Source organism: Rhincodon typus, chromosome 23, assembly GCF_021869965.1.
Source record: "Rhincodon typus isolate 14 chromosome 23, sRhiTyp1.1, whole genome shotgun sequence".
Lineage (NCBI taxonomy): Eukaryota > Metazoa > Chordata > Chondrichthyes > Orectolobiformes > Rhincodontidae > Rhincodon > Rhincodon typus.
In genome coordinates this window covers 43,427,445-43,499,533 of record NC_063354.1, presented here as the reverse complement: position 1 = coordinate 43,499,533, position 72,089 = coordinate 43,427,445, and the positions used below count along the sequence as shown (strand labels likewise).

At 44.1% G+C, this 72,089-nt stretch overlaps 1 protein-coding gene across 1 annotated transcript; it reads right to left on the bottom strand.

The window, feature by feature from the left end:
* Window positions 1-12,925: 12,925 nt before the first annotated feature.
* LOC109923077 (transient receptor potential cation channel subfamily V member 5-like) lies at window positions 12,926-69,791 on the bottom strand. The gene is made up of 15 exons (XM_048610950.1): window positions 69,661-69,791; window positions 64,126-64,223; window positions 63,277-63,399; window positions 58,805-58,945; window positions 54,915-55,013; window positions 52,564-52,730; window positions 45,975-46,124; window positions 45,670-45,882; window positions 43,454-43,540; window positions 39,432-39,508; window positions 33,756-33,921; window positions 29,069-29,135; window positions 25,354-25,622; window positions 15,186-15,292; window positions 12,926-13,157 (listed from the first exon to the last, which is right to left on the bottom strand). Exons 1-15 carry the CDS (start codon window positions 69,789-69,791, stop codon window positions 12,926-12,928), a joined length of 2,127 nt encoding a protein of 708 aa, XP_048466907.1.
* Between the last annotated feature and the right edge of the window lie 2,298 nt (window positions 69,792-72,089).

Here is a 72,089-nt window from a genome sequence, read left to right as displayed (position 1 = left end):
GCTTTGGTTTTCCTCCCACAGGCTAGGTGAATAGGCCATGCTAAATTGTCCATAGTGGTCAAGGATGTGTAAGTTAAACGTGTTAGCCATGGGAAATGCAGGCTTACAGGGAAAGGGTAAGGGGTGGGTCTGGATGGGATGCTCTTCAAAGGGTTGGTGTGGACTTGTTGAGCCAAATGGCCAGTTTCCACACTGTAGGGATTCTATGGAAATGCTGACAAATGGGGCTAGATTAATTTACGATATCTGGTCAACTTGGATACGTGGACCAAAGCATCTGTTTCCACTTAGTACAACTCTATGACCATAACTTTAAGTCCATGGACTGTAGATTTTGTAGCTGAAGGCACTTTTCTTACTACAACCATTAACTTGCTACTTGCATCTACTTAACTTTCAATTTTCGACTATTAACCAACACCACAGTTGGTTACACGCAGGAACCCAAACTAAAGTAAGTTCCACTTCAGGTCATCACTTATAGATGTTCTCTGCCACTCTATCTTTTCTTATTGTTCCTGGTCTAAATCCCACCAGAGGACAAAGTCAGAAATCACACAACACCAGGTTATAGTCCAACAGGTTTATTTGAAATCACAAGCTTTTGGAGCGTAGCCCCTTCATCCGGTGACTTCACCCAACAAAGGGACTACGCTCCGAAAGCTTGCAATTTCAAATAAACCTGTTGGGCTATAACCTGGTGTCGTGTGGCTTCTGACTCTGTCCCAACCCAGTCCAACACCGGCACCTCCACGTTAATGCCACCAGAGGATGACAGTTAATTCAGCTGGTGAGATGGCTGCAGTGTAAGTGAGATAAATACCAACATTTGATCTCTGTACTGGCTGTGGGTAACAGGGAAATGATTTTGCCTGTAGTTTAAAAATCTCAATGTTGCGCTGTTGGTCAGTGAATAATCACCAAGAACCTGCCTTTGGGCAGACAACTGAAGAGAAAGAAATCACACCGCGGCCAGCTTAAGGGTTAAATTCAGCAAAGATCTTACACAATGTTAGGCATGAGTGAATGAGAACAAGTCTAATCCAGAGCCTGATCTTATCAGCTCACAGCTATTATCATTTGCTGCACTGTTAAGAATTTCAACCATCTGCACGTGAAACTAATCAAGATTGAAACTCTGCCACAATCCCTTCGGGGCAATTTGGATTGGTACAGGTTTACAGCTATCCCCAATCTGTCAGCCCGAAATTCCCAGACCAGAATGCACAATCTAACCAGCTTCCCTGTTCAGGATCTGTTCAAAATCTGACAAACAGGGACTTCTTGGACACGTCTGACACATTTACCCCTCGTGGAGCAATGTGTGTTTGGAGCAAAGCTAACCTTTAGTCTCAGCCAATGTCCTATCACAGGACAACGGGTTTCAATCTATTATTTCCGTTCGTCTATGGTCTCATCCTACTTATTCAACACTCAGATCGACATTTCCAAGACCAGGATCATCCCTTGTTCACATGCTCCCAGATCAGACCATGTATCATGCAGAAGAATTGAAGAGTGTTATCTGGATGAATGACCCCTTTGGCATTTGACAAATACAGATAAAGAACATTCATAAAAGGAAAAATGTTCATGACTGTAGGGCATCCCAAAGAGCTGTTGCAACCAAACAAGTTCCTTCAAAATAAAGTAAGAAAAGCAGCAACCAGCGTGTACACAGCAAGCTCCCACAAATGACAATGAGATAATGGCCTGTTAATTTCATAATGACGACTGAGAGATAACTATTAACCAGGACACTCGAACATTCCTGCTCCTTTTCAAAGTGGTGCCGTGAGAGTTAATGTGTGTCCTGAGAGGGTAGACAGACATTCTGCTCAACATTTCATCTGAACGATGACAGCTCTGACAGCGCAGCATAGCTTCAGAGCTGCACTGAAGTGTCTACTCGTTATTAGTTGGATGAGAGGTTGCATTCACTACTCTTTGAATGAGAGAATGTGTGCTACATGGCGAACACTCTGTTACATATGGATGAACACTGTAAAGAGATCTCAATGTGGCAGTGGGATGACGCTACAGCACCTAATTGATATGGGATCTGGAATGGAGTTAATAACCTTTTGTAACCTTTCTTTGCAAACCTGTTGAACTGTTGTATGAAAACAACATGCCAGGTCATCCTTGTACATTTCACACCCTAGGCCAGCATGTGGGTGTGTGGGAAGCTGCCTACCTGATGTCTCACACAATAACCCATTTTTCTCTCCTGACAGCCTGCATGACAGGTGATGGTACAATTCCCACTTGATCAATACAGAGCCTGACAATCCACCACCTGAGTCAGAAGACCTTCCCAGAGAAGATGCTCTGAGTAGCTGAGTGACAAACAGTCTCACCTCTGAATCAGCAGGTCATGAAGGTTAGTCCCAGTTTGGAGGCTTAGCACACAGTCCAAGCTGACATATCAATGCAATAGCATCATAAAGTCATAGTGCACGGAAACAGGCCCTTCGGTCCAACCAGTCCATGCTGACCATGATCCCAAACTAAACTAGTCTCACCTGCCTGCACTTGCCCCATACACCTCCAAACCTTTCCTATTCATGCATTTATCCAAGTGTCTTTTAAATGTTGTAACCTGTACCCACATCTACCACTTCCTCTAGAATTCATTCCACACACGAACAACTTTCTATGTAAAAACATTGCCCCTCATGTCTTTTTAAAATCTTTCTCCTCTCACCTTAAAAATATTCTCCCTATTCTTGAAATCCCCCACCCTGGGTGAAAGACAGCTACCATTCACCTTATCTATACCCCTCATGATTTTATAAACCTCTACAGGGTCACCCCTCAACCTGCTACACTCCAGTGAAAAAACTCCTAACCTGTCCTGCCTGTCCTTATAACTCAAACCATCCATACGCAGCAACATCCTGATAAATCTTTTCTGAACCCTCTCCAGCTTAATGATATCCTTCTTATAACGGGGCGACCAGAACTGGACACAGTAATCCAGAAGTGGCCTCACCAACATCCTATACTCAAAGGTCTGAGCAATGAAGACAAGTACTGAGGGAGGCCTTCACTGAAGGTGACACTGATTTCCTGATGAAAGGTTAGATCATAAGGATAGGAGCCAATATAGGCCATTCAACCCATTGAGACTGTTCTGCAATCCGATGGTTAATCTGATAATCCTCAGCTCCACTTTCTGGCATTTTCCCTATTACCCTTGATTTCTTTATGATTAAATACCTATCTATCTCAGCCTTGACTATACTGAATGACCGAGTCTCGACATCCATCTGTGGTAAAGAATTGGAGGGTTTGAGCTATAGGGAGAGGCTGAATAGGCTGGGGCTATTTTCTCTGAGGGGTGACCTCATACAGGTTTATAAAATCATGAGGGGCATGAATAGGGTGAATAGCCAAGGCCCAAAGTCCAAAACTAGAGGGCATAGGTTTAATGTGAGAGGGAAAGGATTTAAAAGGGACCTGAGGAGCGACTTTTTCGCACAGAGGGTGGTGCGTGTATGGAATGAGCTGCCAGAGGAAGTGGTGGAGGCTGGTACAATTATAACATTTAAAAGGCATCTGAATGTGTATATGAACAGGAAGGATTTAGAGAGATACGGGCCAAATGCTGGCAAATGGGACTAGATTAATTGAGGATTAATGGACGAATTGAACTGAAGGGTCTGTTTCCGTGCTGTATATCTCTATGACTCTATTCTATTTACCTTCCATATTACCCGTTGAACTTGGATGCTTGTGTTTTGTGGTTTATGCACAAGGACCTCAAAAACCCCTCTGCTCTGTAGCTTTCTCCATTAAAATAATATTCAGCTCCTCTAGTCTGCCTGCCAAAATACATGTTAAATCATTCTGCCCTCTCGGGTAGATGTAAAAATTAACATGAAAGAATATAAGAGTCCACTTCAGTGTCTTGTCAATCTTACAGCCAACGTCAGGTTTTTGGGTACTCTCACAGGTCTGTCTGTGGGACATTGCTCTGTGCAAATTAGGTTTCTGACATTACACAATAGCTGGACTTCAAAAGCGTTCACACATAACAAAGAACTACGGATGCTGGAAATCTGAAATTGCCGGAAAACCTCAGCAGGTCAAACCTGAAGAAGGGTCACTCGGCTCGAAACGCTAACTCAGTTCTCTCTCCACAAATGCTGCCGGACCTGCTGAGCTTTTCCGGCAATTTCTGATTTTGTTTGCCTCAAGATCATTTCTTTGGTTGTAAAGTCTTTCAGGATGTCTGGATTATGTGAGGGGGGGTGCGCGGTGCTATATAAATGCAAGTTTTCTTTCCATCGCATTAATGCATTTGCTTTAAGCAGGTCTGGAGGGATATATATAACAACCAGCACTGCAATCCATAATTGGAACACACAGAGGGGCACCTCACATGAACCCAAGTGTTAGAATCACTGTCAGGAGCCGTGTTGGATGCAATACACACTAGGAAAGGCTCAAATCTATTCTCCAGAAAACATTTGTTTAACTTATTGCTTTTAACCTCAGGACCTCTGACACTGGGCACCCATATGACGCACGTAGTGAACAGAGATGTCGCACCAGAACAGGGTAATGAAACTCCCTGTGGTTAAATAGCCTGTCAACACTGCCAAGGTAGTGCACCCATAGCATATAGGAGAATAATGGCACTAGTAACGTTACAAGACTAATGATCTGGATGTGACTGTGGTGGCTGGAGGAATTTAAATGAGATGGTTCAATTAATATGGATGCATTAAGGTTAATCTATATAACGGTGACCATGAAGGTACAGGATCATTGTGAAAATCTGTCTGGTTCACCTGCGCTCTTCTGAGTAAGAACTCTACAAGTCTTTGTTTGGACCGACAGGCTGACACCCTGGGAAATGGAATAGCAAGCTGCCTCAGCGTACAGAGAAAGGCGGCTCAATACCGCCACCCCCACCACAACCATCTCAACAGCAACTTGCAGCTGCCTGAGAGGCTCAAAACCCATCAATAAAGCAAAGGAGACACTAAGAACTGCCAATGCTGGAGTCAGAGATAACACAGTGTGGAGCTGGAGAAACACAGCAGGCCAGGCAGCATCAGGGGAGCAGGAAAGTTGACATTTCGGGTCAGGGCCCTTCTTCAGAACTCACTCACTCACAAATCCAGAATTGTTCCGGGTGACATGACTGAGGTAATGGCCCACCTCCCACAGGGAGCTGTTGTGGTGGATTTGGGAGGTCAAGGTGTGACATGGGGGTTTAGGGAGTGTGGTGAGGTGATGGTTAAGGGTGGGGGATGGTGGGAGGAGAGCTAAGCATAAGGCTGTGAGGTAGGATGTTGGTGGTGAATTTGGGAGGAGGGTGAAGTGTAGTGAAGCAGCTGTGTGTGAGGTGGGAGGTGGGTGATGGGTCTATTTGTGGAATGTGGGTGTTGGTCGTGAATTTGGGAGGGGAAGGGTGAATTTTGTAGAATCATAGACTCGCTAAAGTGTGGAAGCAGGCCATTTGGCCCATCCAAAGAGCATCCCACCCAGACCCCGGTACCCTATCCCTGTAACCCTGCATTTCCCATAGCTAACCCACCCAGCCTGCACATCCCTAGACACAATGGGCAACTTAGCATGGCCAATCCACGCTAACCTGCAATCTTTGGACTGTGGGAGGAAACTGGAGCATGTGGAGGAGATCCACGCAGACATGGGGAGAATATGCAAACTCCACACAGACAGTCACCCGAGGGTGGAATCAAATGCGGGCGCTTGGCACTGTGAGGCAGCAGTGCTAACCACTGAGCCACCGTGCTGCCCTGAGAGGGAGAAGGTGTGAATTAAGGGGACGTGGTGGTGAAGTGGCTGTGTATGAGCTGGGAGGACAACAAACAGTCGGAGGGTGGGAGGGGGGTTTTGGTGGGAGGAATGTCTCTATGTGAAGAAGGGTGCCTGGGGTTAAGCAGGTAAAACAAGTCAATGGGCAATGCAATTAGTGGAGCTAGACTGTGCACACACACACCCTTGCTATACAACAGTGACTGTACATCATAGTGAGAACGTCATTCCTTTTAGTTATCTCGTCTCCATGAACTGCAAGCGTGAAAGCTGGGAGGCCTCTACTAGAAATAAAGTAACTATTTGGCTGGCCTTGGGAAAGTGATGTTTTGGGCAGTCTGTTAAGAATGTGTTTTTTGACACACTCCACGGTTTAAGAACTCAGATTTAAATCTAACCTCAAGCAGTGGAAATCTCTCTAACAGCATCGGAGGGAGGGGGGTAAGCACAGATTCCAAATGCCTTTTGATTCCAATATCAGAATTTTCTTTCACTATCCAAGGTATGTAACAAGACAGCAACACGCTGCATTAAACATGATCAAACTGCACCTCATTCTCAAACTCCATTGACACCAAACCTCACAAAACCGGTTGGAAATGTCTTAGATTATGAGGGGACACTTCCAACTCAGGGAGCGTGGCCGAGTGAGGAAGTGTAGGAAATGCAGGCTGGAACCCTTTCAGATGGTTTTGCTAAGATTTTCCCCTGGCAGGACGCTTTCCAATTTTAGTTCTTACTCCAGGGGCTTACGAGCAAATTTCAGAAAGAAGAGGTTGGATTCAACGCCAGACATGAATTTCCGAAAAAAAAAGTGGAGGAGGAGAAACCCAACAAGGTGCTGAGCGAAAGGAAACGATGTAAATGCAATCCATTGATAATGAAAAAATTAGTAATAAATAAAAATGAACATTAAGAAAGGTCAAGCAACAGAGCTAACTAATAAAACTGTTTTCACCAATTCACTTAAAGCAGACCTAGATCACCAGAGCAGAACCAAGGCATTGAGTTTAAATAACACTGATCTTGTATTGGCCTCTGATAGTGTTACAATCATAGAATCCTTATAGTGTGAAAGCAGGCCGTTCAGCCCATTGAGTCCACACTGACCATCCTAGCAGCATCCCACGCAGACTCAGCCCCTACCCTATCCCTGTAACCCTGCATTTCCCATGGTTAATTCACTTAGCCTGCACATCCCTGGACACTATGGATAATTTAGCATGGCCAATTCACCCTAACCTGCACATCTTTGGACTGTGGGAGGAAACCGGAGCACCCAGAGAAAACCTATGCAGATACAGGGAGAACGTGCAAACTCCACACAGACCTGAGGCTGGAATCGAACCTAGGTACCTGGCACTGTGGGCTAACCACTGAGCCACTGTGCTTTTCCCTCAAAAACAAATTCAGCAGTGTTTTTTTCTATATTGCTAATCTCTTCAGATAATTATATTTGGGTCAGTCCAGAGAATGTTGGTTAGAAGATAAATATGTACAAAGAATGGAATTCCATTGGCCTCATTTATTTCAAATGTAGGTCCTAAATCAGGAAATGATTTGAGTACTTATTTCTTTTATCTGAGTCTGAACTGCATCCCTCTGCTCCATTCTGAATCAAGCAACATATTCTCTTTTTAATAATTCAACTGGTCAACTGCTTCAATATTTAGTGCACTAAGATGCCAACCTATTCCATATTCTGATAGCCAAACATATAGATATCTTTGTTTAAGCATAGCTTGTGACTTCTTCAGACTTTAGTTATAGCTTTCTTTCTGTAATAATGGATTTTCACAAAACAACTGAACACCCATCCCAATCATGCCTCATACTCTTTTAAGGATTTGCACAACATAGAGTCATCGAGATATACAGCACAGAAACAGAACCTTCGCTCCAACTCGTCCATGCTGTCCAGATGTCCTAAATTAATCTAGTCCCGTTTGCCAGCAATAGGCCCATATCCCTCTAAATCTTTCTGATTCATATACTCATCCAGAAATGTTGTAACTGTACCAGCCTCCACCACTTCCTCTGGCAGCTCATTCCATACACGCACCACCCTCTGTTTGAAAAAAATTGCCCCTTAGGTCCCTTTAAAATCTTTACCCTCTCACCTTAAATCTAAACCCTCTAGTTTTGGACACCACGCCCCAGGGAAGAGATCTTGTCTATTTACCTTACCCAGGCCCCTCGTGATTTTATAAACCTTTGTGAGGTTACCCCTCAGCTTCCGACACTCCAGGGAAAATTGCCCCAATCTATTCAGCCTCCCCTTTAGCTCAAATTCTCCAACCCTGGCAACATCCTTGTAAATCTTTTCTGAACTCTTTCAAGTTTCACAACGTCCTTCCTATAGGAAGAGGACCAGAATTGCACGCAGTATTCCAATGGTGGCCTAACCAATGTCCTGTACAGTTGCAATATGACCTCCCAAACCCTATACTCAACGCACTGAACAATAAAAGCAAGCGTACCAAACACCTTCTTCACTCTCCTATCTACCTGTGACTCCACTTTCAAGGAACTATGAATCTACACAGCAAGGTCTCTTTGTTCAGCAACACTCCCCAGGACCTTACCATTAAGAGTATAAATCCTGCCCTGATTGGCCTTTCCAAAATGCAGACCTCACGTTTATCTAAATTAAACTCCATCTGCCACTCCTTGGCCCATTGGCCCATCTGATCAATATCTGAGGTAATCTTCTTTGCTTTCTACCAACAATTTTGGTGTCACCTTCAAACTTACAACATCTCACATTTAATTATCTTTTTTTCATATAGCAGCATAATGAATCGTGAAAAGTAATTTAATATGTTTCAATCATCAAAGGTTATCCATTACATAGAGATAATTACTTTTTGTAACAAATAACAAATGCTCAAAGATTGGAGCAATTTATGGAAAAGCTCTGAATTGAAATTTGATTGATTTTAGAAAATAACCCACCTTTCAAAAATCCATAACTAAAACAGTAGTAAAGAGCAATAGATGTTAATTTATAGCAGACGTATGGTATTATAGTCTCCTTTTTCCATGGTAATCTCTATTTTAATATTTGCATGATGGGCCCAATTATTTTGCATTTAAAACAGCCACTAATGCACTACCAACATTAACTGCTAAGGAAAAACAAGAACTTAACGCTGAGGTTATTTGGGGCTCTTGTTTTTGTGTATGGATGGTGCTGTTGGTAGTGGCAGTGGGTGGGTAAGAGGTCTTTTGTTGTTATCCTCATGTAGTTCTCCTCTTCCTCTGCAGGGAAGCCATGGCCTATGCTTTGGGAGGAAGCGGGGCAGCCAGATTTGTGTTATCATCTATAAGGCACCTCCAAGATTGTTGCAAGAAGTTCCATTGCCTTACTCCCCTTTGACACCTACACTATGCCTCTGCTTGTTTTAGGACCACCCAACAACAACTGTTGGAAAGCCTACGCATGCTTGCAGTCAGTTCAAACAGGATGGCAGGCAGAAAACATTTGTCAAAATTGCCTTGACAAAACAATGGCGGCATGCTTTCAAGAATTAACAAGCAATGTCAACAATGTAACCTTCCTTTGTCAGGAGTGGCCAGGCATTTTTGAACAAGAAGAAATAAAAGAATTGGAAAGTCCCGTAGAGCCACTCTGAGCAGAGAAATACAGGTTATGATTGACCGCACTGGGTGGATTTTATTCAATACTGGGGGCGGGGGTGGGGGCGGGTGGTGTGGTGGGTCAGATGTGGGTATGCCTTTCAGCTTGGGTTTTCCTCCCTTCCTAGCCCAGTGTAGGAAATTTGTTTTTTGGTAAAGGTGGAAGCAGGTGGTGGAGTTCAGGTTGTGTACCTCCAAACCAAGCAACTTCTGTGCATGTGTGTGTGTACGTCTATCTCACTCCCTCAGGAAGGGATTCACTCGCTCAGCTTCACCCAGCCACATCCAACATGAGCGAGTGAGAGTCGCTAAAGACAGGTGAGAAAGATGCCGGGTTTGCTGTGAAAATCACCCATACTCACATAAGAAAGCACAGTAAGAAACTGAAGTGGGGTGGAGGTGAGTAAGTGGGGAGTGAGAGTAGTCAAGGGCAATGGGGTGGGGGTAGGGGGCGTAGTAGCAGGGAGAATTTTTTTTCAAGTCCCTTATGAGATGTAAGTGTCACTGGCTGGGCCAGTATCTATTGACCATCCCTAACTGCCCTTGAGTGGGGGTGAACTGCTTTCTTGAACTGCAACAGTCCATGTGTTATGGTGGACCCACAATGCCCTTAGGGAGGGAATTACAAGATCCTGACCCAGCAACAGTGAAGGAATGGTAATATATTTCTAAGTCAGGTTGGTGAGTGGTTTGGAGGGGAGCTTGCCGGGGCGGGGGGTGTTCCCATGTATCTGCTGCCCTAGATAGAAGTGTTCTCATGGGTTTAGAGTGTGCTATCTAATGAGCCTTGGTGAATTTCTACAGTGTATCTCACAGATAGTACGCATTGCTGCTACTGAGCATCGGAGGGAGTGGATGTAGAAATTGGTGTAGGAAATGACAATGAATTGGGTTACTTTGTCCTGAATGGTGTCAAACTTCTTGAGTGTTGTTGGAGCTGCACCCATCCACGTGAGTGGGGAGTATTCCATCACGCTCCAGACTTGTGCCTCATGGATGATGGAGAGGCTTGGGGAGTCAGGAGGTGAGTTACTCACAACAGGATTCCTAGCCTCTGACCTGCTCTTGTAGGAACTGTAGTTATACAACACGACCTAAGACAGCAAGACGGTGTACCCAAGAGAGAACATGGTCAAGGACAGTGGTGCGGGAGATGGGAGAAGGGGTCAGAGGGGGCGTAAAGGGGCAAAGGTTGCTGAAGGGAATGGCAAGAAACATAATGGCCAAGGGCACCGTGCTCTGGGGATAGGAGCTGTGCAGAGATAGACAGCGTGGTCAGACAGTGGGGAGCAGCGATGGCAGCGAAAGTGTGGCTAAGGGCCAATGCAGACCAGACACCCCCAATTACTGCCTGGCTGCAAAATCTGTACTGAAGTCACTCCCCTTCGTATGATGCATTCTTCCTCCAATCACAAACCACTTCCCTCCTGCATTTGCTGCTGATAGTCTAAGCAAGCTCATTAATGAGCCTATCAGCAGCTAGCCAGGGGGGCAGAAATATCCTGTAATTGGTGTAGTGCTTCCTTACGGAATCTTTCATTGCACTTCCCTGGTATTTTGAACCTGGGCTGTGTGGGCTCGATAGGCAGGGGTGGCAGGCAGGGTTCACACCTCGGGCTGTGTCTCAGAATAAGGCACATAAATTGTGTTTTGGGAGCTGGAATCACAGTGAGAAAAATGCAAAGAGCAGAGACAAAAGTATGAGAGAGATGTTTCAGGGAGGAGTGAAGAACTGACTCATTTCATTTTTTCAAAAATAATCTACTACACCCACTGTATAAGGTGCACTTGTCAACTGAGGTGTTTTGGAAGATCATTTTAAAAAGTCTTCGAGAAGGAAGGGTATCAGAAACATGGAGAAGGGCAGGCAGATCGGGTCAGAACCACAAAAAGCAGAACAGTGTACTCCACATGGGGTGTCAGTAAAAGGAATTATCCCTGAACTGAGCACCCAATCCAATGTCTCCCTGAAATGTTCCCTATCTATCATTCAGCCACACAGAATCATAGGATGATTATGCCACAAACGGAGGCCATTCAGCATCTTGTGTTCAGGCTGGCTCTCTGTGAATTGGGTACACCTTGTCCCACTCACAGAATCATAGAGGTCTACAGCATGGAAACAGGTCCTATGGCCCAAAGTGTCCATGCCACCCAGTTTTCACAATTAGTCTAGTCCCATTTGCCTGAGTCTGGATCCTATCCCTCCACACCTATCCCATTCATGTACCTGTCCAAACGTTTCTTAAATAACAAAATTGTACTCGCCTCCACCACTACCTCTGGCAGCCTGTTCCACTCACCACCCTTTGTTTGAAAAAGTTACCCTGGAACCTTTTGTATCTCTCTCCTTTCACCTTAAACCTGGGATAGAGGAGTTACGGGATAATCCTTTATTTCATAACCCCTCTCGTTTTAGACTCCCTGACCATGCAAGATATTTCCTTATCTATGCCTTTCGTGATTTTATAGACCACTACCTTTTCCTTGTAGACTTATAAATCTTTCCCTTTCAGATCTCAATCTCTTTCAAAAGCTTCCAAGTGCCTTCAGCACACTCTCTGCCAGCACATTCCAGATTGTAATCGCTCACCGTGTGAAACTGTTTCTCCTTGTGTCTTGTTGCACCGTGTCTTTTGCTGTTGTGTCTGTTTGTGTCTTTTGCACCGTGCCCTCTCATTCTTGACCCATCCTCCAATGGGAATATTTTCTCCTTGTCCACCCTTCGCAGATCCCTCATGATTTTGAACACCTTTTGAACATGTGGTTCCAGACATTCACCAACGGGTTAAATCTAACGCGCACCTGTCCAACTGAGTGTGAGCTTTGGAGGGCTATCATGACATTGGGTGCTGAATGGTCGTCATTTAGAATTGTTGGAGGCCGTCATAAACAAAGATATAGATTAGAATAAAGATTTATTGAATTTACATAAATATATATATTTAAATGCCTCATTAGCAGTCAAAGTTTCAATCTTGGCACTGACCAAATGAATATCTTTTACACAAACACTGTCAGGAATTTCACCATTCTGAGGAAATCTGTATTCCCTCTGTACAATTCTCAATCACTCCCAGATATACGTTATCCAATTTATAAACCACCTGAAGGCCAAGATTAGATTCCAATTTGTGGATAATCCTCTATCTCACAACCCCTCCATTAGAACCCAACCTATAACTTACCCCTAAGGTGTCTATTATAAAGCATTTGAGCCTCTCGGACAATAGTAAGATTCCTTTAGATACCAGAGAAGGGGGAGGATACTTGGTAAATATTGTGAAGCTCAACAACATTGCACAAACTTTGGAAAGCCCTCACCATCAACTGCTCATCAAAACATTATTTGCCTGAGCAAAGTGATATCTTTGCCACCTGCAGGTTTATGTATGATAGGTCCCATTGTCCTTCTGCACGTGGATAGCAAAAGGGACAGATGCTCCACTGCGTAAAAGCCCAGATGGAAGTGGCTCAGAATATCTCTCAGAAATTACAGGTAACAATCAGCGTCTTTAATCTCATTGGAAGTCACGTCTGAAAAATGTGCCTTGGATCTGCGTCGGAGAATGTGCAGCTCCACGCTGGAGTTCGGCTCAGTCTCATTCTCACTGGGCAATGATTGCTCTTTCTCAGCCTTGTTTGCAGATTCCTGATGTTCTTCCACTTTTCCACACTTGGGGCTGCTACAGCTTTGTGCGTCACTATCGACTGTATCCTCCACCCTGTAGATCAACATAGAGCGGCCACAGAAGTAACAAATCGCATTTACGTAGCACCTCGAACATTTTGAGGTGAGGACAAATGGTAAATGGATGATGAGTATTTGTCAGGAAGGTAGGAAGGTGGTTAGGAAGACTATTTAACGAGTTGCGTTTGGGGATTATCTTGATATATGTAGGCCCATGCAGTGCAGGATGGAACCCCTTCAGTACAACAGTGAGGCAGGCCCCATTCTATAGCTCCAGTCGGCAAAGCAAAGTAGCGAATCAGGTCACCATGACCCTAGCAGGAACCCGTAGGTAAGTGAGGTAAGTCAGGGCAGAAATTATGGTCGATTGGTGGGAGACAGATTGGGATGCAAGGAGGAGGGTGTGGGGAAATGATGCAGTAGATGTTGTAGTGCAGTGAATGAGCCATCAGTCCAGAAGAAAACAAACAGTAAAACTTGCAAATGACAGATACTGATCTGATCTAGGTCCTCACAGTATAGTGGTTAGTTATACCCATCTGTCACATGGGAGACTGGGGTTCCATTCCCTGCCAGGAAGGGTTCAAACATTTCCTTGGGCAGCACAGTGGCTCAGTGGTTAGCACTGCTACCTCACAACACCAGGGACCTGGGTTCAATTCCAGCCTTGGGCTATTGTCTTTGTGGAGTTTGCACATTCTCCCCATATCTGCATGGGTTACCTCCCACAGTCCAAAGATGTGCAGGCTAGGTGGATTGGCCATGCTAAATTGCCCATAGTGTCTAGTGATGTGTAGGCTAAGTGGATCAGCCATGGGAAATATGGGGTCAGGGTGGGATGCTCTTTGGAGGGTTGGTGCAGACTTGATGGGCCAAATGGTGTCTACCTGCAATGTAGGGATTCAATGATTTATCCTGCATGCCTCAAAATGCAGGACCAGTCTGTTCATTTCCAGTTATTACTGGGAGGGGAAGTGGCAAATAGTGGCAGGACACAATAGGTGATCAGTAAGGGGGAGTAATTAGAGACCTGAGTGCAGTGTAGGGAGAGGTAAGAAAGAGATATAACAGTAGAGGGGAAGCAGTGGGAAACATTTTGTCCTCAGTTAACAGTCACCTCCTTTAAGGATACCACGCCCCACTCCCGCCCTCCCCACCACCATCACCAATCCTCCGTTGGGCTTCATTTTCCTGAATACAATTAATGTTAGCAGCTGGCAAGAAAATTAATGAGGGCCTCAAAAAGGCGCTGATCCCCTTATTTGCATTTATAAAGGGCTAATATATGTTTCCCAGCGCAATGCCCTTTCTCCTATAATCCTATAATTATGGGGAGGCAATGGCTTAGTGATATTATCGCTGCACTCTTAATCCAGAGACCCAAATAATGTTCTGGGGACCTGGGTTCGAATCCTGCCACGGCAGATGGTGGTAATTGAATTCAATAAATATTTGGAATTAAGAGACTAATGATGACCGTGAATCCATTGCCAATTGTCGGGAAAAACCCATTGGATTCACTAATGTCCTTTAGGGAAGGAAACTGTCATCCTCACCTGGTCTGGCCTACATGTGACTCCAGATCCACAGCAATGTGGTTGACTCTGAACTGCCCTCTGGGCAATTAGGGATGGGCAATAAATGCTGGCCTGGCCAGCGATGCCCTCATCCCGTGAATGAATAAAAAAAATCAAGGTGGAAGACAGAACTAGCTCGCAATTTCTACTTACTTTACTGGAGGCTGCGGGTAACTTTTCTTTTGCAAATCTTAATAGTTTAACTCTGCACATACAATTTGTGGCCAGTCAGAAAGATGCTTGTTGGCAACTGCGTTCAGTAAATGAACTGGAACAGGCATGAAGGCAGTCAAGTAGCTAATTTAGACAAAATTTATATTCGTTTATTTCAATTTGTTTCTTCCCTCCATATACTGGTGCAGCCATTATGATTTGAATCTCATCCACACTCGTGTCCAAGTTCCCAACTGTTCAATGGAAGATGTGAAGGCATTAACTCCTTTCCTGCCTGAGCTATGCTACAAGAACCATTTCAGAGCTCTCACCAGATATACCAGCTGTTGTCGAGTCCGAGCTGCAGCCCACAGATACCAGCGCGAGACCAGAAATATTTCGGAAGCCACCGCTCGAGATGAATCATCGATGCTGTAATCTGTTACCAGGAAGAAATAAACTCTATGACATGGTTGGCTGAACAATGCTTTGGGACATGTAAGGTTATGAAAAACACTATATAACTGCAAGTTCTTTGCTTTCAATAAGAGTATCTGAAATTTATAGTCTGATAGCAACCATATGTAACATTTCCAAAGAAGGGTCCAGACCCAAAACGTCAGCTTTCCTGCTCCTCTGATGCTGCTTGGCCTGCTGTGATCATCCAGCTCTACACCTTGTTATCTCATATGTAACTGTGGTTGATTATTGCAAATATCCAACTGCAATCTACCATCCTTATCTGATCTGTGACTCCAGACCTACAGCAATGCGATTGACTCTTCACTGCCCTCTGGGCAATAAACGCTGGCCTAGCTAGCAATGCCCACATTTCATAAATGAATAAAAGAAAAAGCACAGTTTGTGGCAGCTGTGGATCCCTGGGAGCACCCCCATTCAGTGTCAGAAAGCTGTGGTTCTCACTAGGAGACTGGGAGACATCTAAAGGATTGCAAAGGAAGAAAACAGACAGCAGTGAAAGATGTTCATTAGGAATACAACAAGAACCTTGTGAGGGAAATCAAGATTAACACTCAATATTTTTCCAATCATCAAGGATAACAAAAGATAGAAGCCTGGGCCTTTAGAAACAGGCGAGGGTAACATGACAAAAGAAAGTAAGGCAATGTAGGAGAATGGCAATAAGTCATTATGCTGATTGGATAGCAATCATAATGGGCTGAATGGCTTCCTGCTGCCTGTAACAATTCTGGGAAATGGCAGACTTGTTGAATAATTACATTATGCTAACTCTGGTTGACTGCATTCCTGGAGGCATCCAATTGCTCCAGCTCCCAGTAGTAAACCTGTATTAAAAAGAAAATACCACCAAATATTGACAAAACCCAGGTCCTGATGGTTTTAGCCCCAGTCTTTTAAAGGATGTGGCTGAGGATTTTGCAGGTTCTTTGGCCATCACTTTTTTTAAATTCTTGAGTCACGAATTGGAAAATTATAAAAATGTCTTCATTATTCAAGGAAGGTGTGTGTGTGAGAGAGAGAGAGAGAGAGAAAGACAGGAAAGGTCAGATTAACTTCCATTTGGAGAAGTTGTTTAAATTTATAATGAATGAGAACGACTTGGAGAAATCTGAGCTGATTAGAAAGAGCTAACATGGATTGGTAAAAGGTAGCCAAGAGTAATGAACCCTAATTGAGGAACTTACCCAGCTATGGGAATGCCTATGGATGTAATTTATAATAACTCTCAACAGGCATTGGGTACGTTTTCACCCAAGAGACTGTTAGCTAAAAGTAAAACTGTTGGACCTGAACTCAAATTTCTGATCTGTTTAGGATCTTCTTTAGACTATAAGAGACAGAGTAGAGATAATGGGCAGAGAGGGTTATAGTGCTGACTGTCTCTGTTCTGTGGTTACATCTGTGCTCAGTGTCCATTTGAGTGTTGACCAGCAGAGACCTTTAGAGACGAGTGGGTACCACAGGGGCTAGGGCGCAATGTCACCCTGGATAATGTTATTTTGGTTTAATTTTGCTCAGTCTCTGTGCTAGATCTATGAGTTTCCATTAACCATTTGATTTGGTTTCTGTTGCAGTACACCTCCAGGGCAAAATTAACCCCTGTGAAGTTTATTTTCAGAAAAGAGTAGATTTAATGGGCACATCGTCAAATTGGAAGGATTTGATTGCAGGTGCTCTGCAAGAAGCTCAACTCTTTGTTACATTTATCAGTAACTGGGAACACAATGGACAGACATATGCAGTGTGACACAACAATAGAGTAAAACAAGTAGTCTCTACCTTTTCTCACAGCCTTATTTATGAGGATTGGGCCACGGACTTCCATTGGATTGGTCCATGTTTATGGCAATGTACAGGAGTGTCTTGTCATTGCCTACTGCAGGGTGGCTGACCAAGAGACTCTCACACTCTTACTGCCTGCCTTCAGGAGTATTGCAAGGATTGACAGGCTGACATTCAACTTGATTGGCAGTGTTATGACACATCTTCCATGGCTAGCACATCCTTGACCTCAGAGCCAGACCATTCAGCAGAGACTTGAAGAAATACATCTGCATGCAAAGGGTAGTCAGAGTGAGGAATTCTCTCCCACAGAGAGCTGCCCATGCTAATTCAATAGTCATTTCCAAACAACAACTGGTAGCTTTTTGTAATTTGGAAATAATAAAGGATATGGAGTCAAGACAGGTGATTGAGTTAAGATCCAGATCAGCTCCTACCTTGTTCTACAAAGGAATTGTGTCGAGATTTGGGATTTTGAATTCTGGTTCAGCAATCTGGTAGATCCTGACAGTGTGTCACCAGGACCTTCACTGATGCAGTACAACTTTTAACTGGAAAGGCTTTCATTGGCCCAGGGTTGGGTTCGGCTGACTGACGATGGTGCCAATGGCAAGTCCCAGCCACGAAGGGCTTTCGGAAATGTTTGGCATTGGAGGCCTACCACTCGCTGTGGAGGCAGCTGCCTACTGAGAGGAAGAGGAGCAGGTCAAAGCTGCCTCCAGATTTTCAGATAACTCCCTGCAGATCCTCACTCAGGCAGCGGCCGTAGGTTTCCTCCCAGCATCCACCTGACCTCCACCCAGGGGATCGAAAGGAGGTGGCAGACGGCGAGAGCAGTCAGACTGAAATGGGCAAATTGTGGGTCCAGTCCTCCCAGTGTTTCAGTGATTCCACAACGTGTGGGGATGGCTGGCACTCACGTAACAGGACTTTAACTCTATCCACAGCAGTATACACTTGGGCTCAGCAGACTACGACCATAGTGCCCCTAGTGTATGTGTAGCTGCATGACTGAGTGTCCCTACCTCTGAGCCAGGAGGCTGGGTTCAAGTCCATCCTGCTTCAGGGGTATGTAATAACATCTGTGAACAGGTTGATGTAGAGGAAAAATATAAGATCAATCTAATTTGAACAAGACATCTAGTGCATGTCGGACACGTGTACTCCCATTGCAGAGTGGGTACTTGTAGCTCTCAACTTGTGAAGACTCGTGGTTCGTTCCCAGTAAGTTTGAAAGAATTATACAATACAGTAAAAGTGCTGGGTTATCGTAGTGTGCATTTTTATATTTCTCCACGTAGCTGCTATACCATTACATTGGTGCCATGAGGCTTCCAACTCAACTTGTGTCACTGATGCATCTCAGGATCCAAAGACAGTCCCAAGATGGGCATATCACAGCAGGAAGTGTAACTGTTAGATTTACCCTGCTCTGCGAGTCCAACAGAGTTTGCCTGGTACTTACCCTGGTTTTACATGGATTTACTTAGAGCCTTCCATAGCAATTGTGAAGCCTGCTCGGGTATGTGACTCCACACCAAATACCGCTGCAGCGTCAGAGCACTTCGGAACGTTTCAGCAATGTTTCAAACCACACCCCACCCCTAAACGCCCCAAAACTCAGCACTGTTAGCCCTTCCACACCGCAGACTGTGCTCACCCACCCCTGAACCCTTTCTCCCAACTCACTTTCTCCAATATGCCTGGCTCCCATCCAACCAATGTTGAAACAAAGTTCTTGAGTAGATTTGTAGCTTGGGTTGTGGATGCTATGGTTGGTTGGCTCACTGAGCTGGTCTGTTAGTTTGCAGACGTTTCATTACCCTGCTGGGCAACATCATCAGTGTATTTTTTGTATATTATGTTGGTTCTGTCCATAGTGGGTAAGAGGTCTTTGATTCGAGTTCGTAGTTGGCGTAGGGTTGACGTGGGTTTGTATGCTACTCTGATGCCCAATAGTCATAGGAGTCTTGTTGAAATTGCACTGATGATGTTGCCCAGCAGGGTAATGTAACATCTGCAGAACAACGAACCAGCTCGGCGAGTGAACCAACACAGCTATCCTGAAACAATTAGCTCAGTCCATGAGCGCACAGTGTGTCCAGGAGGTGGGAGACTAACATTTTCATGGCATAAATGGAGTGAGTGCTCATAGGATGAGAGTCGTGCTCTCAGGGTGAGAGTTGTAGTTGGACGCAGTCAGTTTTTTGATGGGGTGGGAGGTGGGTGAGAGTGAACATTGTCAGACAGTTGGTAGTTAGCACTATCAGGGGATGAAGCATGATCAGATTTTGACAGCTCCATTTAAAACAATGCAAGTCAATGAACTGATGACAGATCTTAAGGGACATGTCTTCAGTTTGTGACAAAAAAAAAGGTGTGGCTACGCTGCAATTACATCCAACAATTAACTTTGCAGCTCTGTTCAGTCTCACATTGCTGCCGGAGCAGAAGATGCAGAGGCTCCAGCATAAACTGGTGAGTGGCTAGGTGCACTCTCTACTATACTCACTGGAAGATCCAGCCCATTGTTGCTTGACACACAACTGCTGTGTAACAGTGAAATGTGGCACATAGGATTTAATAGAGTCACAGAGTCATACCACATGGAAACAGTCTCTTCTGTCCAACTCATCCATGCTGACCAGATAACCTCAATTAGTCTAGTTCCATTTGCCAGCATTTGGCCCATATCCCTCCAAACCCTTCCTATTCATGTCCCCATCCAGATGCCTTTTAAACATTGTAACTGAACCAGCCTCCACCACTTCCTCTGGCTGTTCATTCCATACACGCACCACCCTCTGCATGAAAAAGTTGCCCCTTAGGTCCCTTCGAAATCTTTCCCCTCCCACGTTAAATCTATACCCTTTAGTTCTGGACTCCCCTACCCTGGGGAAAATACCATGGGTCTTCACCCTATCCATGCCCATCATGATTTTATAAACCTCTATAAGATCATCCCTTAGCCTCTGATGCTCCAGGGAAAATAGTCCCAGCCTATTCAGCTTCGTCCCATAGCTCAAGCCCTCCAACTCTGGCAACATCCTTGTAAATCTTTCCTGAACCGTTTCAAGTTTAACAACATTTTTCCTATAGCAGGGAGACAAAAATTGCATGCAGTATTCCAAAAGTGGCCTAACCAATGTCCTGCACAGCCACAAAATGACCTCCCAACTCCTATTCTCAATGCACTGACCAATAAAGGCAAGTGTACCAAACGCCTTCTTCACTATCCTGTCTACCTGTGACTCCACTTTCAAGGAACTATGAACCTGTGTTCCATTGTTTAAATGATTTTAATTGTTCCATTCATGGGATGTGGGTATCTCTAGCTGGGCCAGCACTTATTGCCTATCCCTAACGGCCTTTGAAAGATGGTGCTGGGGTCCCTTCTTCAATCGCATGGAGTTAGGTACACACAAAAAGCTATTAGGGAGGGAGTTCCAGGATTTTGACTCAGTAACGCTGAAAAAAAAGGGATAAATTTTCAGATCAGGATTGTAAGGGAATTGGAGGGAAATTTGAAGGCAGTGATGTTCCCATGTATCTGCTATCTTTGTCCTTGTAGATGATAGGGTCACTAGTTTGGAAGGTGCAGTCGGAGGAACCTTGGTGAATTTTTGTGATTCATCTTGTACGTGGTACACACTTCTGCTACTGATGGAGGGAGCCAATGTTGAAGATGGTGGATGTGGTGCTAAGCAAGCGGGCTGCTTTGACCACGATGGTGTCAAGACTTTTGAGTGTTATTGGAGCTGCACTCGTCCAGGCAAGTGGGGAGTATTCCATGGCACTCCTGACTTGTGTCTTGCAGATCGTGGCCAGGCTTTGGGGAGTCAGAAGGTGAGTTAGTCACTGCAGGGTTCCCAGCTTTGTTCGCATATCAGTTAGGTCCTAGCTTTTGATATAACAATAGAGAAATAGCAACCAAATCTCAGCACTGTTCATTGTATTTATGACTAAGAAGGTGTCAGAAGACTGTGCAGCATCCAGCATAGATGCAAAATGCCATCCTAGAATTGTTATACCATAGCAATTAACTTTTCTAGAAGACACATTTTGCCATGATCTCCCATTGGCCCTCATGACAAATAATTCCACCTGATGGATAAATAGTACAAGAAGTAGTTCTGTTCTTGACATTTCTCCTGGAGGTGTCATCATACCAACTGTACCACAACCTTTCCTGGAGTTGCACTGACTTCTGCTGGGAGCTCTTGTTCGACATGCCGTGTTAGGTGGTTTAGTTGGAATCTTGCAAGTATCCTCCCAACAATTCAAGCAGGGAGATTTCTTGATAGTTGCCCAAAGCTTGATAATTTCTCTTCCTTTGGTGTAGGTGAACCACTGATGCAAGCTTGAATCCATGAGGGATGGGATATAATATTGTTTGGGACTGTTTCTACATTATCTGCAATAGTGCAGTGAGTATTGTGCTCCCCGTCTTGTCTATTTTACCTGGTGTTACACTTGACCCTGGTGCCTTGCTGTTCCACAGGAGACTGATTACTTTCATGATCTCACCTTTGCTGGGAGTGGAAGCAAGTCACAAATTGACTTCAATTTGGGGCAAGTGGGCAATTATCTTGTCATTAATTGTTGACAGCAGATTCAGAACATTGTTAGAAGGTTCTTCTCATCACTCTGGGATTATGGTCTTGTCTGTAATCAGTGTGGTTCTGAGGAGAGAATTTTCCAAAGTCTGCACACCATGGATTGTTTTCAGAACATCATGGAAGCAGCTGGTATGGTTTCTGTTGCATTATGAATGTTCTTCCTCTGCCTTTTTACTTAACCAGTGATCTGACAGCTCTCTAAGCATCGAATAGTTGATCTTAGAGCAGCTACATTTTAAAAAAAAAACAGATGACCAGCTCTAAGGAGACAGTGTGCCTACTCAGAGTCTGAATCTCCTCATTGTTTTCATCAAACCAACCCTGGAGTTTATAGGAGGTGGACTCCATATGTTCTACAGCAGGAGAGTGGACCAGGTCTCTGTAAGTCGTCTAGTCACCTTCCATATTTTGCTGTGTGTATTGAGTTCAACTCTTCACTTCCCCAAATTACTACAGCTCTGTGAACTTTCTTCAAAAACTCTTTAATTACAGCTTTTTCCATATGCGCATCCTCTCAAGATCCTGTATAGATTTCTGTTGCTTTCCAGTTCTTTCTACATTACCATTATACTGGCTGTTAATATTAGTCCCGTTGGTCTACATTCCACACTGTTTAAGACCATCTAACTGGTAATCCACATCTTTTGGGACATTTTTAAAAATTCTCTCATGGGATGAGGACATCGCTGGCTACACCAACATTTATTGCCCATCCCGAATTACGCAGAGGGCAGTTAAGAGTCAACCACATTGCTGTGGGTCTGGAGTCACACGTAGGTCAGACCAGGTAAGGATGGAAGATTTCCTTTCCCTGCAGGACATTAGTGAACCAGATGGGTTTTCTTGACAACCAATAATGGATTCATGGTCATCATTCGCTTCTTACTTCCAGATTTTTAAAAATTTAATTCAAATTCTACCATCGTTGGATTTGAACCTGGGTCCCCAGAACAAGAGCTGAGTTTCTGGATTAATAGTCCAGCAATAAGACCACTAGACCATCACCTCCCCTTTTGCCTTGGTGTTTATTTTGATCTTGAGGTGTTTAGCCTTTCATTGACATTTTCCTCCTGGGCATATCTCTTGGGTCAATTATTGACATTGTTAGAGTTACACACATTTTTTTGGGAATGAGAAACTGGATAAATGGAAATCTTGGACCATGCCTGGAGTGCGGAAAGCTTACCGTACGACTTCTTGGAACTCAAAAGTAGAATTGTGTTGTGCTTTACTCAATACAGCATACTTTTCCTAAACCAACACCTTATCAACTAGCAGTCTTGATAAACCAGCAAAAATTATATACTTCAATACTGTGATCTATCGCGAAGTCTGAGTATTTGTGCTGTAAATAAAGTGTAACAGTGATGTTTAGACCCCCTGCATTATGTTTCTATTACATTGATCTTAGGATGTTTTTACGTAGGTGTTTTGAGGGATGTTTATGCCTCGAATTTCACTTGGTCAGGGTTTACTCCAGTTATGTGTAACTCTTGATTAACCAGAATATTGGACCAACCGGCACATTCCTCGTCCCATTGGTACCAGTTAATAAAACGTTTGCTGTATTTACAAAAGGTCAAATGACCTGTGGAATATGAAGCTGTTTATATAGAGATGGGATAGTTTATTTTTGCTAGACAAACCGGTGAAAGTAGCATTGGGCTGCAGGTTGTCTAGCAACACTTTTGGACTGTTACTTCCTGTTTTGCCACAGACTGGGGAGTGCTACAGTTTGAAAGAGACCTCAAAGAAGCCTACAGTAAAGATGGGTCTCTCTCTCTTTTCTGGAAACTCTGAAAGATTCTGAAAGCTGAACTGCCAACTAAATGAAAGACCTGGGTCTAACTGACCGGACACCCAAACTGAGATTCTGCCATCAGCCAGCAGCTAACAGCAAGGTGATATCATTAACAGAAACTGAAAGAACTGTGGGAAAGTTACCCCATTCCAGATTTGTAGTTTGGACTTGACAGACATAATTTTCTTTTTTGCCTTCATCTCTACCCATATTTGCAGATTTGTACATCCCCATCATCCCACCTGTGCATGAATGTATAGATGTGTTTTGGGTTTAAAGATGATATAGTCTAGGTTTGCACAGTAGTAGTTAATAGCCAGTTCTTTACTTGTTGAAGACTATGTTTGTTCATAATAAGAAGTTTTGTATTTATTAATGAAACCCAGTGGGAATCTCTTTTCTGTCTTAGATAATAGTAAATGCAAAGTAATCTAACCATCTTGGTGATTCAATTCGACATTGACACTTTGGGACATTTTGTGCAATAGTGGAGCTTGAACCCAGCACAGCTCTCCCCATGTTGAGCTTTAAGACAATGAGTCTATGGTTAGTCCAACAACCTACACATGGCTTTGATCAGCCTGCCCTTCTTTCTCCAAGTAACCAGAGCATTGAAGAAGAGTGCATCCAGAATGTCTTGTTTCAGTTTGGCAGATGGAATACATAGTTAATGATGCGGAGATTAAACTCTGCACACATCTTCACCAGAGGAAGCCTTTTATTGCTGCCAACTCTGTTCCTCTCTGTAGCTCACTCACAGATTGGATTGTCTGTGCCAACTGGTGTTCAAAGCACCAAGGATGATAAGTAAGTCATCAAAGATACAAGCCATTCTTATAATTTATCTTTGCTTTTCTTCAGGGTTTGTTGTTGTTGGTGCATAAATGACGACCATAGTGGTTTGATTTTTCCCCAAGAGGGAATGTCAGAACATTATAAGTCAATCAGTCGTGTCTTTTAGAAAGTTAGTAGGTTTGGAGACCAGGTGGGGCTCCTTACCATAGAGGGCTGTGGGGGCAGAGTCCTTGTGGATATTTAATGCTGAGATAGATAGAACCTTGATCAGTTGGGGAAATCAAAGATTACGGGGAAAGGGTAGGAAAGTGGATGTGAGGAATGATGAAGTGCCTAATGATTGGTGGGACCAAATGGCCTACTCTTGTTCCTATTTCTTATGGTCTTATGGACTGGATAGTAATCCCTACTGCTGTTTCACAACACCCTTCGCTGCTGAGACCACTCCAGTTGAAGGTGTACCCAACAGAAGCTTCTGTAAGTTACTCTTCAGCTAGCTGAGTCTTGCTTATCATGATTACAGAGCTCAGAAAACGCGGATGGAAGAGAGTAAGTGAATGCCTTCAGGAGTAAAATGGCACCAAAGAAAATCAAAGGAAAGAGTAATAGAGGACTGTTGATGCCATCCTTTGAAATTGGCATTCAACCCAGACTCCATCTGACATTTCAGGGTTGATTTAAAAGATCCCGTGGCACTATTTTGAGGTGGAGGCAGGAGTTAATTTAACAAATGTTATTTTTAAAAAATTGTTACATTGCTGTTGGGCTGCGTGTCAATTTCCTGCCACATGGCCACACTTAAAAACAAAATCGCACTTCATTGACTATTAAGTACTTTGGGACATCCTGAAATAGTGAAAGGTCCTATGTAAATGCAGGTAATTCTCTCAGCTCTGCAAATGCTGTTACCTGCTGGATGCATGGGATTGGACACATTGGTGTAACAGGACAACACTAAGAAAATCCCACTTCTCCCCTGTATTTTAGGCACAGACAAATTAATCCTTATGAACTCCATACCTGCGCTTGCCAGAGTACATCGCAATTCTTCATCACCCATCGTAGTGTCTGGGCAATCAAGAAGATGAAGAGAATGGCCATCAACTGAAAAGTCATCATAATGTACGCCACATATAGAATCTTGACCATGAAGGGAGTGTACTTCTCATAGTTCAGCGGGATGTCGAGGAGTCCAAAAAACAGCATGAACATCAGAAAAAGCAGGTTCTTATAGTCATTAAAACGAATCCACTCAGAAGGGTCAAGCTCTTGGAATGACATATGAAGGGCTGGAATGAAAAGTAATCATTGTGAGCATTAAACTCTGAACCTCCGTGTATGACTTGGATGGGGCGTGCAGGATTGCCAACGCACACTCGTCAAAAAGAGAAACTGAATTAAGGGGAGTTTCGCCTTTTGGGTAGAGGGTTCGAGAAAGTGAGGAGCCTGGCTAAATTTCAATAATTGTAAACGACGTAAAACTTAGAAGTGTTTTTATTTCCTTCATTCATTCATGGGATGAGGAGCATTTATTGCCCATCCCTAATTGCCCAGAGGGCAGTTAAGAGTCAAACACATTGCTGTGTGTCTGGAGTCACATGTAGGCCAGACCAGGTAAGGAAGGTAGTTTCCTTCCCTAAAGGACATTAGCAAACCAGATGGGTTTTTCCCAACAATCGGCAATGGATTCATAGTTATCTTTAGACTGTTAATTCCAGATATTTATTGAATTCAAATTCCACCATCTGCCGTGGCAGGATTCGAGCCCAGGTCCCCAGAACATTATCTAGGTCTCTGCATTAACAGTCTGGCAACAACATCACGAGGCCATTGCCTCCCCATAGTTGTGAACTGTGAGGAGGATAGTGAGGGAGTTCAAGAGGACAGAAACAGGATGGTGATGTGGGTGGACACATAGCAGTTTAAATTTAACAGAGGGAATTATGAAGTGGTACATTTTGGTCAGAACATCAATGACATAAAGTAAGGGGAACATTTAAAAGGGGAGCAGGAATAAGAGATCTGGGGGTGCTGGTGGTTGTGTTCAGAAACGATTGAAGATGGCAGAATATATGGAGAAATCAGTTAAAAGGGCATGTAGAATCCTGGACTGCATAAATAGAAACAAAGTACAAAAGCAAGGAAATTATGACAGATCTTTAGAGAACAATGGTATGGTCTCAAGAGGAATATTGTGTGCAATTCTCGGTATCAAAAAGGATGTGATATCTTTAAAGAGGCTGCAGAAAAGTCTGCCAGTGGTGAGAGACTTCAGTTAAATGGATAGATTGGAGAACCTAGGACTGCTCATCTTAGAGGTGCGAGGTTTGGAGGAAATTTGATAGCAGTCTGCCGAGGCATGAGAGGTCTGGACACAGTTGATGGAAATGATGGGAGAGGCAAAGCCAGAGGGCACCACATTAAAGATGATGAGCAAAAGAGCAACAAGTGCGATGGGGAATAAATGTTTTCACACAGCAAGTGGTTAGGATTCGCCTGAGAATGTGGTGCAGACAGATTCCACTGTGGTTTTCAGAAGGGAATTTGATGACCACCTGAAGGGAAAAGAAATTGCTGGCCTACAGGAGAATGAGACTAGCTAAATTGCTCTTGCGAAGGGCCAGCACAAATGCCTTCTTTGTTGTAATTAGTCAATAAGTATTTTCCATAAAGGAGTTTTCTTGGAGTTGGCAAGAGAAGTGAGCAGTATAACTTGTTGGTCTATTGGAACACCGATGCCCAAACATCTAGATGTGGGAATTGACAGATCAATTCAAATAACTCCAAATTGCAGAGTTTGGTAAACCACAAGCTGCATTGCCAAAAATCTGCAGGAGAGCAGAGACTAAGCAGATGTGACAAAGAAGGTGACAGATAGAGTTCAAATGAGGCAATTCTACATGAAAGAAAAAGCACCATTTAAAATGGCCAGCTACACAGGCAAAAAATTAAAGAGTTTGGACAAATGTCTTCTCAGTGACTGTGGTCAATTCTCTCCCTTCAAGGTATTTTTGAAGCAGAATCTATAAACCCTATTACAATGAAATGTGCAGTTGTTTGAAAGAGAGGAGTATCAGAAATTATGCTGATTAAGTAGGAGTTAGTGAGTATTGGCCTGGTTATGTGGGTGAAAGTGGGTGGAATCACAGACAGGGAGCCTGGAATTTTGGATTTTCTTTCAGGTGGTGGAGTTTTAACACCATAACATGCCTTTATTTGACATGGGTCTCACAGAAAATGTTAGCTGGTATTGCAAAGTTGGGCAGAGTACTTGTGCATTGAGAGGCAGAAAGTCAGAATTTGGCATTAGTAAAACGCGAGGGGGGGAAAGCATTGTGTGGTCCCTTTCAAAGATCTTATGCTTTTTCTATGCTTAGAGATTTAAAATAAATATCTGTGAGCAGCAGCTTGAAAGTTTGCAAGTACACAGATAGCACCTGAATTGAAACATTTGTATTGAAAGGCCATACAGTTAGCAGGACAAGCAGCAGTTTTTTTTTTACCAAGACAACTTTTGAATTTAGCCAATCAATTTGAGCCAGGTACTTAGATACCAAAAACCAATAAATTTAAATCTGATGGTTTTGACAACATAGGACCAATCCTATTGTAAATAACATTGATATGTAATCAAGAGTATAAAGGAGGGGGGCAGTTGGACAAAGCCCCAGAGCTAACTGCCCCTGGCTCCCAAAGAGAAACGCTGGCTCTCACAGACTCCTCTATGTCTTAGCGAAAGCACCATCTAAATAACAACGGTACCTACAGCACAACTAGTTAATATTCCTGACTGGAGAATTGATGGAGAAGGCACAGAAAATCCCAGAAGACATGTAACCTGGCTGTAAATTTGAAAGACTAAATTCTATTCCTTTTTTGTACGTGTGACTTGTGTTTATTGGCACAGCAAACTATTAAATTTTGTTTTATTCAGGAATAGTTAGTAGTTAGAATGGATTTATTCATTCTGTTAATAATTTAGCTAGCTTGTTTACTGTTAGAGTTAGATAAATAAATTGTTATTGTTGATTGTAAAGCGAGTGACAGGGATTTATTTTATTTAACCACTAGAAGTTGCTGAAAGGCAGGTTACACCACTTTTCACACTCATTTTACAGATTATAGGGCAAGGTGCTCACCTTTGGGTGTTTTGGTGTTAGTTTTCAGGTCTGGGGGGTGCAACCTCCGCTTTATAACATTTGATTGGCATTCTGTCAGGCAGGCAGATCTCCAGAAAAGGCTGCAGAACCAAGACATATGTATACCCGAGAATGGGGAAAGAGTTTGATTCCAGAAGGTTGGAAAGGTGTGATCTCCAATCCCATGGGTGAGAGATGGTCTGATCTTGGATCCCAGGGGTTTTGTCAGAGTCGCAAATGATGCTGAACTTTGTGCAATCATTAGGCAATTTGGGGGTCAAGTTTTAGATATGTAAATTTTCCCTTTGTGAGTGCGAAAAACATTTTAAAAAATGCTTGTGCCTTAAAATCTAGACCAAGGCCTCTTTTGGGGAATGATACTGAAGCAGATTTGATGGGGCCAGTTTCCAAATGATATTCTGTGATTGGATTATTTCATCTAGATAAATCTCTTCATTCAATTTGGGCAAAAGAAAATGCCCCCTTTCCTAATTTAACAACATTTTATTGCATTTGGGGTCGATACATCACTTTGGGAAAGACCTTCAAAGTCGACATCTAATAGTCGCAACAAAATGAGATTCATTTAAAATTACCTGTTGTAAATCCAATGAGCACCATCACCATCAGTATCACAAATGTCAAAAATTTCTCCAAAATAATCTAAGAAGCAAATTTAAAAAGATGTTAAATTAATAACACTTCTCCTAAAGGAGGTGGTATATTGTATATGTGTCTGCATTGTTAAAAAGGAGCGGTTGCCTAGCGACATGACATATTGGAAATTTAGGACCAAGCTGCCCGTGAATTTCGTATTAACAATATCAAAGATTTGGGGTGATATTTCCATGATAACTGCAGATGAAGGAATGTTATGTGAAAACATCAACCATTACTATCACCAACTGCCACTAGTTGACTGCAACATTTTTAAAATTTTATCAAAAAGTTTTATAAAAATCATCAAAATAAAATATATCCACATTTGCTATGCAGGATATAACTCGAGGTCATCAATTTTCCACATTCATCTGCATTTGGCTGACTGCCACCATTTTCAATTCACAATGAAACACCAGACTAGGAATAGTCCCTCCTGCCCCAACAGCACTGCCAAATGATTCCAATCAGACGTCACATGACACCAGGTTATCGTCCAACAGGTTTATTTGAAATCACAAGCTTTCGGAACGCTGCTCCTTCACCTGACGATGGAGCAGTGCTACGAAAGCTTGTGATTTCAAATAAACCTGTTGGACTATAACCTGATGTCATGTGATTTCTGGCTTTGTCCACCTCAGTCCAGCGCCGGCAAAATGATTCTAGCTAAGTGGATCTCTATCTCAACTCGAATTTCCCAGTTTTGTTCCATATCCTTGTCACCCTTCCCTGACAAAAATCAAGCGATTTCAATCTTGAAAGGTTCAATTCAGCCCTGGGCTTTTTGGCAGAGAGTTCCAGATTTTTACTACACTTTGAAACGCAATGTCTTTCCAACTCCACTTTTGAATGGCTTGGCTCTAACATTAATATTACGGGCTGGAAATCTACAGGTAGCCTCTGGTCAGCTGGCAGATGAAACATCCCTCATCCCCTGGCTTAGTTGCACACCACTCATGCCCCATTGCTGGAGGGGAGGCAGTGATGTAGTAGTAATGGGCTAGTACTCAAGATACACAGTATAATACCCGTTTCAGGAATTCAAATCCCACTATGACAAATGGCAAAATCTGAATTCCGTTAATAAAGCTGGAATTGAAAGCCAAATGGTGCGACAGGCTTGAGGGGGTGAATGAAGGAACTCAGCAGGACTCACAGGACCCGAAAACAATAACTCAGTTTCTCTCTCCACAGATGCTGCCAGATCGGCTGAGTTTCCACAGCAATTTCTGTTTTCACTTCAGGTTTCCAGCGTCCAAAGTTCTTTTTGTTTTTGAGGGATGAACAGTCCGCTTCAGCTCCTCATGGATATGTTCAAACTATATATCTAGGGGATGGAGGTGGCGAAGAGGGCAGTTCTTCAGCTTGAGTGGGAAAACAGACGGCAGCTCGAGTGGGACCAGGTTCACTTCAGATCAGCCGCATTTAAATGTTGTCTTTTAAATATAGATGAGTAACCACTAAACCCTCCCACATGGAAGAGGCAGGGTTGTTCGTAGACCTCATATTGCAAAATCTCGCAGTTTATGAGCTAACTGAAAGAAAAAGGGGCGGCATGGTGGCTCAGTGGTTAGCACTGCTGCCTCACAGTGCCAGGGACCCGGGCTCAATTCTAGCCCTGGGCGACTGTCTGTGTGGAGTTTACACATTGTCCCCATGTCTCCTTCTACAGTCCAAACATGTGCAGGTTAGGTGGGATTGGCCATGGTAAATTACCCATAACGTTCGGGGATGTGCAGGGTAGGTGCATTAGCCATGGGAAATGCAGGGTTATGGGGATAGGGTAGGGTGATTGTGGGTGTGATTCTCTTTGGAGGGTCGGTGTGGACTTGTTGGGCCGAATGGCCTGTTTCCACACTGTAGGGATTCTATTCAATATCTCAACCGAAGCCACGTGCAATGTGGCCGATCAGCTATCAATAACTGCAGCTCTCCAAAACCCGCAGCTCAGCTTGAATTACCTGTACATCCTTGAAGGTGGAGTCATAGAGACGTACAGCACAGAAACAGACCCTTCGCTCCAACTCATCCATGCCGACCAGATATCCTAAATTAATCTGATCCCATTTGCCAGAAGCTGGCCTTCTATCCCTCTAAACCCTTCCTATTCCTATACCCATCCAGATGCCTTTTAAATGTTGTAATTGTACCAGCCTCCACCACTCCCTCTGGCAGCTCATTCCATACACGCACCACCCTCTGGATGAAAACGTCATTCCATACGCGCACTAACATGTGCATGAAAAAGTTAGGTAGACAGGGCAGTGAAGAAGGCATTTGGTGTGCTTGCCTTTATTGGTCAGTGCATTGCGTGTAGGAGCTGGAAGGTCATGTTGCAGCTGTACAGGACATTGGTTAGGCCATATTTGAAATACTATGTTCAATTCTGGTCTCCCTGCCATAGGAAAGATATTGTGAAACTTGAAAGGGTTCAGAAAAGATTTACAAAGATGTTACCAAGACTGTAGGATTTCAGTTATAGGGAGAGGCTGAATAGGCTGGGGCTATTTTCCCTGGACCATCGGAGTCTGAGGGGTAACCTTATAGAGGTCTATAAAATCATGAGGGGCATGGATAGAGTGAAAAGCCAAGGTCTTTTCCCCAGGGTGAGGGAGCCCAAAACTAGAGGGCATAGGTTTAAAGCAGGAGAGGAAAGATTTCAAAGGGATTTAAGGGGCAATTTTTCATGCAGAGGGTGGTGCATATATATGGAATGAGCTGCCAGACGAAACGGTGGAGGTTGGTACAATTACAGCATTTAAAAGGCATCTGGATGGGTATATGAATAGGAAGGATTTAGAGGGACAGGGGCCAAATGCTGGCAAATGGGACTAGATTTATTTAGGATATCTGGTCAGCATGGATGAACTGGGTTGAAGGGTCAGTTTCTGTGCTGTACAACTCTATGACTCTATATTAGATATTTGGTTGTTCAAAAGGCACTTGATAAGGTATCCAACATAAGGCTACTTAATAAGGGGGGTGGTATATATGCATAGATAGTGGATTGGCTAATTAATGACAGAGTTCGGATAAAGGGGGCATTATCATGACGGCAACCTGTAAGTAGTGGAATGCCACAGGGATCAGGGATGGGGTCACTGCTATTTGCTATCTATATATTTGGATGAGGAAACTGAACGCTCTATAGTCAAGTTAGCAAATGACACAAAAACAGGTGGGAAGGCAAGTAGTGAAAATGTCACAAGAATCTACAAAGTCACAGAATCCCTACAGTGCAGATAGAGGCCATTTGGTCCATCAAGTCTACATCAACCCTCCGAAGAGCAAATCCAAAAAGCCTGCATCAAAGTTCAACAGGTAATGTAGCAGGCAAATGTACTGTTGGCCTTTACCACAAAAGGAATGGAGTGAAAAAAATAGGGAAGTCCTGCTAAAGCTATACAAGACACTGGTCAGACCACACACAGAATACAGTGAGCAGTTTTGGGCCTCTTATCTAAGGATAATTACACTGGTATTGGAGGCAGTCCAGAGAAGGCTCACTAGGCTGATACCAGATGTGGAGGGACTGTCTCATGAAGAGAGATTTTTCTAGGTTGAGCATGTACTCATTGAAGTTTAGAAGAATGAGAGGCAACCTTATAAGATTCTTAGGAGGCTTGACAATGTTGATGCTGAGACGTTGCACCTCCTTATGGGAGCATCTAGGGCCACAGGGTATTATCTCAGATTAAGCAGTTGTCCAGTTAGGACAAAGATGAGGAGGAATTTCTTCTCTCAGATGGTAGTGAGTCTATGGAACTCTCTACCACAGAGGGCTATGGAATCTTGGTCATTAAGTATATTTAAGGCTGAAATAGACAGATTTTCAATTGATTAGGGAATCAAGGGTTATGGAATAAAGGCAAGAAAGTAAAACTGAGCATTATCAGGTTAGCTATGATCTCATAGACAGGCAGACAGACTCAGTGGGCAGAAAGGCCTACCTTTGCCTCTCGTCTTATAGTCTAAGAGGACTACAGTACATTCCTATACCAATCTACAGCGTTATGGCATAGGTGGCCATACAAATAGCTGTCTCGTGCTCCTGTTCTCAACTTCAGCGGTGTTAGGAAGCATGGACCTCAGCCACGGGTCAGAGGTCAGAGGTGGTGGAAAGAAGAGGGAGAGAAGAGTTGTGTTTTGGATTCTGAGGGGTGTACAGTGACTTGGAAGGAGACTGGTCTGCACCAAGGTGTAGATTAGGGAAACTGAGGGCTTGGGGATTGGTGGGAGCCAAATGGGGAGGCAGGAAACTGCTATAAAAAGAAGAAATAGATACATTTTACTGATCTAGAGATTTGGAGAAAGATACCCACTATCTAGTGGTGATGCTATTTGGTAGAAGGGTACAAACTCACGGAATTCCTATTTCCGGTAAAATAGGACAGGGTATCGGATGGAATCTCTTACCCATCCAGCCCATTGCCAAACATGTCAACAGTAAATCAGTTAACTTTCATTGACTTTGCACAGAATGCTGACTTGTAGCGAACATTTGGAGCACCCTGTTCCTACGTGTTCCTTCCTGTTTTAATGCGTTCCCTGTTCAGTATTAAAAGAACATTTCAGTCTAGAACTACGTACTGTTTGTCCCCTGTGCAGATTCAGTTTGTTTACCTTCTGGAGAAGGATGGCAAATGGCCCAAGTATCCGGAATCCCCGGAAGAAGTATATGGAATTGCACCAGGCCAAGGCGATGGCAAGAGCCATACAGAACCCCTCAGCACCTGCACTCGTCAACCGTAGGAGGAGAATCAGCAGAACCAGGAACGCAAAGCAGATTCTGTCAAGGGAAAAGGAGGACAACCAAGATTGCAGTGATTGATTAGGCCACTATTGGAATAATGCGTTCAGTTCTGATCTCCCTGCTATAGGAAGCATGTTGTTAAACTGGAAAGGGTTCAGAAAGGATTGACAAGGATGTTGCCAGGGTTGGAGAGTTTGAGCTACAGGAAGAGACTGAATACGCTGTGGCTATTTTCCCTGGAGTATCAGAGGCTGAGGGGTGACCTTATAGAGGTTTATAAAATCATGAGGGGCCTGGATAAGGTAAGCAGACAAGGTTTTTTCCCCAGGGTAGGGGAGTCCAAAACTAGAGGGCATAGGTTTAAGGTCAGAGGGGAAAGAATTAAAAGGGACCTAAGGGGCAACTTTTTCACTCAGAGGGTTGTGCATGTATGGAATGAGCTGCCAGAGGAAGTGGTGGGGAGGCTGGTTCAATTACAACATTTAAAAGGTATCTGGATGGGTATATGAATAGGAAGGGTTTAGAGGGATATGGGCCAAATGCTGGCAAATGAGACTAGATTAGTTTGGGATATCTGGTTGGCGTGGACAAGTTGGACTGAAGGGTCTGTTTCTGTGCTGTACACCTCTATGGCTCCAAGAGTGAATAAAACTGCGGCAGACAGAGTTGAGCGTGGAAATGTATCCACTTTGGATTGAAGGAAGACAGAACTATGTATTTTGTAAGTGGTGCAAAGCTAGGGATTCTGCAGAAGCAGAGCGATTCAAGTACTTTAAGTAATTTCTTCTTCGGTTTTTTTTTGCCTGAAGGCAGGTTTGATCCACAGTACCACACCTCCATCATCGGAGGGCAATGAGGCAGATCTCAGATATACAACCCAGCCAGAACTTGACTTGATAGAGGTGTACAAAATGATCAGAGGTATAGATAGAGTGGACAGCCAGAGACTTTTTCCTAGGGTGGAGGTAGCTATTACGAGGGGGCATAGTTTTAAAGTGAGTGGAGGTAGATATAGGGGAGACGTCAGAGGTAGGTTCTTTACTCAGAGAATGGTAGGGGCGTGGAATGCATTGCCGGAGAGGGTAGTGGAGTTGGCCTCATTAGGGGCGTTTAAGTGGCTATTAGATGGGCATATGGATGATAGTGTAAGGTAGGGGTGGAGGTTAGATAGACCTTAGGTTTAGGGTAAAAGTTCGGCACAACATCATGGGCCGAAGGACCTGTACTGTGCTATACTGTTCTATGTTCTACGTTCTATGTTCTAGAACATGGATCGAACCCTGAATCATTGGCACTGATCTGATCCATGCCAGTCTGTTCAAATTATTTCTCACGTCTTAACACTAGAAAGATAGATTGATAGACTTTTAACAGGCAGGCTGGTAAATATCGATAACAAGGAGGAGCAGGAAAGATGATGTTTTGGGTCTGGACCCTTCTTCAGAAATGGGGCAAGGGATGGGGGCTCTGAAATAAATAGAGAGAAGAGGGAAGCGGTGATAGCAGGTGGATAGTGGAACAAATAGGTGGAGAGAAGACGGACAGGTCAAGGAAGCAGGGATGAAGCTAGTAAAGGTGAGTGTAGGTAGGAAGTGGGGGTGGGGGTTGGTCAGTGATGAGGGAGGGGCGGGTAGGTCGGAGAGAAGACAGACAAGTCAAGGAGGCGGGGATGAGCTGGGCTGGTCTTGGGATGAGGTCGTGGGTGGGGAGTTTTTGAAGCTTGTGAAGTCCACTTTACTTTACTGGACTTTATGAGCTTCAAAATCTCCCCATCCACAACCTCATCCCAAGACAAGCCCCCCGTCTTGTCCCCGCCTCCTTGATCTGTCCATCTTCTCTCCCACCTATCTGCTCTGCTATCCACCTTCTATCATCGTCTCCCTCTCTCTCTATTTATTTCAGAGCCCCCTTCCCCCTCCCCCATTTCTGAAGGGTCCAGACCTGAAACGTCAGCCTTCCTGCTCCTCTGATGCTGCTTGGCCTGCTGTGTTCATCCAGCTCCACACCTTGTTATCTCAGACTCCAGCATCAGCAGTTCCTACTATCTCTGGTAAATATAGAGTAAATAGGCCTAATGAAACAACAGAAGCAACTTGAGGAGCTGAATGGTTTCCACATGTTCCAACTTTTACAAGAAAAAATTGGATTGAGAGCTGGGACATGAAAAGAGAGAGAAAAGGGAAGTGAAAGGAAGGGACAGATGACAGAAAGAAAGAGAAGATGGAACTTGAGATGGGGAGTAAGGAAAGTGGAAAATATGATGGAGAGAAGGAGAGGCAGATCGGCACAGAGTGAGAGAGAGAGAGAGAGAGAGAGAGGAGAAAGAGTGAAAGACAGACAAGGGGGGAAACAGGTTGGGAAAATAATTTCAGTGTGTGTGATGGACAGAGACCAAAGCAGTGAGAACCACAAAGAGGCAGAGGGAGAGGAGGAAAGAGACAGAGAGAGAGGGAGAGGAGGAAAGAGACAGAAGGACAGGAGGAATGAGACAGTAGCAGAGGAGGAAAAGGACAGAAGGAGAGGAGGAAAAAGGCAGAGAAGGAAAGAGATAGAGGAGGTAAGAGACAGAGGGAGTGGAGGAAACAGACAGAGAGAGAGGAGGAAAGATACAGAGGAAGAGGAGAAAAGAGACAGAGGGAAAGAAAAAGAGCAGGAGAATGAGACATGCCGTAACAGATTGAGACAGAAGAAAAAGGAGAGAGAAATGCAGAGAGAAAGCTCAAGGGCTGGGAGCAGAGCAATGGGAACAGACACAGATGGGGAAAAGAAGCAATAAATTTAATAATAGGAAGATGAGAGGAAAAAAATAATGTCCCAAACTGATGAAAAATACAAAGTGAATAAGAAACAGTGGAGAATAGATAGTGAGAGTGGGAAGTCATAGTTAAAATGTTATCAAAGAGAGAATAACAACTGGCAAGAAACATAATAAGGGAGGGAGGAGAAAACTTTTGGGTCATGGTCTGAAAAACGAAAAGGAAAAAAAAACAAACTGCAACAAAAGTGGACTATTTAAAAAGTTAGTATTTAGGATGCTGCCTCAAAAGGTGTAGTGAACAAATGCACTAAAACAGAATCATATTGACTACAAAGGTTTGATTCTTAACACTGGACTGAGCCAAAAGATTTTCATATGACAGAACTGGAAATATTATAATCATAGAATCCCTACTGTGTGGAAACAGGCCTTTTAGCCCAACAAGTCCCCACTGACACAAAGAGCATCCCACCCAGACCCATCCCCCTAATCTACACATCCCTGAACACCTAATCCACCCTAACCTGCACATCTTTGGACTGTGGGAGGAAACCGGAGCACCCAGAGGAAACCCACGCAGACACAGGGAGAATGTGCAAACTCCACACAGACAGCCTGAGGGTGGTATTAAACCCGGGTCCCTGGCATTGTGAGGCTGCAGTGCTAACCACTGAGCCACCGTGCTGCCCCTCATTGCTTTGGAGGGTCAGTGCGGTTGGGCCGAATGGCCTGCTTCCATATTGTAGGGATTTTATGAATTTGGAGTCAACAACATTGCTGAGGGTCTCGAGTCACATGTAGGCCAGACTAGGAAAGGACAACAGTTTTTCCTTCCCTGCAGGGCATTTGTGTGTCCGTCATAGGATTTTACAACAATTGACAATGGTTTCATTGCCATCATTAAACTTTTAATTGAATAATTTTTGTCCTGCAATAATGGGATTTTAACACAGAGCAGGAGAAAGCAACTTAAACTTTAGTGGAGAAACTCAGTAACTGAAACTTTTGTCAAAATGATGACTTTTTAAAATCGGAGTAAAGTAAGAGGTAAAGATTCTGGGAGCAGTTCTATAGATGTTGGGGCTGGCTACAAACTCTATCACTAATATGGGGGTAATATGAGGAGAACGCACAGAAATCAAAAATTAGAGAACAGTTTGTGGAATTTTACAGAACAGAAGGTCACTCAGCCTCTCTTGCGGGGTCTATGAAAGAGCGATGTAATCAGTTCCAATACCTTGGCTTTTAACCCAGAGCCAAAGTATTTTTCAAAAATACATCCAATTCCTTTATGAAAGTTACTACTGAAGTAGAATCCAACAGTGTTTCTAGGGCAATAGGTATTGTCTTTCTCTCTCTCTCACACACACACACACTCACGCGCACACACATGCACGTGCAAACACACCACGTGCACACACACACGCACACGCACGTGCACACACACACGCACACGTACGCGCACACACACACGCGTGCAAACACACACACATGCACACCCTCGCGCATACACACTCATGCGCACACACACAAACACACACAAGCACGCGCACGCACACACACATGTGCATGCACACACAGACACACGCACACACACACGTGCGGACGTGCACACACACACATGTGCGCACATGCACACACACGCGTACACACACACGCATACACACACACGCGTGTGCGCATACACACAGTGCATGCAGGTGGGCACGCACACACACATGAATGCACGCGCACACAAGCACACAAACACGCACACATGCACACGCATACACGCACACACACACTTGCACGAACACACAAACATGCATGCACACACATGCACACGTGCACACACACACGTGTGCACGCGCACACACACTTGCATGCACGCACACACACACATATGCACACACACACGCACAAGCACATGTGGGTACAGTCTTTTTATTCTTTCATGAAATGTACATATTGCTGGCAAGGCCCATCCCAAATTTCGCTTCAATTCAATGGTTTGCTGAGTCACTGCAGAGGCCTCAACTACGTTGCTATGGTCTGGAATCATGTTTAAGCCACTCTGGATGAGGATGACACTGAAACTTTGACTTAGACATATTAGATCCTGAGGGGTCTTCACCAGGTAGATGAGGAGAGGATGCTTCCTCTTCTTCAAGAACCTAGAATGAGGGGTCACTGTTTGAAAATCGGTGGTTGTCCGTTTAAAACAGAGATGAGGTGATTATTTTCTCTCAGAGGGTCGTGTGTCTTTGGAACTCTCTTCCTGAACAGGTGATGGAAGCAGTGTTTTCGAATATATTTAAGGCAGCGGTAAATAGATTCTTGTTAAGCAAGGGGCGAAATATTAAGTGGGGGAAGGTGGAACACAGGTTTGAGGTTACAATCAGATCATGACGTTACACAGTAGTAGATGGGCTGAATGGCCTACCCCTACTCCTTGTCCATATGGCTTCCCTAAAGGAGATAGTGAACCAGACAGTTTTTACAACAATCAATAATACGTTCACGGTCACTATTCCAGATTGTACTTGTGGAGTTTAAATTCCACTAGCTGCCACAGTGGCATCTGAACCTGTTCCCAGAGCACTAACCTGGCCCTCTGAATGGTTAGTCCGGTGACATTACCACTACACCATCATCTTCCTATAGAACCCAACAAGATACTATCATCATTAAAAGAAAGGCAGAGATTGGAAGAAGTGATGAAACAGAGAAAACTGGAGCTGTGATAATTTGCAAATTAATGCCAGGTTTAACTGGACCGTTTTAAAAAACACGTTGTCATTTTGCTTACATTATAACATGGAATGGGCCTCCAAGGATGGTTTTCCCAAAATATCCTGCTGTTCCATATCGTAAGATGTCAGCACTCTAGGGAGAGAAAACCGAGATGAGCAACTCACAAACATTTCTTACAATGCAGGGGCAGATTTTCACTTTCAGTGCTGACGGAGCCCTGGAAACAGGGCTTGGGAAGCTTCAGCCTTAGCCCACTGCCTCATGCTGTGGATCAGAATATCATGGCTACAACTCTCACTTCAGAAACTCCACCCCTTGATGAAAGTTAATGCAGTCGGTTCTGATATAATGCGATAGTTCTGTTCCCGTTCAATCTCGCATTATAAGAACATTGTGCTGTAATGAGGCCAGAATTGCGTTATAGCCAATACAAGTGGGGAAAGTTCACATTCTACAAATAGTGGTCTAAATTCTTCAATCATGTTAAAGCCAATTCTCATTGAAAAAACATGCGTTATAACAGAACTGACTGTACTCTAGTGCACCACTGAAGTCATGCTGCATGGTCAGAGGGATGTCTTCATATGGGACATCAAACCGAGGCTCTGTCCTCTGGGAGGATATAAAATGATCACCTGGCTACATTTTGAAGAAGACCTGACCAATATTTATTCCTCAACTGGTATCGTTAAAACAGGTGATCTGACCATTATCACAGCACTGTCTGTGGGAGCTCACTGGTCACAAACTGGTTGCCTCACTTCCTACACAGGTATGACTACACTTCAACAAAAAGTACTTCACTGTTTGTGAAGGACTTTGGGATATCCTAAGTCTGTGAATTATAGAGCAGTTACAACACAGAGGAAGGCCATTAAACTCCATTTGCTTTGCCAGAGCAACTTAGCGAGTCCCACTCTTCCTGTAGCCCTACAATTCCTTTCCCTTCATATGAACAAAGAACAAAGAACAAAGAAAATTACAGCACAGAAAACAGGCCCTTCGGCCCTCCAGGTCTGCGTTGATCCAGATCCTCTATCTAACCTGTCGCCTATTTTCCAAGGATCTGTATCCCTCTTCTCCCTGCCCATTCATGTATCTGTCTAGATACATCTTAAATGATGCTATTGTGCCCGCCCCTACCACCTCTGCTGGCAACACGTTCCAGGCACCCACCACCCTCTGCGTAAAGAACTTTCCATGCATATCTCCCTTAAACTTTCCCCCTCTCACCTCGAAATCATGACCCCTAGTAATTGAGTCCCCCACTCTGGGAAAAAGTTTCTTGCTATCCACCCTGTCTATACCTGTCATGATTTTGTAGACCTCAATCAGGTCCCCCCTCAACCTCCGTCTTTCTAATGTAAATAATCCTAATCTACTCAACCTCTCTTCATAGCTAGTGCCCTCCATACCAGGCAACACCCTGGTGAACCTCCTCTGCGCCTTCTCCAAAGCATCCACATCCTTTTGGTAATGTGGCGATCAGAACTGTACGCAGTATTCCAAATGTGGTCGAACCAAAGTCCTACACAACTGTAACATGACCTGCCAACTCTTGTACTCAATACCCCGTCCGATGAATGAAAGCATGCCGTATGCCTTCTTGACCACTCTATCCACCTGCGTTGCCACCATCAGGGTACAATGGACCTGAACACCCAGATCTCTCTGTGCATCAATTTTCCCCAGGGCTTTTCCATTTACCGTATAGTTCGCTCTTGAATTGGATCTTCCAAAATGCATCACCTCGCATTTGCCTGGATTGAACTCCATCTGCCATTTCTCCGCCCAACTCTCCAATCTATCTATATTCTGCTGCATTCTCCGACAGTCCCCTTCACTATCTGCTACTCCACCAATCTTAGTGTCATCTGCAAACTTGCTAATCAGACCATCTATACCTTCCTCCAGATCATTTATGTATATCACAAACAACAGTGGTCCTAACACAGATCCCTGTGGAACACCACTGGTCACAGTTCTCCATTTTGAGAAACTCCCTTCCACTACAACTCTCTGTCTCCTGTTGCCCAACCAGTTCTCTATCCATCTAGCTAGTACACCCTGGACCTCACGCAACTTCACTTTCTCCATCAGCCTACCGTATACTTTGCCTATTCCCTTCTGAAAGCCACCAGTAAATCTGCCTCCTCCACATTCTCAAGTCTTGTAATCCAAATCCAAAACACTCACTGCTTTAAAAATCTCTTCCTCATCGCCTCATTTAAATCTCTTTAAGCATCGCTCCAGTTCTTAACCCTTCCACCAATGAGAAAGATCTAGATGTGTAATGATTTCAAACAATTGAAGAATAACAACCCAGCTTCTGCAGTCTATCTTTCTAACTGAAGTCCCCCATCGCTGGAACTATAGTAGTAAATCTTTCTAGCATCTTCACATCGTTCCTAATGCAGAACTGAATGGAACAGTGCAGTTGAGATCAAGCCAGTTTTTTTTTTTAAATTGTTTTTATGCCTCCATTTATAAAGCTCAGTCTCCTGTGTGCCTTTATCAAATTGTGGTGTCACCTTTAACCATTTGTTCACATATACCCTCGGTCTCCGCTCCTGTAATACTTCTGAGAATTGGATTCTTTAAATTAATATCAGCACTCTTCGTTCTTTTTTTCTAAAATGTATCTGTTCGCATTATATTTCATTTGGCATGCATCTACCCATTCCATTATTCCAAGCACTCTTGAAGTTTATCACTATCCGCTTCACAGTTCACAATACTTCCAAGTTTTCTATCATCAGTAAATTTTAAAACTGTGCACTGTACATTTATGTCCAAGCTATTAACATAGATGAAGGGGAGCAGCAAGCACAGTACCACCCCCCCATCAGTATCCCACTCTATGTTGTCCCCAGTACATAAGACAACTATGGACTATGGACTACTCCTTCCCTTCCTGCCATTCTGCCAACGTGGTATTATGCGCTGTCCATTTTATTCCATAGACTCCTCAGTGAAGTTGGAACCAATTGGGGGCAGAATCTTGTGCCCTCCCCCATGATAGGTTTGGTGGTAGGGGGCATTGATTTGGGCAGGAGGGAGGCAGGCCCATGCGGGATTAAGAACAAAAGTAGAAATTGCTGGAAAAGCTCAGCAGGTCTGGCAGCATCTGTGGAGAGAAATTGTTTCGAGTCCAGTGACGCTTCCTCAGGACTTGCTAATTAAGCCTGTGTTGAGAAGGCCCGTTGACAGTCTTCCTTATCCTGTGCTGCCATTGATGCCCTTGACTAGCCAAATCATTGCCCACTCGTGGCCTTCATCCCAACTCCACTGGGGTTTACTAAGTAGAGGGCAGGGGTCCCACCATGCAGGGAGCACCAACCGACTCTAGCATCATGGCCTTTGGGGTCCCAGGGTGGGTCCTCGTTGAAAGGCACTGTGTGAGGGAACCCAATGTTGGGAAAATGGGTAGGAGTTGGCTATTGCCATTCCTTGTCTTACTGCTGACCCTCCTTGATCAGAGCTCTCCAATGGATACAGTACTGGCAGTAGCCTGCCTTTGGCCACTGATGGGACTTTCACCTCTAGGGTCACTGGTCCCGTGGGAAAGTCTGCCTTTGTTCCTGTCAAGTGCCTTTGTGACATTTATTTCCATTGGGTTTCCTCACTTATTCCAATGGGGTTTCCCCAAAATGGACAACGTGGGGTTCCCATCAGTTATCACGTCCATAGAATATATCCCAGTTGCCTTCATTAAATCCAGCCCGATATAGGACACATTATTAAACATCTTTTGGAAGACAACGCACAAAAGATGGGTTTTTATGGAGAATCAATGAGACCTTCACAGTCACGGTTCCTGAGAAAAGTATTCAATTCCAGATTTTATTGAATTTAAATTCAACCAGCTGCAATGTTGGGATTTGAACCCTTGTTTCCTGGCCCTCTGAATCACTCAGCTCATCACGATTATCACGACACTACTGTCTGCCCTCGGTGCTCCATATCGGGCAAATAAAAATTTCACTGGCATTTGTTGGGATATTCTTTTTTTTTAAATCATAGTGATAGATTAAATTCCACAGACTCACTCAGCAAAGCAAAACCAAACTTCCTTACTTCTATCAGAAGGATGGCTATGGCTCCAAAAACAGAAATGATCTCCCCCACCAAGCGGATGTAATCTTCATTTGATACGTAGCACAGCTAGAATCAAGAGCGGAGAGTGAACGTTACCCCCATTGGCATGGCAATAGTTCAAAGGATGAGATTAGTGTCAGTGTTAGGATTTTAGTAGAGCAAGCAACTTCTTTTCTACTATTTCACTAAAAGGCACAAATCATTGAAAAGGTGAGCGCTAAAGTTTTCATGTCTCGCCAAACTATGAAGAGTCTCACTTCTTAGTTTTTCAAACAAAATTTTAACCAGGTTGAGAAATGTTTACTAATGCTCCTAGGAAGTTGCTTCACTTCAGCCACAAACTCTGCACTAAACATCCAAGTAACTTCTTAAAAATATCACAAATAAACAAAATATATGATTTTACGTCTATCGGTTGTAACACCACTTACATTTTATTTATATCACAGAGGGTCATGCAGTCTGTAGACTAATGCCTCTATAATTAGATTTCTAGGTTAGGTTAGATTACAGTAGAGTAGAGGAAAAATGGCAATTGGCAACTATTATATTTAAATAGAACAGTACAGCAGAGGAACAGGCCCTTCAGCCTACCATGTCTCTACTGACCATGATCCTATTCTAAACTGATCCCATCCGCCTGCACATGGTCCATATTCCTCTATTCCCTGCCTGCTCATGTGTCTGTCTAATGCCTCTTAAACGTTGCTTTCATATATGCTTCTACTATCTCCCACGGCAGTGCGTTCCAGGCACCTACTACCCTTTGTGTAAAAATCTTCCCTCGCACATCTCCTTTAAACATCCCCCCTCTCATCTTAATCCTATGTCTGCTAGTATTTGATATTTCCATGCTGGGAAAGAGACTGCAACTATCCATCCTATCTGTGGCCCTCATAATTTTTTACACTCCTATCAGGTCATCCATCAGCCTCCGATGCTGTGGCTAAAACAAACCAAGTTTGTCCAAGTTTGCCTCTCCTTATAGCTAAGAAACTCCAATCCAGGCAATATACTGGCAAACATCTTCTGCTCCCTCTCCAAAGCCTCCACAACACCCCCGATAGTGTGGTGACCAGAACTGCACCCAGTGCTCCAAATGTGGTCTGACCAAAGTTCTATACAATTGCAACATGATTCGCCAACTTTTATACTCAATGCCCCAACCAGTGAAGGCAAGCATACAGTAAGCCTTCTTCACCACCTTATCCACTTGTATCGCCACTTTCAGGGAACTATGGGGTTTGGACCCCAAGATCTCTCTGTATATCATTGTTCCTAAGGTTCTAGCCATTTACAGTATACTTTCCTCTTGTATTTGACCTCGCCAAATACATCACCTCACACTTGTCTGAATTAAAGTAACCCTAACCCTAACCTATCTGCCATTTCTCCACCCACTTTCCAGCTGATCTATATCCTTTGCTATCCTTTCTCACAATCCACAACTTCACTAATTTCCGTGCCTTCTGCAAACTTACTAACCAGATCACCGACATTTTCATCCAGATCATTTATATATATTGCAAACAAGGGGGCCCCAGCACTGATCCTCGTGGAACATCACTGGTAACAGATAAATACCCCTCCACAAATATGCTCTGTCATCTATGGCCGAGTCACTTTTGTATCCAACTTGCAAGCTCATCATGGATCCATACAATTTGAGCTTCTAGACTGGCCTACCTTGAGGGACCTTGTCAAATGCTTTAGTAAAGTCAATGTAGATTATATCCATGCCCTACCCTCATCAATCATCTTCATCATTTCCTCAAAAAAACTCAATCAAGTATGCAAGACAAGGCCTCCCCTGCACAAAGCCATGCTCACAATTCCTAATAAGTCCATTCTTCTCCAAAAGCAAGTAAAACATGTCCCTAAGAACCTTCTCCAATAATAATTTTCCTACCACTGATGTAAGGCTCGCCAACCTATAATTTCCCAGATTATCCCTGTTACTCTTCTTAAACAAATGAACAAAACTGGCTCAGGGGTAAGTTCCAGGTTTAGTCGCACTGGTGGGTGGCTTTAACTGCTTATTCTCTGTAAATCACACACACCCTAAATTCTGATTCTTTGAGTGATCCTTTGAGCCTGCAAACCTAGAAATATCCCAACCACCTCTCCGCCCTCCTGCCATGCACCAAACAGTAGCTGCTACCACTTCACCATTGGTCCATGGTTATGGTACTAACATTTAGTGGCGCCTCTTCCAATATCTGTGTGTCCCTAGGGTCTGTGACATTGTCACGACGTGGTATGAGAGGTCGAAAGATGCAACAGGAGGTGAATATGATAATGTAGACGAAGTACAAGAGAGCAATGGTTCGGAAATAATACTTTCCATAACTGTTCCACTTGAAATGGATCAGGGCTTTGATCGGAGGGAGGTTGAGGATTTTCAGGGCCTGTAGAAACAGAACGATGTGGAAACATTCAGGGTTTGACCTTCACTCAGTCACCTTCAGAGGATGTTTCTGTCTGGAACTCCTCGGCTCACCTCAACTTCATTACTGCACACAACCAGGTCAAGGACAGAGCGGTCATCGTCCCATGAATCAATACCAGAGAGGTCGTAGAAGCTGGTAGAGATAGGTTTGAAAAACCATTCAATCTGGCGTTTCCTCTTTCTCATTAAATGTTGGAACAGCTGCAAAATACAAGACAAATCCAATGTGTTAGCTGCTGTCATTTTCTTTCTGTCTGTCAGGCTTGAAAATAGATTATAGGAAGAACCACACAGAATCCTGTATTCAATGTGCTGCTCAGACAAGGCATAGCATTTCTGTAGAGGGGCAGAAATGCCAGGGATGAGTAGTGTGATGTGAAGATGGGCCAGTATTTTACAGATTACAGGGTTCATTCAGTGATTCTGTTTAGGAAATCAAGAGAGAAGCTTACAAGCCATGATAGTGTAGATTACACGTGAAAAGTAAAAATAAAAGCTTCCACAGTGCTTTTTACTAGTTCACTGGATGTACGTTTTGTTCCGGAGTACCTCGTAGGCATATAAATTTTGTTGAAATGTAGTCATTGCTGTATTGTAGGAAACACAGCAGCTACTTCAGTGTGACCCCACATATAACAACATGATGGATTACCAGATAATCTATTGTCGTGATCTTGGTTAATGGGTTAATCAGGGATTTCTCAAGTTTCCTTTGAAAATGAGATTCAATGTGTTATGTATACACCCAAGAGGATAGATAATGTTGGGATTTATTGTCCCATGTGAAAGACAAGATCTCTGACAGAGCAGCATTCCCTCAGTGCTGCACTGCAATATGAGGCTGGACATTGTGCTCAGGTCTCAGGAGCAGGGTATGACAAGAAGCCTACTGACTCAGATAAGAGTGCGACTGCTAAACCAAGCCTAACACCCAGAATAGGAAGTGACTTAATGGGCCACCCAAAGTCATAGAGTCATACAGCATGGAAACAGACCCTTCGGTCCAACCAGTCCATGCTGACCATAATCCCAAACTAAACTAGTCCCATCTGCCTGCTCCTGGCCCATATCTCTTCAAACGTCTCTGATTCGTGCACTTATTCTAAATGTCTTTTAAATGTTGTAACTGTACCCACATCCACCACTTCCTCTGGAATTTCATTCTACACATGAACCACTCTCTGTGTAAAAAAATTTGCCCCTCATGGCTTTTTTAAATCTTACTCCTGTTGCCTCAAAAATATGCTCCCTGATCTGAAATCCCCCACCCAAGGGAAAAGATTCCTGCCATTCACCTTATCTATACCCCTCCTGATTTTATAAACCTCAATTAGATCACCTCTCAACCTCCTATGCTCCAGCGAAAAAAGTCCCAGCCTATCCAGCCTTTCTTCATAACTTAAGCCTTCCATACCCGGCTACATCCTGGTAAATCTTTTCTGAACCCTCTCCAGCTTAATAATACAATATAACATGATACAACCATTAATTAATAACATAATATCTTTCCGATAAGAGGGAAAATGCAGTAAACAATAACCCCAGTGATACCAAGAAATGAATGTACTGGTCATACTGGAGCACTATTCTGGTTTTACTGGTTTTTCCTAAGCAGCCTCTATTCACACCAACTAGAACATCTCATCAACTTTGTTTCCAATGTTCACCCTTCTCAGCTTCACATAGTCCCTTTCCAACTCTTCCTTTTCCTTAACGTAAAACAAAGAACTGCGGATGCTGGAGATTGGAAACAAGATCAGAAATTGCTGAGAAAGCTCAGCAGTCTGACAGCATGTGTGGAGAGAAAGCAGGGTTAACGTTTCGAGTCCAGTAGCTCTTCTTCAGAGCTGATAGTAGCTAGAAAAAGGCAATATTTATGCTGATGATGGGGAAAATGCTAGAGTCAAATATAAAAGATGTAATAACAGAACATTCGGAAAGCATTAACAGGCTTAGACAAAGACAACATTGGTTTATGAAGGGCAAAACATGCTTAACAAATCTACTGGAATTTTTCAAACATGTGGACTGGTTGTACCAAAGGGTCTGTTTCCGTGCTGTATGACTCCATGACTCTATGTAACTAGTAGAATAGATAAGGGCAAACAAGTGGATGTGGTACATTTGGATGGCTTGTGATAAAATCTCTCGTAAAAACATAGCGAGCAAAACTAAAGCACATGTGGGATGGGGCAATCGTGGCATGGGTAGAGAATTGGTTGACAGACAGGAGGCAGACAGTGGGGTACCTGGATGAGGGAAGCAAACGCAACTGTTGACGCGAAACTGGCCAAATTGAATTGTGAGGAGGGTTTTTTTTTTCTATTCAATTGTGGGACATGGGCATCGCTGGCTGGCCAGTATTTCTGGCCCATCCCTAGTTGGCCTTGGGAAGGTGGTGATGAGCTGCCTTCTTGAACTGCTGCAGTCCTCCTGCTATGGGTTGACCCACAATGCTACTAGGGAGGGAATTCCAGGATTTTAACCCAGCGACAGTGAAGGAACGGCGATATATTTCCAAGTCAGGATGGTGAGTGGCTTGGAGGGGAACTTGAAGGTGGTGGTGTTCCCACATATCTGCTGCCCTTGTCCCTCTAGATGGAAGTGGTCATGGGTTTGGAAGGTGCTGTCTGAGGATCTTTGGTGAATTTCTGCAGTACATCTTGTAGATAGTACACACTGCTGCTACTGAGCGTAGGTGGGAGGGAGTGGATGCTTGTGGATGTGGTGCCAATCAAGCGGGCTGCTTTGTCCTGGATGGTGCCAAACTTCTTGAGTGTTGTTGGGGCTGCACTCATCCAGGCAAGTGGGGAGTATTCCATCACACTCCTGACTTGTGCCTTGTAGACGGTGGACAGGCTTTGGGGAGTCAGGAGATGAGTTACTCGCCACAGTATTCCCAGCTTCTGGCCTGCTCTGGTAGCCACTGCGTTAATGTGGTGAGTCCAGTTGAGTTTCTGGTCAATGGTAACCCCCAGGATGTTGATAGTGGGGGATTCAGTGATAGTAACACCATTGAATGTCAAGGGACAGTAGTTAGATTGTCTCTTATTGGTGAAGGTCATAGCCTGGCATTTGTGTGGCGCGAATGTCACTTGCCACTTGTCAGCCCAGGCCTGGATATTGTCCAGATCTTGTTGCATTTGAACATGGTCTGCTTCAGTATCTGAGGAGTCACGAATGGTGCTGAACATTGTGCAATCATCGGCAAACATTCCCACTTCTGACCTTATAATGGAGGGAAGGTCATTGATGAAGGAGCTGAAGCTGAAGTTGGGCCTAGGACACTACCCTGAGAAACTCCTGCAGCGATGTCCTGGAGCTGAGGTGATTGACCTCTAACAACCACGACCAACTTCCTATTAGTCAGGTATTACTCCAACCACCAGAGAGTTTGTCCCCTGATACCCATTGATTCCAGTTTAGCTAGGGCTCCTTGATGCCACACTTGGTCGAATACAGCCTTGATATCAAGGGCTGTCACTCTCACCTCACCTCTGGAATTCACCACTTTTGTCCATGTTTGAACCAAGGCTGTAATGAGATCAGGAGCTGAGTGGCCCTGGCAGAACCCAAACTGGGCGTCACTGAGCAGGTTATTGCTGAGCAGGTGCTGCTTGATAGCACTGTTAATGACACCTTCCATCACTTTACTGATGATCGAGAGGAGGCTGATGGGGCGGTAATTGGCCGGGTTGGATTTGTCCTGCTTTTTATGTACAGGACATGCTTGGGCAATTTTCCACATTGTCGGATAGATACCAGTGTTGTAACTGTACTGGAACATCTTGGCTAGAGGGGAGCAGCAAGTTCGGGAGCACAAGTCTTCAGTACTATTGCCGGGATGTTGTCAGGGCCCATAGCCTATGCAGTATCCAGCGTCTCCAAACATTTCTTGATATCACATCCAGTGAATCGAATTGGCTGAGACTGGTATCTGTGATGCTGGGGACCACTGGACGAGGCCGAGATGGATCATCCACTCGGCACTTCTGGCTGAAGATTGCTGCGAATGCTTCAGCCTTATCTTTTGTGCTGATGTGCTGGGCTCTTCCATCATTGAGGATGGGGATATTTGTGGAGACTCCTCCTCCAATGAGTTGTTTAATTGTCCACCACCATTCACAACTGGATGTGGCAGGACTGCAGAGCTTAGGTCTGATCCGTTGGTTGTGGGATCGCTTAGCTCTGTCTATCACTTGCTGCTTTCGCTGTTTGACGTGTGAGTAGTCCTGTTTGGTGGCTTCACCAGGTTGATACCTCATCTACAGGTATGCCTGGTGCTGCTCCTGGCATGCCCTCCTGCACTCTTCATTGAACCAGGGTTGATCCCCTGGCTTGATGGTAATGGTTGAGTGGGGGATATGCGGGGCCATGAGGTTACAGATTGTGTTGGAGAACTATTCTGCTGCAGTTGATGGCCCACAGCGCCTCATGGTTGCCCAGTTTTGAGTTGCTAGATCTGTGCGAAGTCTGTCCCATTTAGCGCGGTGATAGTGCCACACAACACAATGGAGGTTACTCTCAATGTGAAGGCGGGAATTCATCTCCACAAGGAGTGTGCGATGGTCACTCTTACTGATACTGTCATGGACAGATGCAACTGCAGCTGGCAGATTAGTAAGGATGAGGTCAAGTATGTTTTTCCCTCTTGTTGCTTCCCTCACCACCTGCCACGGATCCAGTCTCGCAGCTATGTCCTTTAAGACCCAACCAGCTCGATCAGTAGTACTGCTGCCAAGCCACTCTTGGTGGTGGGCATTGAAATCCCCCACCCAGAGTACAATTTGTTCCCTTGCCATTCTCAGTGCTTCCTCTAAGTGTTGTTTAACATGGAGGAATACTGATTCATCAGCTGAGGGAGGATGGTATGTGGTAATCAGCAGGAGGTTTCCTTGCCCATGTTTAACCTGAAGCCATGAGACTTCATGGGGTCCGGAGTCAATGTTGAGGGCTCCTGGAGCAACATCCTCCCGACTGTATCCCACTGTGCCGTCCCCTCTGCTGGGTCTGTCCTGCTGATGGGACAGGATATATCCCGGGATGGTGATGGTGGTGTCTGGGACATTGTAAGGTATGATTCTGTGAGTATGACTATGTCAGGCTGTTGCTTGACTAGTCTGTGAGACAGTTCTCCCAATTTTGGCCCCAACCCCCAGATGTTAGTGAGGAGGACTTTGCAGGGTCGACAGGGCTGTTTCTGGTGCCTAGGTCAATGCCAGGTGATCCATCCAGTTTCATTTCTTTGAGTCTTTGTGGCAATTGGTACAACTGAGTGGCTTGCTAGGCCATTTCAGAGGGCAGTTGAGAGTCAACCACATTGCTGTGGGTCTGGAGTCATATGTAGGCCAGACCAGGTGAGGGTGGCAGATTTCCTCCCCTGAAGGACATTAGTGAACCAGATGGGTTTTTCCAACAATCAGCAATGGTTTCACGGTGATCAGTAGATTCTTAATTCCAGACTTCTTTTTTTGAATTCCAATTCTACCATCTGCCATGGTGGGATTCAAACCCGGGTCCCCAGGACATCAGCTGGGTTTCTGGATTAGTCTAGTGATAATACCACTGGACCATCACCTCGTACAAGGAGGCTTCAAGATGACAGGCAAATTAAGCAAGTGGACAAATTAAATAGCAGATTAGCAGATGCAATACAACATGGTTTTGGTGTGAAAACAGAAAGGAAGAATATTATCTTAATGGTGTCACATTGGAAGTGTAGATGGACGAAAGGATCTGGGTGTCCTTGTCCAAATGAAAGTACACAGGCAGGAGCAGCAAGCAATTAGAAAAATAAATGGTCTACTGGCCCTCATTGTGGCAGAATTTGAGTTCAGAAGTGGGGATGTCTTACTGCAGTTATATCGAGCCATAGTCAGACCACAATTGGAGGATTGTGTGTAGTTTTGGTCTCCCTACCCAAGAAAGGTTATACTTGTTATAGAGGGAGGTCTACTACCCTGATAATTGGGAATGGCAGGACTGTCCTGATTGATTTGACTGGGCCTGTATTCACAACCATTTAGAAGGATGCGAGAGGGTTTGATTGAAATGTATAAAGTTCTGACAGGGTCGGACAGAGTAGGTGCAGTAGGAAGTTTTTCCTGGTTGGGGAGTCTAGAACCAGGGATCGCAGACTCAGGATATGGGGTAGACCATTTAGGACTGAGCTGAGGAAAACTTTCTTCACTCAAAAGATAGTGAACCTGTGGAATTCAGAGAAGGCTGCGGAGGCCAAGTCACTGAATATATTAAAGACGCAGATTCATTTTTAGATATTAAAGTCATCAAGGGGAACATGGCATTGAGATAGAAGATCAGCCATGATCATATTGAACCGCAGAACAGGTTTGAAGGGCCAAATAGCCTGCTCCTGCTCCTAATTTCTATACTTATGTGTGTTTCCAGGATTTTCTCTTTGTTATTTCGGGTTTGCTGCAGCTGCAGTCATAACTGAGTGCTGTTCAGTGTTCAGATAACTGCGCATTATTGAATTGGAGCTTAGGCTCAATACAATATTGGACAGTATAGGGAACATTATAGGGAACATGCTCCTCTCGATGAGTCTGACTCTCCCAGTTGATGATGCCTCCCCCTTCCAAGACAATGTTGGATGATAAAGTGCTGAATAGTCCCTCACCTGGACATTCCCTTCCAAGGCAGCCAGCTTGAAGGGAGTCAGTCCATCGTTGTTGGTGATCATCTCCACTGGATTCCCATTCTCTGGATCGAGGGACAGGATGAAATCATACATCTGGGCTGTGTAATGCCGGGCATGCAGAACCAGATGATGCAGAACAGTGTTACCTGAAATGCATCCATCAGAAGAAAGGAATCAAGAAAGGCTTGCATTTATGTAGCACTTTTCACAATTTCAGAACATCCCAAAGAGGTTTCCAGCCAATGGAGCATCTTGGGAATGTAGTCACTGCTGTTGTGCAAGAAACATACCAGCCAAACTGTGCATAGCAAGCTCCAACAACAACACAGTGGCAATGGCCAGATGTTTTCAGTAATACTTATATATGAAATACATGTCGACCAGAGACAACAAAGAAGTCACACATTTACACCTCTTCCAAAAGACAGCACCTCTAAAACTGTAGCTCTGTCTCAGTACAGCACTGAGAGTCTCAGCCTAATCATTGGGCTCGAGTGTTTGGAATGGGATGCAAACCTATCCCCAGGACCAGATCAGGTGTATCCCAGAACTCTGTGGGAAGCTAGGGAAGTGATTGTGGGCCCCTTGCTGAGATATTTGTATCATCGATAGCCACAGGTGAGGTGCTGGAAGACTGGAGGGTGGCTAATGTGGTGCCATTATTTAAGAAATGTTTTTAGGAAAAGCCAGGGAACCATAGATGGGTAAGCCTGATATCACTGTTGGGCAAGTTATTATAGGGGATTCTGAGGGACAGGATTTATGTATATTTGGAAAGGCAAAGACAGCTTTGTATGTGGGAAATCGTATCTCACCAACTCGATTGAGTTTTTTTGAAGAAGTGGCAAAGACAATTGATGAAGACACAGCAGTGGACATTGTCGATATAGGCTTCAGCAAGGCGTTCGACAAGGTTCTGCATGGTAGACTGGTTAACAAGGTTGGATCACATGGAATCCAGGAAGATCTAGCCATTTGAATACAAAATTGGCACAAATGTAGGATTCAGAGAGTGGTGGTAGAGGATTGTTTTCAGACTGGAGGCCTGTGACCAGTGGTGTGCCACAAGGATCGGTGCTGGGTTGGCTGCTTTTTTTCATTTATATGAATTATTTGGATGTGAACATAGGAGCTATGGTTAGTACGTTTATAGATGACACCAAAATTGGAGGTGTATTCGACAGTGAAAAAGATTACCTCAGACTGCAATGGGACCTTGATCAGGTGAACCATTGGGCATAGGACTAGCAGATGGAGTTTAATTTAGATAAATGTGAGGTGTTACATTTTGGAAAGGCAAATCAGAGCAGGACTTATACACTTAATGGTAAGGTCTTGGGGAGTGTTGTCAAACTAAGAGACCTTGGGGTTCAGGTTCATAGTTCCTTGAAGGTTGAGTTGCAGGTAGATAGGATAGTGAAGAAGACATTTGGTACCCTTGCCTTTATTGGTCAGTGCATTGAGTTTAGGAGTTGAGAGGTCATGTTGTGGTTGACAGGACATTGGTTAGGCCATATTTGGAATACTGTATTCAAATCTAGCCTCCCTGGTACAGGAAAGGTGCTGTTAAACTTGAAAGGGTTCAGAAAAGATTTACAAGGATGTTGCTGGGACTGGGGGATGTGAGCTATAGGGAGAGGCTGAAAAGGCCCAGACTTTTTTCCACCGTACCATTGGAGGCTGAGGGATGACCTTAAAGAGGTTTACAAGGTTATGAGGGACATGGAGAGGGTGAATAGACAAGGTCTTTTCCCCAGGGCAGGTAAGTCCAAAACTAGACGGCATAAGTTTAAGCTGAGAGGGGAAAGATTTAAGAGGGACCTGAGGGGCAACATTTTCACACAGAGGGTGGTGTGTGTATGGAATGAGGAAGTGGTGGAGGCTGGTACAATTACAACATTTAAAAGGCATCTGGATGGGTACATGAATAGGAAGTGTTTAGAGGGATATGGGCCAAATGTTGGCAAATGGAACTAGATTAATTTAGGATATCTGGTCAGCATGGATGAGTTGGACCGAAGGATCTGGTTCCACGTTGTACAACTCTATGATTCTATGATCTTCCCTCTCAGAGGCAGGAGTGCTACCAATGCAGTCACAGCTTATACCTGAGTAATGAAACACATCAGGAATCGGAGTACTGTGGAGATCAGCAATTATCTAATGGGATTGTTGAACAGGTTTGGGAGGGGTGCGGGTTTAATTGTCGACTCCATTGCCTATGTTTCTATGTCTCATATTTGTAAATCAGACGGGAGATTAGACAGCACATTGTTATTCTCTACTTTGACTTCTAAGCTAATTGTGCTTCATTGAGCTCCGACTCTTACCAAGGTAATCCTGAGCCTTTATGTCTGCACCGTTCTCAATCAGGAACTGAACGATCTCTTTATTCCCAACACACGCAGCAAAAGACAACACATGCTCACCTGAAACAAAGGGAGAATAACTCAAAAGAGTGAACTGGAGACTAACAAATTGATCCAAAGTGAAGCAAGTAAAGTATCTGACCAAAATACTCGGCTTGAGAATCACCACTGAATCTCAACATCCATTGAGAATGAGACAATATTATTTGGCCCATTCATTCCTAACCTTCCAGTACCTTAACTCTCCTAATGTGATCTCGAACACCATAAATACATCTGGTCTTTGTCATTTCTCTGGTTATCAACAAGGAGAAAGTTAATCCAGAGTAGCTGATCTAGTAATAATAGCTGAAAAGAGAGAAGTTCTTCATTCACAAGATTAGATATATTTGGAACTAACTAGAAGTCAGGAAACGTAGAAAGCAAAAACAGGAACAGGCCATTCAGCCCTTTGAATCTGCTCCGCCGTTCAATAAGATCGTGGCTGATCATCCAACGCGGTCCCTGTTCCTGCTTTCTCCCGTACATTTTGAGCCCTTTAGCGCTAAGAACTCTATATCTCTAACTCCTTTTTGAAAACATTCAATGCTTTGGCTTCAACCACTTTTTGCACCTGGGAATTCCACAGGATCTCCACTCTCTCTGGGTGAAAGGCAAAAACAGGCTTGGGAGAGTTAGGGTAACTATGAGATTGGCTTCAGTTTTGTCTAACAGCTTTCTGTTATCTTTGACTGTAATCTGTACTCCTCATAGAAAGGACAGGCTCTCCACATATTATCTTTGAGATACAAGCAGGGTATTGCAGAGACACCACAGAATTAGTACAATGTAGAAGGAGGCAGTTCAGCCCATTATGTCTATACTGACTCTTTGTATAAACATTGCAACTCAGTACCATTCTCCTGCTTTTTCCCCATAAATCCTAACATTACTCAAATAGAAACAATCATTCAATGCCCCTTTGAAGGCTTCCATTATACTTCCAGGCATTGGGTTTCAGATCCAAACCAATCGCTGTGTGTGCAATTTTCCTGCTCACATAATATTTGCTTCTTTTGCAAATTACTTTAAACCCATGCAGAGATAGTAGGAGCTGCCGATGCTGGAGAATCTGAGATAAGAAGGTGTAGAGCTGGGTGAACACAGCAGGCCAAGCAGCATCAGAGGAGCAGGAAAGCTTAGGAGTCGGGTCCGGACCTGAAACGTCAGCTCTCCTGCTCCTCTGATGCTGCTTGGCCTGCTGTGTTCGTCCAGCTCTACACCTTGTTGTCTCTACTTTAAATCCGTGCCCTTGATTTGAGAGCTTTGTGGAAGTGATTCATGAATCAAACTGCTGAATGATCTTTACTTTGAAGGATTGATACTGCAGGCTCCACCTGGCATGCCTCTCACTTCATGTAACCTGTTCGCCCACATTAAACTCCTGCACCCAGCCCCATGTCCTTTGAATACCTTTTTAACAGACTTATTTCCTATCATGATTAATTGTTTCCAAACTTCTCCGACAGTTCCTAGCAACTTATCTCTATTACATTGCCACAGCTTCCAATTCCACTTGAGTTTAATACCCCTGTAAGCATCAGTTAAGCTCCAGATGTCACATCTGTGCTTAAAAGCATCACAAAGCTCTCAGGAGTATTTGCTTCTTTCTATCTGTGGGCATTATCACTGAAATATGTTAATGTCTTACAACATCATATTGCAAAATTTCCGACATTTGGACATAATGTTAGCTGATGAAAGACAAACGTGGGAAGCAATAGCAATGATCCCAGGTATGAGGAATTTTAGTCAGGAGGAAAGTCTAAGGAAGTTGGACGTTTCTCATTGGCAAAGTATTGAAGGTTATAAAGGAAATTATATAAATTGGCTATAACGGTGAAAACAGAGGTCACAGGTTAAAAAGTTTAAAAATTGCCAATAAAGTAGGAGGATGGACAGGATTTTAAATGTATAAAAAAGGTTAATGGACATTTAGGGTAAATTACAGAGGGGCAAGTAGTCAAGTGATCAACAGGTTAAACTCAAGGTATAACTGGATTCTCTAGTATAACAATGGATCTGATGGCCTGTGAAGAGGCAAAGGTGGTTAAAGATCAACTGAAAAGACGTAGCTTGTCTTGCACCAATGGAGCGGCACACAATGGATAGAAAGTGAGATATTATGGAGAAATCTGATGGAGAGAAGGGGGCAATCAAAAGCAATCCTGAGGAATTAGCAAACATTGGTCAGGCAAAATGATCTGCTTTGGTGCCATGTGGACAGCTTTGATCTAAAACGGTTAACATCACAAATTATATCTCTTGTACCCTAGTCAATAGAACGTTTCTCTAGAATTATTTGAGAAATCCCAATGCTCTCTCTCTTTTCCTGCTTTGAAGAATATTATGGAGATTTAAGCATATGAATGGAAGCAGAAATGTAGATAAATAATTTATGTATTTGGACTGCGGTGGATGCTAAATCATAGAAAGTAAGTGAAGAAAAAAATAAATTCAACAGGGAATGATTCTTCCTTTCACAAGGGAAACACAGACAAGAGGGATAACTCTTAAAATTCAATTGAAACAAAGGTCCTGAAAAATAAATGTCACCTTTAGAGCTTTAGAATATTGGGAAACAGAAAAATTTGGGAGAATTAGGATTGATGGTTGATTGGCTCACCGAACAATGGAGTACATCAAATGCATTATGGACCAGACCAGACCTTTCAAAATATTTTAAGAAGGTAGCCTTGATCCTAACATTTTCTTATTTTAAAGGCAAATGTAGCGCGCTGTATTCCAGATGCAATTTGATTGGTCAAACTACTCGATGTTAAGCATAACACAATATATTTAAAACACTATCATTAAAATACAACAAAAGAAAGATGAATTTAGAATAATTTAACTCTACTGGAAGACTTAACAGAATAATAGATACCATAACCGTTACTAATTAACTGTTCCAATATAGTAACATTCAATAAACACACCCTTGGCAAAAAAAACAGCAAATTCAGAAAAATAGGTTTGTCTCACAGGGTAACCCAGCAGCAGAGAGAAAACCTGGATTCTATCCAACAGCAACTGATGCTAAATCTCAAAGGTAAAGAACTAAAAAAATACTGTTGTGGTTGGTTGACTCGCCAAGATGGTTCATTGTTGTTCTGGAGATAAACCATGCTGGGTAACATCATCAGTGCAGCTTCCAATGAAGTGCTGTTGTGTTTTCCCGCCTGTTATTTGAACTCTGGAATCCGTTGAGCTGGATGACCTCACTTCCGACTTTCCTTTGCAGTGGAGTCGATCTCTATGTGTTTGTTGATGGCTTTCATCATGGAGTACCAGGCTTCTAGGAATTCCCGTGCTTGTTTCTGCTTTGCTGGTCGCAGGATCCTGGTGTTGCCCCAGTCGAATTGGTGGTTCTCCTTATCCATGTGGATAGAGATGAGTGATTAATGCTCATGTCTTTTTGTTGACGAGCCAACCAGCCACAACATTCACAAACGGAGCTACAAATCTACTCTAAAACCTTGAAAAACAAACTAACAATCCTGGTCAGATAGAGCCAGCCACACCCCTCCAGGCTGCTTCTATTGTTTCAACTTAAAAAAAAACTCTAGGCCTCACAAGCTGTTTACTTTACTGGCATTTTCCAGTAGACAGCTCATTACCTCTGTCTTAGAACCTCCCTTTAAACAAAAAGGACAAAATAACCTCTTAAAACCACAGCATTGTCACAAATGGCTTACTCTTGTCCTATTCCCACGAAAGACTAATGGAATGATGAAGAGCAGTCTGTCGTATTCAACGAGGAAGATTGTGAACTCACATACACTCACTAGCAAATGATGGTGAACGCTTACCGTAATAAATTAAGTTCTTTTCACTTCTTCTGAAGAAGATCCCGGTCGCACGTGATGATGCCACATCGGCTCCGCGGTTTATCAGCTCTTTCACCAGATGAACATTTTCGTTTGCCACAGCAATGTGCAGGGCTGTTTTCCCTATCCAACAAAATGATATGCAGTCACTTCCTATTGATCCTGATCCTAACCCCAACAACATTCCTCAACTCAGCTACCCATTCCCCATTTATGGGGAGGCGATGGCCCAGTGGTATTATCGCTGGACTGTCAATCCAGGGACCCAGATAAAGTTCTGGGGACATAGGTTCAAATCCCACCACGGCAGATGGTGGAATTTGAATCCATTAAATATCTGGAATTAAGACTCCAATGATGACCGTGAATCCATTGTCAATTGTTGGGGAAAACCCATCTGGTTCACTAATGTCTTTAGGGAAGGAAACTGCCATCCTCACCTGGTCTGCCTGACGTGTGACTCCAGGCCCACAGCAATGTGGTTGACTCTGAACTGCCCTCTGGGCAATTAGGGATGGGCAATAAATGCCACCTAGCCAGTGATGCCCTCATCCCGTGAAGGAATGAAACAAAAAAAAGTTCCTGACTTACTGTTTTGTACATCGATACACAGAGATTTACCGAGGCATTATTGTAAATCTACATTACAGTCAAGTGCAAACACCAGTTTCCACCTTTCCCTTTGTACAAATACTCAGCTCTTTGTGTTTTTAAGCATTTTTATTATTTTAAAGAACCCACCAGCAACTCACCTGAACAACTATATATCAATTAACGAATAACAAACACTGCTTGCCAGGCCTGTGTCACAACAATGTAGTTACAAAACGGGTAAGGAAACAAGAGAAGGATCTAAATCAAAATGGTGTTAGAGTGGGGAAACTATGCACTCTAGGCCCGGTGGTGCCCACCTCTCTCTGAAGACATCGAGAGCATTGGTGGATACTGCATACTCCTTGTCTGAGGGTACCTGGGGACGAACTTAATTGTGGAAGAGGAGGAACAAATTGGGAACTATGGACCACTCCCTTGCCCACAGCCTGGACCTGTTGATGGCCACTTCGGCCAGGCCCAGGTGGAGGTCCACAAGGAGGTCTCTGAACTGCCCACGCCAAGTGAAGAACTCGGCTCTGCTTTTCGTTTCGAAAACCTACCGCCAAATCAAACCCAATTAAACAACTAAACAAGTAACAAGCACTGCCTACTTATTGCAATAATAACAAATACAAAAAAGGTGGGGAATACAAGGGAGAGGTTAAATCAAAATGGTGTCGGACAGGGAGATAACGCACTCCAGTCCCGCCAACACCTACCTCTCTCTGAAGGTTTTGAGGTTGTTGGTACACAGCGCATGCTCCTCCTCTAAGGGAACCTGAGCATGAATGTAGCCGTGGAGGAAAGGCAAGCAATCAGAGTTGACGACTCCCTCCTCAGCCCACTGCCAAGAACTCAGCTCTTTCTGTTTCAAAAATCCACCACCCAATCACCAAAGTAATCACCTGGACAGACAGACTACAAACACTGCCCACTAGGGGCAGTGCGACACTAACACAAGGTAGGCAGAGAGGGAGGGGTCTAAAATCAAATGGAGTCAGAGGGGGAAATAAGGCATTCCACTCCCTGCAGTGCCCACCTCTTAGAACTCAGCTTGTAGATGTTTTCTAACCAACCTATTCAGAGATTTTAATTGCACACCTCTGGAGAAGGTGGGACTTGAACCTGGCCTCCTGGTCCAACGGTAGGGGCATTAGCACTGTGCCACAATAGCCCGAGCTCAGCTCTTAAATACAACAATCCAATGAGGGTTAACTGTTCTCAATCCACTCTGGACCTATGCCTTAAAGGGCCCTGCATTTCTGTCTCTGACCCTCACTGTGTAGGCCACATTCCTTACTCACTACAGTCATGGCCAGAGGAGATGAAGATAAATCCCAAAGAAATCAGTATCCTCTTGGATGTTTTCATGGTTAAGTTGTGTTTGTTTTAAAAATGAACAATCTGGACTCATAAAATGGCTGACACTGATTGTGTGATCATTTGACAAGAAGCCTCTGAACCCCCTGCATTATTTAGGCATTCCAGCTAAAGCTGACACCAAGGACTTAGAGACAAGCTGTTTGAGGCAAAAGAAAACTTCAAAACCTATTAAATTAAAATGGTCACTAATATTTCTACAGTGAGCTCATCAGCTCACAATGGAAACTCTATTGGGGGATATAAATCTACACTGTTGTTAACTTAACAACCTTCCAATTCACCTCCTGAGATAATCCTTCAGCACCTGAAAGGCCTGTTTTTGTCAGAGCTCTGAAAATGGAGCTTGTTGAATTGTTTAAATATGCAGCTCATAGAATCAGAGAATCCTTACAATGCGGAAAGAGGCCATTTGGCCCATCGGGTCTGCACTGATCTTTCAAAGAGCATCCCAGACCCAAACCCTATCCCCATAACCTTGCCCTATCCTTGTAACCCTACTTTTCCCATGACTAATCTATTTTGCCTGTGCATCCCTGGACACTATGAGCAACTTAGAATGGCCAAACCACCTAACCTGCACATCTTTGGACTGTGGGAGGAAACCGGAGCACCCAGAGGAAACTCACGCAAACACGGGGAAAACGTGTGAACTCCACACAACATCACGAGAAAAGCAACTCCAGGTCTTAGTCGCTAGAAGGCCTGTTCTCCATCTTTCTCTCCCTCTTAAGAATCTCATCTCCAGAAAGCACCTCAGGACTTTGCTGTCAAACTGGATCAGTTCTCTGAGTACAAGAAGTATTGCTGGAGCTTCAGCTGCTAATCACCTGCATCCTACCTCCCAGGAAAGGAACTACTACAACATCAGCTGACCTGATAGTCTCCCAAACGGACAGCGACTCACTGGACTGTAAGTCAAGTAAACTAATACCAATATCTTTGATTTCTAAAGAAATTCAGAAGATGTAACTTCTTTTCTTCCAATTCTCTTTCTTTCTACATTGTTTATGTGCAAATGGAGTTGCAAAACAATTCCCCAACATTTCGAATGTTTTGTTAACAAAATCTCTCTTTGATTTCATCTTGCAAGGTTATTGCTGTGAGTTGATTTGAAAACTTAGCATCTGAGAGGCCAGGATTTGGGGAGCACCTTTGGGCCTATCTCAGTAAGGGACAAGAGTGAAAAGTAGAAAGAATCAAATCAAATAATACCTCATCGTATCAGGCTTAAAAGGAGAGAAGCAATCCTCAAATTCCACTTTGTCAGCGGCACCATCCATTCCCCTTTCATCACCGACCGCTCTGTTTCCATATTTAAGCTGTTACATGACACCTCACCCACAATGTCCACCAACCCCTCAGTCCTTACGTAATGTCTTACATGACAGAAACAGGCCCTTTGGTCCAGCTCATCTGTACCGACCAGATATCCTAAACTGATCTGATCCTATTTGCCAGCATTTGGCCCATATACCTCTGTCCATATACACATCCAGTTGTCTTTTAAATATTGTAATTCTACCAGCCTCCACCACCTCCTCTGGCAGAAAGTTCCACACACGCACCACCCTCTGGGTGAAAAAGTTGCCCTCTCAGGTCTCCTTTAAATCCTTCCCCACTCACCTTAAACTTATGCCCTCTAGTTTTGGACTGCCCTACCAGAGGATAAAGACCTTGGCTATTAACCCTATCCATGCCCCTCATGATTTTATAAACCTCTACACAGGTCATCCCTCAGCCTCCAATGCTCCAGGGAAAATAACCCCAGCCTATTCAGCCTCTCTGTATAGCTCATACCCTCCAAAACCTGGCAACATCCTTGTAAATCTTTTCTGAACTCTTTCAACATCAACATCTTTCCTACAGCATAAGATCAGAACTGAATGTAGTATTGCAAAAGTGGCCTCACCAACCTGAACAGCTACAACAGATTAGCAAGGCTAGATCACACAGAATACAGGGACAACTAGTCATTTGGATACAGAACTGGTTTGAAGGTAGAAGACAAGAGGGTGGTGGGTTGCTTTTCAAACTGGAGGCCTGTGACCAGCGGTATGCCACAAGGATTGGTGCTGGGTCTAATTTTGGTGTCGTTTGCAAACTTACTAACCATACCTCCTATATTCACATCCAAATCATTGATATAAATGACAAAAAGCAGTGGACCCAGCATCAATCCTTGCAGCACTCTGCTGGTCACAGGCCTCCAGTCTGAAAAGCAACGCTCCACCACTACCCTCCGTCTCCTACTTCAAGCCAATTTCGTATCCAATTGGCTAGCTTCCCCAGTATTCCACGTGATCGAACCTTGCTAACCAAACTACCATGCAGAACCTCTTGGAATATCCCACCCATCCTAATGCAACACTTAACCCCTCACTCCTTATTTATCCCAACCCATTCTAATACAAAACTTAGCCAGATCCCAGTTTGGGTTAACAAGGGCGAAAGTTCATGAATGAAACAATAGAGTCTACCTTCGTACAGCTCCGAGGTGGCAGGCACATTGATGAGATCTGGCACTTCTTCAAGGAGCATAGTCGCTACCTCATGATTTCCGTACAAAGCTGCTATGTGCAATGCTGTCTCACCCATCACTCCTACCAGGAAATAAAAGCAGCCACAATTACCACAAGGTACTGAGGTTTGCTTTCAGCTACTGTTGCCAACACTCAAGGAATTTCCTGGAGTCCAGGGGAATGAAAGATCGATCTTTGGTCGCTGCTGCAAGTGAGAACTTATGCATGGCATTAAAACAATTATGTCTTTTTAAATTTCTTAAACACTTTTATTTGTCAAAATTAAAATCTCGGTTAGTATTTAATCAATACATCATCTCAACCCAATGCCTGTCAACTCTTCAATCCTTCTCTATCCAAGTACTTTTCAGGAAACAAGCTGCTGGGGGCAGGAGAGTTATGGTTGGCTGGTCACATGAAGAAACCTCTTTAGACTATATCCAACCTGACCCGGCAATTCTGCCTCACACAGTATCTATCTCATTTATTGCCTCAGTGCGTCACTCACAGCCCTGAGATTGAGTGTGATTAGCAGTCAGTCAGTATGCAATGAGTGTGAGACTGGAATTAATGAGGCTTATCAAGTATTATGATGGCCCTCAAGGTTAATTACTTACAGGGCAGATTAGACAAGGTAGTGCTGCTTTCGAGGTCAAAGAAGGAGGACGGGAGAAAGAGGTTGAACAGCAGCATCAACACCAGCATTGACCAGTCAGACCCAGTGACCCCTTCCTGTGCTGCGTTTTAATTAAAATGAAAGCATACATCCATTTGTTACCTTCCTCAAAATTAAATGTGCCTTCTCACCTTTTTCGAAAGGGTCAACGGAGTGGCATTCCAGGAGTTTCTTGATCGCACTGACATCATTCGCTCTTGCTGCTGTGAACAGAGGTACTTCCAAGATCCTGATGGAGAGAAATCACACAGATGGATTCAAACTGTGGGCACGTTCACTATCAAACTGACTGGTCAAGGCAAATGCATTTGGAGGGACGTATTGTTCTCCACACTTGTTACTTTGTGCTGGTCCTGGTGAACAATCTTCCCAGAGAATCACAGGATCATTCTGACAGGAGGACAATCAGCTCATTGTGCCCAGGTTGGCTCGGAGTGATCCAATCAGAGTCCCGTATTCCTGCTCTATCCCGGTAGTCCTGCTAACGTTTCCTTTAGTTATTTATTCAATTCATTATGATACTTACTTTTCAATCTATATACAAACCGTGAGCATGAGTGGGCCATTCAGCCCCTGAGTCCTCGATGAGATAATGGCTGATCTGTGTGTAATCTTAAATCCACATTCCCACCTGCCCCTGATAACCTTCCACCCCTTTACTTAACAAAAACTTACCCATTTACCTTAAAAATATTCAAGAATCTGCCTCTATCACATTTTACAAAAAGTGTTCCAAAGATTATCATAGAATCCCTACAGTGGGGAAGCAGGCCATTTGGCCCATCAAGTCCATACTGACCCTCTGCAGAGCATCCAACCCAGTCTCACCACACCCCCACCCTATCGCTGTAACCCTGCATTTCCCGTGGCTAACCCACCTAGCCTGCACACCTCTGGACACCACAGGGCAAATTAGCATGGCCAATCCACCCTAACCTGCACATCTTTGGAGTTTGGGAGGAAACTGGAGCACCCGGAGGAAACCCACAGGGGTAAAATGTCCAAACTCAACACAGACAGTTGCCCGAGGGTGGAATTGAACCTGGGTTCCTGGCCCTGTGATGCAGCAGAGCTAACCACTGAGCCACCATGTCACCCACTGAGGGAAAAAGTTTTGCCTCATCTGTTTTAAATGGGTGACTTGTGATTTTAGTAACATCATTCTCCTGTAAGAGAAATCATCTTCCCCCATCCCCTCTATTCAGATCTTATATGATTCTGCTCCCACCACAATTGTAGGAGAAGCCTAAACGCTAACAATTGGCTGCATTAAAAATATTCTCTTCATTTCCACAGCCCCCCCACCCTTTCTTTGGCAGCTGCATCTAACAGCTTCACTCCTGAGGATGGAATTAGTACAGCCAATCACAGCTGAGAATGCCACAACACACAAAAATGAGAATTAACCCCATCTCATTTTATGCAAGCATGATAACATGATGACATCCCAAACTAAATAAAATATTCACCTATTATTGATCAAGCCGAAACTGTGATCTGGCGGCTAACGTCACCAGCGAAAAAGATACAAGTATCTTCCTCATGCCCCAATGTCGCTGTAGTGGCTCTGGGCATGTGTTACTGACAGATACCCAGTAAATATGAGTAAACCGATAAGAGTTAATCTGAACTGGACCGTCAAGGGGACACATTCCAAACATAGAATTTGTCAGGCTGGAGAAGTGGCAACATAAACAGATGACAATAAATATTAAGAGATAGAGGGACAGATACAAATGAGGAGATCCAGGGATAGGTATTAAGTAGAAACATTGATAAAAAAAAGATACATTATATTTATAGATGTGGACAGATAGAGATACAATAGAGAAGCATGCGTAGGGACAGAGATCTAATTAGTTACATCTAAAGGCAGGCACAAACACTAAAAGAGAGATAGAAACCGATAGTAAAAGAGATGCACAAGGACACAGTAAAATGCGCAGAGTGAGGGACTGTAAGTTGATAGACTAGGTAGATTGTGATCTGGGTAGATTAACTGCAGACAGACAGATTGACAGAAACAGGTAAATAAATAGATGCATGGTAAATCTGTGTTGTTTAAAACGTCACTAAAGAAGAGTGAACTGTGGAAAATGCATTGTAACACTGTCAAAATGTTCTGCCTGAGACTGCTTCTGTTCCCACCCATCCCCCAGCTCCCTCCCTAACACACTCACTCACACAGACACACACACTCTCTCTCTCACACACACACACATTCACACAATCACACACACACACACTCACTCTCACACACAATCAGCCCCCATCACCCCATACGCACTACAGCCACCCACATTTGCATATACTCCCACCTACACACACAGCCTCAACTCCCCCTGCATATTCAACCCATCCGCACAAAAATACACACGCGCCGCACACCCATCTGCACACACATCCACATTCAGTCACCCATATGCACACACACACATGCACTCCCATCCACATATGGATGTATGCGGATAATCCCCATCCTACATACACACACATACTCTCACACTCACCTATATGACCCATGGACAAATAAAAACATGCAGCAGATTTGCTCTATACTGCAATTAAATGCTAAGGAGATTAATTTCTCTCAGTGTCAGTGTTCACTCCAATCTCTCCTTTCCATTTGTTGGTTACTAGAGTCACAGTGAAATGGTTATGAACTACATGAGACACTAAGAACAGTTAAATTGTGAGGAAGCACTTTTCCCCAGCTCAGAATGTCCCCTAGTGCTTCACAGCCAGTCAGTCATTCTGAAATTTAGTATGTGGTATCATGTAGGAAATGTGGCAGTTAATCAGTGCACAGCAAGATCCCTTGAACAGGTAGACATGACTTCAGTTTAACATATTATTTGGCAGATTGTATGCGACAGGCTCTGCATGCTTTTGTGGAGTTTGGACACTTTTCCCCATCTCTCTCTCTCTCTCTCTCTCTCTCTCGCTTTCTGTACACATTTAAGCATAAAGAACCTCTTGATGTTCCCCTTTGACTGTTTCCCACCAGTCTGATGGAAGGTCAAAGAGGGGCTTGATGGTTCTCCAACCTGTCTAATCCCTTTTGAGTTCCTCACTATTTTCTGGGGTCTACAGTTTCACTGTCATCTTCTACGTATCTTGCTGGTCTGCTGGTCATCCTGCATGTGACAGTCGGCCAGCAGGAGGCAGTGGTCAGAGAAGAACACCGGCTTGACATTGGTGGATCTGACCGAGAACGTACAGGACACCAACAGGAAATCTATCTTTGAGCGGAGAGACCCGTCTGGCCATGTATCTTTGCTGCGCTGCGTCTGCAGGGATGCTGACGATGTTGTGGAGCTTGGGGACTTTAACTGTTTCCATCAGGAAGCTGGACATGGCGTCCAGTTCGCTGTCAGTCCCTCTGGATGGTCCATCTGCATCGATGATGCGGATGAAGTCTCCGGCCAGAATGACCGGCCTGGACGTCACCAGCAGCAGTGGGAGCTGCTCACTCTGTCCCCCCGGGGCGTACACGGTAATTAGTCTCAGGGGAGCGTTTCTGTACATAACATCTGTAATGAGGAGGTGCCTGCCCTCCACCTCCTTAACCTCGGAGATGGTGAAGCTGCCTCCCTGCAGCAGAATATCCAGGCCGGAGGAACGGCAATCATTCCGTGCCCCCCCACCCTGGGACCAAACCGAAGGCCCATGGGTCCACAAGCTTGACCATCTCCCGCAGCGGCTGAGGTGCAGTATCCCACACTCCTGCAGAAACAGGAGGGCCGCTTTGACATTGGCCAAGTAAGGCAATGTGGGGTCACATCGTGTAGTAGATTTAACACAACGCAAGTTAACACTGGCAGTTTTAAAACCCATTGAAATTTTACAGAATTAAGGTCCAGGACTACTCACTGAGGGACTCACTAAAGCTTGGGGCAACTGCTGCCGAGGCGCACTGAGGAAAGACCACCATCTGAGGCCTTTCCACCAACGTACAATGGAGGTCCATTCAGTTATTAGACCCTCTCGGTGCCTGAAATATATATAAATACAGTCTTGTATATGGAAGAAATGTCTTGCATTTGTTTGTTATACACGTGTAAAGACTGTGTACAGAGTCGAACTGCTCAAGCAACTATGTATACATATAAAGATTTTTTGTGAATAAAGTATATTTTTGAAATAAAAGAAAGAACATATCCAATAGTGCAGCATTCTCTCGGTACTAAACGGAAGTAGCATCAACTTGGATGATGTGCTCAAACTCTGGTCTGGAACTTGAAACGAACCTTCTGCCAAAGAAACAAGTGTGAACTCTGAACCCGACAGACATCAAAATGAACACATTGCCTGACTTAGCACTTCTGTGTTTCAAAACATTCATCACAGTCAACACAAAGCAACCTCCTACTAGTTACACAGGCATCCTTTACATATCTGCCTGTTATATAGCTGTCTATTACTCACTCATCCATTACAAATTCACTTTGCCACACCCCCTCATTACAGCCTGGCTATTATCAGCCTCATCCATTATATACCCATAGCATACACATTTGTCATATACCTGTCTTTTTACACACTTCTCCTACTATGTACTCACACATGTTATACACATATCCATGACATATATTGTCTGTTACACACCTGCTCCACACTTGGCAGTTACACAATCATCCAACTGCTAGTTACACACTCGATCTTTCAAATATTTGTTGCATTTTCATCTATTACACATTCACCCATTACTCACCAGTTGACACATACCTACCCCACATTGTTACACGCTTGTCTGCTATATACTCACGCATTGCACACTGTCCCTGACATACACACTGTAACACTTCATACATTCCCTACAGTGTTGAAACAGGCCATTTGGCCCATTGAGTCCACACCGACCCTCCGAAGATCATCCCACCTAGACCCCCTCCCACTTACCCTGTCCCTGTAACCCTGCATTTCCCATGGCTTACCCACCTAACCCACAACTCCATGGACACTATGGGGCAATTTAGCATGGCTAATCCACCCTAAACTGCACGTCTTCGGACTGTGGGAGGAAACCGGAGCACCCGGAGGAAACCCACGGGGAGAATGTGCAAACTCCACACAGACAGTCGCCCGAGGGTGGAATTGAACCCGGGTCCCTGGTGCTGTGAGGCACTGTGCCACACTTGCCTGTTATACACTGACCTGTTACACACCTTGTCTCATGTTCTTCTTCATTGATTTTGATGTTATTCAGTGAAAGACCTCATCAGTAACCGATGGAGAACAGGACAGGATTACCACGCTGGGTTCCAAACTCTCATTTAGTTGGCATTTATGTAGCACCCTTCACAACTTCAAGGCATCTTTCAGCCTGGGTCTCTTGGTTTACGAAAGGAGATATGCACCACCTAAGGATTCCTGTTGGGAATGCAGGTCTGCAGTGAGCAGATTCAGACTCCACCACTACGACCAAACAGACACATCTCTGGTGAGCCCAGAAACTAAGTGCTGTGGGATCATTTAACATTTAGCAGCCTATTCTTACTCACTCAGTGTCCACCCAAGCCCCTCTCCCAGTAGATATCGTCGGTACTAACCAGATATGCCAAATGGACGACTTTCGTTTCATTTTGTAACACAGGAATGTCCCCCAACTCCAAGCTCCTGAACTGAGGAGGAAATTTGTACAGAAAACAGCAACCCTGCCTCACCTCTTGTGCTGCAAAACGTGAAGCTCATCGATTCTCTCCTGCTGGGCAATTCTGGGCTGGAGTTTTACTGACAATCCATTGACTAAGGCAGAGACAGACCATCGACCACTTCCCAATAGAAATCCCATCATCCTTCGCTCGTTGCCTCCAGCTCTTTCTTTCTGTGCCCAGGAAGGTTGGCTGTCAGCTGCCAGAATTAAGAAAACTCCCACCTCTTCCCAAAGTCTGCAAGAGCCCCTTAAAGACACCTCACATCCTTTGAAGTTGGTAAGAATTTGCTGTGAGCCTGCTCCTGCTCAGAGTCCATCCACATGCATTCAGGTTGTGATTTGAACTGAATTCACTTCCTGGTTTAACCCTTTGCTGCCTGTCCCAGCTGTTTCTTCCTGCAATGAGCATATCCAACAAAAGTGACCCTTAACCTCTTACTCTACTTTCCCCACTTCTAAAGGGAACATGGCCCTCAGGGATGGGTGGGGAAATTGCTGGGGTATGTGCTGAACTCAAGGCGTGGGCACACCACTTGTAAACTCATTTGTAAAGAGCAATTTTTGTCAGTTTGGCCCCTTTAAGGAGACACTAAAGATCATTGGTGTCACAGTGGCTGACTTGAGGTTGTCACTCCTACTGAGGGTGTCGTCACAGCAACCAGGGGAGTCTTTTTTCTCTATTTTTGGTGAACTGATCCATTGCAAGGTGGTTGATTGGCAGGGGAACAAGGGTAACGTGTAGATCTCAGAGAATGTGCTGGGGAAATCGCAGATAGTGAGATTATGTGGACTCCTGACAACAAATATACAAACAGTCAGCGCTGACAGATTGTTAAATTCTTGTCAGCAATGTTGCAAGATCTGTGGGAATGTTGAATTTATTACCGCAGTGGGTAATTGACATGCCTACTGCATTTAAGGGCGAGTTCCACAGGTACAAGAGATATTAGGTCAGTTGAGAAAGTTTGATCGAAGTAGTATGTTTAAAAAAGTGCCTTAGAGGAGGAAAGAGAGGCGGAGAGAGGGAAATGCAGATCTTAAGGCTTCAGTAGCTAAATGGTGGAATAATTAAAATCGGACATATAAATGATGCCAGAGTTAAAGGAGCACAGATATCCCACAGGGTTGTGGGGCTGGAAATAACTGCAGAGTTGGAGAGGGGTGAGACCATGGAAGGATTTGAAAATAAGAATGATAATATTAAAATGGATCCAATGATGCTTCACGAGGATCATCGAATCCCTTTAGTGTGGAAGCAGTCCATTTGGCCCACTGAGTCCACACCGACCCTGAGAACATTCCACCCAGACCAACCCCTCTATCCTATCCCTGTATCTCTGCATTTCCCATGGCTGACCCACCTATCCCTTACATCCCAAGATGCTATGGGTCTATTTAGCACGGCCAATCCACCCCTAACCCGCACATCTTTGGACTGCGGGAGGAAACCGGAGCACCCAGAGGTAACCCACGCAGACATGGGAAGAATGTGCAAACTCCGCACAGTCAACTGAGGGTGGGATCCAAAGTAGAACGGTGAACATGGAGATGACGGAAGAAACAGAACTTGACTTCAGTCAGGATATGGGCAGCTTGATTCCAGCGCAATCTGGAAATTAAAAATGGGATCTTTCCATCCACGTCGCTCAGCATCACACCACCTGACATGAAACCGGAACAAAAAAACCTCTGCACCCTAAACTTCAACACAAACTATCAAACTCCTGTGTTCAACTGACATCATAGAATGTTCTGGAACTGTTTATTCAAGAATGGGAAGGCACCGTTCAAATCGATGGGGAGTTAGGCAGTTCCCAAATGTTTGTAGAGATGAAGGAGAAGAGAGCAGTTTGAAAGGAAATAAAGGTGGGAAGTAAGCCTTGATAGCATTCCAACATTCCAGGATACTCCAGGATAATGAACCTTCCATATGAAGCTGTGAACAAACACAGAGGAAATTGCAAAACCATTAAAATTTGCCTTTTCTTCAGTGGCTTTGGATTTCGTTGTTTTACGAATGCAAGAATTTTGGAGGCAGGTTGAAAAAACTTATTGTTTGACTGACAGTCAGGAACTCTCCAATCTGCTAATGATAGAAGACACTCACGTTGAATCATTCATGGGCCCAATCTTAACTCATTCAAAACGTTCCCACATGTCCCAGGTTAAAATGGGGATTAGCACTGGCACACTCACTCCATAAATGCTGTTGCACCGGCTCAATGTTTGTGGTCATTTGTTTCAGGTCATAAAGAACCTTTCATATTGTGTATAGTCAGTGTACATGTGGTTGAGGAAGTGGGGGCAGAGATGTACTGTGACTCCTGGGATAGACCATGGTCATGGACTGGGCTGGGGAGTAGCTCTGTGTGTGTGTGTGTGTGTGTGTGTATGAGAGAGTATGTGTGCGCACGAGCGTGCGTGCATGTGTGCACACAA

Excerpts from the sequence above, each read along its gene's own strand:
- LOC109923077 (XM_048610950.1), bottom strand. The coding sequence starts at position 69,791 with ATGATGGGATTTCTATTGGGAAGTGGTCGATGGTCTGTCTCTGCCTTA. Across the intron at positions 52,731-54,914 it reads AAAGGCTCAGGATTACCTTG|GTAACACTGTTCTGCATCAT; the intron begins GTAAGAGTCGGA and ends GATGCATTTCAG. Across the intron at positions 46,125-52,563 it reads CCTTGGAAGGGAATGTCCAG|CTGTTCCAACATTTAATGAG; the intron begins GTGAGGGACTAT and ends TGTATTTTGCAG.